At 46.5% G+C, this 69,752-nt stretch overlaps 5 protein-coding genes, 3 long non-coding RNA genes and 3 pseudogenes across 12 annotated transcripts; 8 read left to right on the plus strand and 3 right to left on the minus strand.

Moving 5' to 3' along the window:
* Positions 1-15,259: 15,259 nt before the first annotated feature.
* On the plus strand, positions 15,260-17,152 carry LOC108160287 (small integral membrane protein 14). 3 transcript variants are annotated; one of them, XM_017294176.2, is made up of 4 exons: positions 15,260-15,364; positions 16,334-16,467; positions 16,524-16,569; positions 16,635-17,152. In XM_017294176.2, the coding sequence occupies exons 2-4, from the start codon at positions 16,396-16,398 to the stop codon at positions 16,850-16,852; spliced, it is 336 nt and encodes a 111-aa protein (XP_017149665.2). In that variant the 5' UTR covers positions 15,260-15,364; positions 16,334-16,395; the 3' UTR covers positions 16,853-17,152. The 3 variants fall into 3 exon arrangements, with proteins under 3 accessions (XP_017149665.2, XP_017149667.2, XP_017149666.2); XM_017294178.2 differs by lacking the exon at positions 15,260-15,364 and adding an exon at positions 15,995-16,175; XM_017294177.2 differs by lacking the exon at positions 15,260-15,364 and adding an exon at positions 16,163-16,255.
* Positions 17,153-19,134, minus strand: LOC117193239 (zinc finger CCHC domain-containing protein 8 homolog). Its single transcript, XM_033397986.1, has 4 exons — positions 18,907-19,134; positions 18,157-18,846; positions 17,983-18,102; positions 17,153-17,926 (listed from the first exon to the last, which is right to left on the minus strand). The coding sequence occupies exons 1-4, from the start codon at positions 19,081-19,083 to the stop codon at positions 17,243-17,245; spliced, it is 1,671 nt and encodes a 556-aa protein (XP_033253877.1). The 5' UTR covers positions 19,084-19,134; the 3' UTR covers positions 17,153-17,242.
* Positions 19,135-23,065: 3,931 nt separating this feature from the next.
* Positions 23,066-26,250, minus strand: LOC117193672 (bcl-2-related ovarian killer protein homolog B-like). The gene is made up of 3 exons (XM_033398408.1): positions 25,622-26,250; positions 23,800-23,940; positions 23,066-23,737 (listed from the first exon to the last, which is right to left on the minus strand). The coding sequence occupies exons 1-3, from the start codon at positions 25,928-25,930 to the stop codon at positions 23,279-23,281; spliced, it is 909 nt and encodes a 302-aa protein (XP_033254299.1). The 5' UTR covers positions 25,931-26,250; the 3' UTR covers positions 23,066-23,278.
* A 1,399-nt stretch (positions 26,251-27,649) lies between these two features.
* Positions 27,650-29,724, plus strand: LOC117193715 (annotated as a pseudogene).
* An 868-nt stretch (positions 29,725-30,592) lies between these two features.
* On the plus strand, positions 30,593-31,335 carry LOC117193762. Its single transcript, XR_004474680.1, has 3 exons — positions 30,593-31,026; positions 31,079-31,173; positions 31,235-31,335. It is a non-coding gene; the product is annotated as an uncharacterized LOC117193762 (long non-coding RNA).
* Positions 31,336-37,734: 6,399 nt separating this feature from the next.
* On the plus strand, positions 37,735-38,268 carry LOC117193438. Of its 2 annotated transcripts, none has more exons than XR_004474592.1 (3): positions 37,735-37,955; positions 38,027-38,156; positions 38,230-38,268. It is a non-coding gene; the product is annotated as an uncharacterized LOC117193438 (long non-coding RNA). The 2 variants fall into 2 exon arrangements; XR_004474593.1 differs by having other exon boundaries at positions 38,216-38,237.
* Positions 38,269-40,676: 2,408 nt separating this feature from the next.
* On the plus strand, positions 40,677-46,365 carry LOC117192296 (annotated as a pseudogene).
* A 688-nt stretch (positions 46,366-47,053) lies between these two features.
* LOC117192298 lies at positions 47,054-47,355 on the minus strand. Its single transcript, XR_004474278.1, has 2 exons — positions 47,292-47,355; positions 47,054-47,192 (listed from the first exon to the last, which is right to left on the minus strand). It is a non-coding gene; the product is annotated as an uncharacterized LOC117192298 (long non-coding RNA).
* Positions 47,356-47,484: 129 nt separating this feature from the next.
* On the plus strand, positions 47,485-49,791 carry LOC117192297 (annotated as a pseudogene).
* Positions 49,792-50,511: 720 nt separating this feature from the next.
* Positions 50,512-58,725, plus strand: LOC108159653 (V-type proton ATPase 16 kDa proteolipid subunit). Of its 2 annotated transcripts, none has more exons than XM_017293121.2 (4): positions 50,512-50,615; positions 51,385-51,495; positions 57,276-57,465; positions 57,538-58,725. In XM_017293121.2, exons 2-4 carry the CDS (start codon positions 51,411-51,413, stop codon positions 57,740-57,742), a joined length of 480 nt encoding a protein of 159 aa, XP_017148610.1. In that variant the 5' UTR covers positions 50,512-50,615; positions 51,385-51,410; the 3' UTR covers positions 57,743-58,725. The 2 variants fall into 2 exon arrangements, with proteins under 2 accessions (XP_017148610.1, XP_017148611.1); XM_017293122.2 differs by lacking the exon at positions 50,512-50,615 and adding an exon at positions 51,130-51,196.
* Positions 58,726-68,437: 9,712 nt separating this feature from the next.
* LOC117192678 lies at positions 68,438-69,637 on the plus strand. The gene has a single exon (XM_033397403.1). It carries the CDS (start codon positions 68,771-68,773, stop codon positions 69,116-69,118), a length of 348 nt encoding a protein of 115 aa, XP_033253294.1. The 5' UTR covers positions 68,438-68,770; the 3' UTR covers positions 69,119-69,637.
* Positions 69,638-69,752: the final 115 nt, after the last annotated feature.

Here is a 69,752-nt window from a genome sequence, read left to right on the forward strand (position 1 = left end):
GCACAAACGCTGCAGAAAGATTTTGGATTTAGTAATTACGGGACCAGCTAGTCCGAGAGGATCGTAGAATCGCGCTATGGATGACAAAACAGAGCGCCTGCAGGAATTCAAAGAAGATTAAAGGGCCGAGAACGAAAATAATAGTAGATCAGAAACCGGATCCCACGCAAGTCCCTAAAGTTTTAGTCACATGGCTGCCATCGTCGAACTTCAAAAATGTTTCCTTGTCCTCTTCCGGAACTCCATCCAGCACAGCAGGGCCGTTCGAACACCATTTCCTCACTCTGAACTGACCTCTAGACAAAATTCCAGTAGTTTGCTCCCGAATCCGGATAGCCTCCTCCTGCGAGCTGGCTCCAGATATCAAGTCATCCACGTAGAAGTCACGGCGAAGGATTTCAGCTCTAACTGGAAACGCCATCTGCTCGTCTATTGCCAACTGATGCATCGCTCGCACAGATAGATAGGAGGCAGGCTTCGTCCCATAAGTAACGGTGTCCAATTGAAACACACGCCAGTCTTCTTCCCTGGAGTTTCTCCACAGAATACACTGCAAGTTGCTATCCTCGGTCGAGACTCTTACACAACGATACATCTTACAGATATCTCCCGTAATCGCAACGGCGTATGACCGAAATCGAGCAAGAATATGAAACAGTTTGGGTTGGATTACGGGACCAGCCATTAAAACGTCGTTCAGGGAATATCCAGATGAGGTTGAAGCGGATCCATCAAAAACGACGCGAAGCTTGGTCGTAGAACTATCTTCCTTCATGACGCAATGGTGAGGCAAAAAATATCGGCAGTTGCTGATTGACTGGGTAGGAACCTGAGACACATGGCCTAAATCAAGGTACTCCTTTATAAATGCTGCATACTGAGATTTAACATCAGGGCGACGATCTAACTTTCTCTCAAGGGTCAGGAATCTACGAAGCGCTTGATTGTAAGATTCTCCAAGGAGATCCAAATTATATTTTGCTGGCAGCCGAACACAATAATCGCCTTTATGTAGTCGATGGAAATGCTGCACAAAGTGTGCTTCACAATCTAGCTCTTCTTTGGTAGACTTTATTATTGGTTCGATGCAATTTTCTACCTCCCAAAACCTCCGAAGAAGCACCTCAAGTCGATCCTCTGGACTATTATCCTCAGCAGCTACGGCCCGAGCGCGAGAGACCATCAACGAGGAACCTTTTAAACGCGAACAACTTCCAGACACGACCCATCCCAAGCGCGTTTTCTGAGTTGAAGTCAATCCTCGCAGTAGCTTGACCTGACCAACACACAGGAGCTCGAAAAATAGACTTGCGCCAATCAGCAGATCGACGCGCTGCGGCTTATAAAACTCCGGATCAGCTAGTGGTATGTTAGATGGAATGTTCCAGTTTTGAGTGTCAATTCCAAAGCTTGGCTGTCGACCGGTTATGCTAGAGTCGCCTATTCCCGATACTGCAGTCGATGATTTCATTTTTCGAAGCTGAAGCTGATTCGCGAAACGAGAAGTTATTAGATGCAACTGGGAGCCGGAATCCAGCAACGCTCGGCAGGGAACTAAAACTCCGGAACGATTTTTGACTACGACCGTCCCCGTCCCAAGTAAAACAACACCATTCCTGAGATCTTGGGCAATAAGGGCAGACGAGGTAGCCGCTGAAGTAGAGGGCGCAGTGGTATGCTCAGACGGAGTAGACTCAGACAGTGCAGACTGAGATGGAGTATACGGCGCTGATTTCCCTTGGACTGCGGTATCTTCAGGGCTACCAAAATGAAGGAGGGTATGGTGTCTACCCCCGCAGGTACGACAGTTGCTCGAGGTGCACTGAAGTAATCGATGCCCTGTTCTGAGACAATTTGTACACAACGAAAGCCGCTTGGCTTCTTTATGGCGATTTGTGGGGGACAGCGCTTTAAACTTCTGGCAGTGCTGGACCTTGTGAGCACCATCGTTGCACAGCGCGCAGCGTGCTACGGTTTGGTTCGTTGTAACCAATGTGGACCTAGAATTATTATACTTTCTACTTCTGCCCACCTGATTGCTCAACGCATAGCTTGCCATAGAAAAGTCCATCATCTCCAATGATCTGCATCGCTGCTCCAAGAACGAGGCCATAGATTCCCACGACGGAATTAAGTTTGCGAATGCGGGGTCGTTGAATCGTTCCTCCCACTTCTCTTGGCTCGCTGGATCCAGTTTTCGGAGAATTTCCTGCACGACGATGCATCCTGCGATCTGCTCAGTGGTGCCCAAACCCTGGAGCGCGCGCATATGTGAATTGAACTTGTCTGAAAGCTCCCGAAGCATGACCACTGACCCAGGTTCCACAGCCTGGAGCGCCAAGATCTCATTGATGTGTGCCTGAAAGACCAATCGCCGATTATTGAATCTGTTTTCCAACAAATCTAATGCCACAGCATAATTCCCATCTGAGATTTCCAGCGACCGAACAGTCTCCAATGCCGAATCCCGCAGACAGGAACGCAAATGCTGGAACTTTTCTATGTTTGTTAAGTCCGGATGGCTGTCGATGATGGTGGCAAACATTGAATAAAAGTCCGTCCAGTTCGCATACCCGCCGCTAAACGTCGGCAATTGTATAGGAGGCAGGGATGGTACTTGTCTACGGTGAGGTAGAAATTGCGAGCCGGCAAACTCAACCGTAGTATTTCCTCCAGCCAAGGTATGTAGAATGAAACGGCATGCGGCCGCTACTCTTAGCCATTTCCCTCATAATCGCCGCCTTCAGCGAGCTTGCAAGTGACTCAAAAATGTCACACAAACCACTGTGAATTTCGCTTCGATCCAATTCCTCAAGCTCGCCGTGAAACATCTCAAATTTGCTGATCAACTTCTCGACTTGCTCTTGCTTTACCACGAGCATGTAGTAGTCACAGTCTGACGACTCATTCTGCCAAGCGGTAGCTAACCTTTTCATTTTCTCGCATAATTCCGTTGACTTAAGCTTCAAAAAAGACACCCTGTTTTGCTCACTGGTCATTGGAATTTCGTTAGCAGCATTAATTTCCATGGTAGCGGCAGCGTTAGCAGAAAGACCAACGTCTCTAGCGGGAAGATGATCGCAAAGAGTAACACGAGCAATAGACGACAAGAACCGAGCCCAGCAAGCGAACAGCTACATATGTACGAACTGTATATACAAAGGCGACCGGTGTAAGAAACGTTTCTTGCGGAAGATGACCGAAAAGAGAAGCGCAAGCCAACAGCTCCGTGCACTACCGAATATGCAGGGGAGGCCGGTGTATATATGTATGGATAACTTATGTGGTCGATGACACTGGTTGAGATGGCAATTAGTTAAGATCTTTGGATGATATATTAGTTTGTGATTGCACTGATGGATTATTTATTGCACAATCACGTCGGGGTCACCAAATGTTAAGCTATTAAGCGTTTTTAACAACTGTTGCAATTTGAAGTTAATGAAAGTCGAGAGGCTGTTTATAATTCACAATTTATTTGCATATGTAAACCAACTTATCGCGTATGCACATATGGGGATGATTGGGGCGAACGATTGATGCGAGGATGTTAGTCTAATAGCTGCGACGATCAGCTCAAGACTGCCCATGCAAGGGCTGACGGGCCAAATTGCCGGGCCCTATGCAGCAAGCTTAGACGCGAGCGAGAGCGTATGATAGCCCGAGAGCGTTAGAGCTGCTCGGGGACGCTGTTAAGCCGAGTCCGAGAGATTGCGACATAAGGAGACGACAACATTGGAAACGACAACACCAAAATGCATTTCCGTTGGGCCGCACCACTGGCAATAATTTAAAATATTTAAGCTGCTTGACCCGACATACTCCCCCGTTGGAAGCCTGACTTTCAACAGCATCTTTAAGGGGCAGCAGGCACAGCTTGTTGACGGCGCGCTTGGTAATTCCAGATGACGTCTTCAGCACAGCAACTCGGGCAACGGCATCTCGTCCAGGCAAAAGCTCGACCACTCTCGCCAGTGGCCACTTCATGGGAGGAAGATTCTCATCCTTGACAAGAACCAAATCTGCGACTGCTAAACTAGGCTTCGCAGTGCGCCACTTTGAGCGCTGCTGCAGTGACGTTATGTACTCCTCCTTCCACCGGGACCAAAAGAGCTGCTGCAGGTACGAAACGCGCTGCCAGCCGTCCAGGCGATCGAAGTTTAGCTGCGTGACGTCAGGCTCAGCGAACGAAGCAGGAGGGCCACCATTCAAGAAATGCGCTGGAGTTAGAACATCTAGATCGGCAGGGCTCTCTGAAATTGGTACATATGAAGCGCTTTAGTCCATGTAGAAAAGCAACTGTGGATAAGTCCTTTATAAGCTCCAGATGAACAGAGAGGTGACTCATTCAGCTCAGTCGAGACAGAATGTCGGCTGGGTTAAAAGCTGTGGGAACATAGCGCCTGTTTGAAAAGCCAAGCTTTTTTGGCACCTATGTGTTTCAAAAATGAAAAGATATTTCGGGTTAAACTTTATAATTCGTATTTAATCTTGGTGGCTTAGCGGAAGCCGATTGCTTGCTATTGCCAGATAAACCTTATGCGAGATCGATATGCAAACAATGCGCAGAGGGGTTAGCATAGAACTAAACTATAGACGACGGCGTTAGATCAAAGTGATTGCCGAAGTGGCGGCAGCAGATCAAAGTAGTTGCCGAAGTGGCGGCGGCAGAGAGCCCCTTTAGCGGGAGAGCGCAGCAGCTCTGCAGAACGTCAACGTTTTACAACATAGGCGGCTCTCTCTGCTCATACAATAATAATGTTAAAGTTACGGTTATTCTTCAGCGGCTGGCCCGAACATACTCCCCTCGTTGGGAGCTAGTCTCTCAACAGATTCCTTAAGGGGCAGCAAACATAGCTGAGTGACGGCCCTCCTGATGTTTCCTGAGGATGTCTTCAGGTCAGCGACGCGACACACTCCGTCCTTTCCCAAAACGACATCGACCACTCTAGCCAGTGGCCAACGCATTGGAGGAATATTTTCGTCCTTCACCAGAACGAGGTCGTTCTTGCAGATGTTTTGCGCGGGGGTAAGCCACTTCGCGCGCTCTTGCAAAAGAGTGAGATACTCTTCGCGCCAACGGCTCCAAAATATTTGCTGTAGTTGGGTGACCCGCTGCCAGCCATCCAGACGATTGTAGTTCAGCTTCGTTAGGTCAGGCTCGAGGATTTGCTCATGGGGGCCGCCTAAAAGCAGATGAGCAGGAGTCAAAACGTCTAAATCATCAGGATTTTCTGAAAGCGAGAGCAAAGGGCGAGAGTTAACAATTGCAGTGATCTGACAGATCAGAGTGCGCAGCTCGTCGAAGCTAAGCACAGATGGTCCAACTGAGCGGTACAGGTGTTATTTTGCGGTCTTCACGGCCGCTTCCCACAACCCGCCAAAATGCGGAGAGCGAGGTGGGATGAAACGCCAGTCGATCGAGTCAGCCAAGCAGGATTCGTGGACCTCCTTCATATGCGGTTCGCTCAGACAAAGCTTCTTTAGCACCAGAAGCTCGTTCTTGGCCCCAACGAAATTTGTCGCATTGTCCGACCAAATTTGACTTGGCCTTCCTCGAGTGGAAGTAAAACGCTTTAGTGCGCCTAGAAACGATGCGGTGGTCAAATCCTTTACGAGCTCCATGTGTATAGCCTTAGAAGTGAAACAGATGAATACGCTAATGTAGCACTTGATCGGAGGCCTCGTGCGGATTTCTGATCGGTAGAAAAAAGGTCCACAGTAATCTACTCCAGTGACTTCAAAAGCTCGAGATCCTTCCAAACGTTCCTTAGGTAGGTCTCCCATGATGTGTTCGACCATGCGCGGCCTAGTCCTGAAGCATCTCACACATCTGCTGACGACCCTTGACACTGCCTTAACACCTCCAATGGGCCAATATTCCAGACGAATTTTGGATAGCAAGGCGCGACGTCCGGCATGGAGGTTTCTTTCATGATAATATCTTATCAGCGCAAAGGTAATGGAATGTCCCTTTGGCAGAATGAGCGGGTGCTGAGCGTCAAATCCTAGCGATGAGTTGCCAAGACGACCTCCAACTCTAAGTAGTCCAGAATGATCGATGAACGGGTTGAGCGAACTAATAGAACTGGATTTCATGACTTGACCATTGCGCCGAATCTCCTTTATGTCCATCCACAAATTTGCCAGCTGAATGTGTCGAATTAGAAGATGCGTTCCTTGCCGAATATCAGAAACGGTGAGTCCTGGATGCCTAAGACGATGTATAAATTTATGCATGTAGGCGAATGTGCGCTGCATGCGAAAGAATGAATTCGCAAATTTGCATCCGGACGTGAGATCGGCATGTGGAGACGTGATTAGCAATCCTCTCTTGCGAAGCTCCAAAGTTGCTATGTTGTTAGATGGAGATACAGGCCACTTATCCTTGGAGCCTAGCAAAAAGGATGGGCCGTGAAACCATAGCTCTGACTGGATAAGATGGTTGGGAAGCGAGCCTCTCGAGAGAATATCAGCAGGATTTAACGATGTGGGAACATAGCGCCATTCCATGGCTGCCGTCAACTCCTGAATTGATGCCACTCGATTTGCCACGAAAACTTGAAATTTAGCTGGCTCGTCCCTAATCCAAGATAATGCTGTTGACGAATCCGACCAGCAATAGAACCGACCTGTAAAGATTCCCATGTCCTTTACATTCTGCATGATTTTCGCAATCAAATGGGCTCCACTTAATTCCAGCTTAGGAATCGATATAGTCTTTAGCGGCGCCACTTGCGACTTTGAGCACAAAACGTGGCTCAAAGACTGGGCTTCCCTGGACACGACATACACGCAAGCGCCATATGCTTCTAAGCTGGCATCACAGAATCCGTGAACTTCTGTAGCCACACTAGAACGAAGAACCAAACGAGGAAATGAGATCCGAGAAATGCTTGCCAAACTATTTCTCAAGTCCATCCAAGTTGAATGCAACGCTGAGGGTAGGCTTTCATCCCAATCCAAATTTTCTCTCCAAAGCTGCTGAAGGAAGATTTTGCACCTGACAATGACTGGATTTATCAATCCAAGAGGGTCGTAGAACCGCGCAATCGTAGATAAAACCGACCGCTTTGATGGCTTTGAGCTTGTGTCCAGTGCGGACAAGGCAAAAAGCAGCTGATCCGAAGCAGGGTCCCACGCTAAGCCGAGAGTTTTGGCCATGTCGCTTCCATCATTAAACTTTAGGAACTTCTCTATGTCATCTTCAGGGGTTCCCTCAAGTACTTCCTGGTGACTGGAGCACCATTTCCTAAGTCTAAAATTACCACGGGACAGTAAAGCTGATGTTTGGTGCATCTTGTCCATGACCTGTGCGACCGAATTACCGCCCGAAATAAGGTCATCCACGTAAAACTCCTGCCGCAGAGCAGCTGAGCCAAGAGGGTAGGACTCACCCTCGTCGATGGCCAGCTGGTGCATTGCGCGGACCGCTAAAAATGATGCAGCCCTCGTCCCGTATGTGACGGTGTCTAATGTGTAGACTTGAACCTCGGACTCGATGGAATCTCGCCATAGGATGCACTGATACAAATTGTCGGGTGGAGACACTCGTACGCAGCGGTACATTTTACAAATGTCCCCAGTGAGAGCGACTGGATATGTTCGAAAGCGAATCAATATGTTAAACAATGCAGGCTGAATAACAGGGCCTGTCATCATCACATCATTTAGAGAATATCCAGTTGATGTAGCTGCGGATCCGTCGAAAACGACACGGAGTTTTGTCGTCGTACTGTCCTCCTTTAGGACACAGTGATGAGGCAAGAAATATTTGCAGAGACTACGGGAATCAGGGTTGACTTGGTGCATATGATGCAAATCAATGTACTCCCTCATAAAGGCGGAATATCGCTCCTTGAGTGTAGGATTACGCTCCAGTTTTCGCTCCAGACTGATGAACCGTCGATAAGCCTGAGCATAAGATTCTCCTAAACGATCAGTATTGTTATTTAGCGGCAGACGAACTGCATACTCCCCGGATGGCAACCGTGAAAGGTGGCTTACGAAATGTGCTTCACAATCGTCTTCTTCTTTGGTATTCAACCCAGCCTCCACACAATTCTCGACTTCCCAAAACATACGAAGAGTTTTATCCAACCTTGCTTCCATCTCAGCTATCGAATCTGGACAATTGTGCGTAGCCAAAAGCGCCGAGCTTGATACCTTCTGTCCACCGCCAGATACGATCCACCCAATTCTGCAGAAGAGGCAGTCCATCGGTGAGTTTGATTTGCCCTACGCAGAGGAGATCATAAAAAACGCTCGCACCAATGAGAAGATCAACCCGTTGAGGATTGAAAAATGCAGGATCAGCGAGCTGAATATTAGATGGAATACGCCAATCGGATACATTTACTGTCATACTTGGTTGAGAATCGGTAATCGTGGGGGCGATGAGAGCAGTAAGTGTAGTTGTGTAAGCAGAGGTGCGAGAATGCATACAAATGCTTATGGTGGATCCCTCAGTAGAAACGCTGGTATCGCCCAGCCCAGACACAAGTGCAGACGATTGAGTTCTCCTAAGCTGAAGCTGCTGGGCGAACCTGGATGTGACGAGATGCAGCTGCGATCCTGAATCTAAGATGGCACGACAAGGAACTAAAACGCCAGACCGATTATTTACGAGAACCACGGCTGTAGCCAGAAGCACGACATCAGAGTGAAGACCTTGGGCAGCAAGAGAGGTAGACGAAGGTAGAGACGAGCTGCTAGCAGAATTTTGAGCAACGGAAAGAGTGTCCGGTTGAACGGCCAGATCGGGAGGAGTAATACCTGGGCAGCCTTGTGTTGTGGGCTGTATAGTATCGAAGTGCAACAAACTATGATGCCTACCGCCGCATACTCGACATTTTCCACTATTGCATGCGCGGGTCCGGTGCCCCGGCTTTAGGCAATTGAAGCATAGGGAAAGCTTCTTCACTTCTTTGTGGCGCAGCAACGGTGAGAGATTTCCGAATATCTTGCACGAGTATATTCCATGGCCCGCTGAGTGGCAAAAGACGCATACAGACGGGTCGGCGGAAGAGTTGGAAGCTACAAACGTTTTCTTAACCTGCGTATAGGAATGGTTTTTTCCCACCTGATCGCTACTAGCGTGTGTCGCTGTAGCATATTCCAACCGCTCCATTTTCTGGCAGCGTTGCTGCAAGAATTCGAAGAATTCCTCTGCGGTAGGTATAGCATCCGACGATGTGTGCTCCTCCCATTTGGTTTGCGTCTTCGAATCCAACTTCTGCAGCAGCATGTTGATGACCATGAATCCTGAAATCTCCTCAGCAGTTCCCAATGTCTGCAACGCTCGCATGTGTAAATTGACTGTAAATTGCATCCGAAAACTCCCGAAGCCTTTTAGCAGAAAGCGAGTCTACCCTCTTTAGCCCAAGAATCTTCTTGATGTGTGCCTGGAAAACAAGTCTTTTGTTATTAAAGCGTTTATTAAGTATATCCAGAGCCGCACGATAATTGGCACTGGAGAGCTCTAACGATCGAACCGAATCCAAAGCCGCATCAGCGAGGCAAGAGCGAAGGTGCTGGAATTTCTCGATGTCACTGAGATCCGCATCCGCTTCAATCACCGATTTGAACATTGCCATAAAATCCGAGAACTCGACGTATCCACCAGAAAATTTAGGCACCTTCAGCTCAGGAAGTCGCTGCTTGTGAGCCATGATGATGGTACTATGTCCGGAATGGCTTGGCAGAGTCGTAGAATGGGCAGCGGCGTGTGACTGGCTTACTTCAACAGCAGCCAGCAACTCAGCTTTCAACGATATGAAAAGAGTATCGAAGATTTCGCGCAGCTCACTTCCAATCTCGTTTTGATCGAGAGCCTCCAACTCATTATGGGCCTTATTAAATTCCTCTCGAATTTCTGCCAACATATCAAGGCGCACCTCGACTTCCGCGGCGGTCTGCTTATCGATTTTATTCCCCGCGAAGGATTCGCCAAGCCTGTGCAATCGATCATATAATGACTGACTTTTACGCTTATACAGACTCAGTCTGGAATCAGCCACCACAATATTTCCGCCCGCGCCTGTATTCGGATCGTTGTCCATGTTAACCGTTGTGCAATTCGACACAACAACGGAAAATGAAATACCGCTTAAGCGACGATGTATAGACGCGAGAGCGAGAATGCAAGACACGAAAAGTCAAGAACCGCGGCTGCAGCTGCGCAGAGAATGAGAGATTCGACGCTTAAAGTACCGGAATTTGTCTATAAATATTCCAGCCGCACTCTCACTGAATTTGCACTTTAAACTGTTTTTCAACGTGCACCCAAATGTATTTGTTGGTAGTTAAACTACCCAACAACAAAATATTGTATAAATAATAAGTGTTTTAACGGAACGCGATTAAGCAATGGTTTAATATCACGTCGAGGGGTCACCAATGTTTGAGATGCCAAGCTTTTTTGGCACCTATGTGTTTCAAAAATGAAAAGAGATTTCGGGTTAAACTTTATAATTCGTATTTAATCTTGGTGGCTTAGCGGAAGCCGATTGCTTGCTATTGCCTGATAAACCTTATGCGAGATCGATATGCAACCAATGCGCAGAGGCGTTAGCATAGAACTAAACTATAGACGACGGCGTTAGATCAAAGTGATTGCCGAAGTGGCGGCCGCATATCAAAGTAGTTGCCGAAGTGGCGGCGGCAGAGAGCCCCTTTAGCGGGAGAGCGCAGCAGCTCTGCAGAACGTCAACGTTTTACAACATAGGCGGCTCTCTCTGCTCATACAATAATAATGTTAAAGTTACGGTTATTCTTCAGCGGCTGGCCCGAACAGCGCCATTCCATTTTTTCGGTCATTTCCTGAATCGTTGACACTCTATTCGCAACAAAAATATTAAATCTTGACGGCTCGTCCCGAATCCAAGAGAGCGCAACGGCAGAATCACACCAACAGTAACACCTTCCCTTGAATACATTCATTCCAGCTATCTCTGATATGAGCCTAGCCAGCAACTCCGCTCCACAAAGCTCCAACTTTGGTACTGTAAGTGTCTTCAAAGGAGCCACACGAGATTTGGCACAAAGTAAGTGACTGCTGAAATGCTGACCCTTGGACACGACATAAATGCATGCACCATAAGCCTCGATGCTGGCATCGCAAAATCCGTGAATTTCCAGCGTAGAGTCTGGAAGGAGCACAAGCCGAGGAAATTCAAGTCGACGAATCTGACCAAAACTGGTGCATATTTCCTGCCACTCGGTGTTCAGTGCGACTGGAAGGCTTTCATCCCAGGACAACTTCTCTTGGCACAAACGCTGCAGAAAGATTTTGGATTTAGTAATTACGGGACCAGCTAGTCCGAGAGGATCGTAGAATCGCGCTATGGATAACAAAACAGAGCGCCTGCAGGAATTCAAAGAAGATTGAAGGGCAGAGAACGAAAATAATAGTAGATCAGAAACCGGATCCCACGCAAGTCCCTAAAGTTTTAGTCACATGGCTGCCATCGTCGAACTTCAAAAATGTTTCCTTGTCCTCTTCCGGAACTCCATCCAGCACAGCAGGGACGTTCGAACACCATTTCCTCAATCTGAACTGGCCTCTAGACAAAATTCCAGTAGTTTGCTCCCGAATCCGGATAGCCTCCTCCTGCGAGCTGGCTCCAGATATCAAGTCATCCACGTAGAAGTCACGGCGAAGGATTTCAGCTCCAACTGGAAACGCCATCTGCTCGTCTATTGCCAACTGATGCATCGCTCGCACAGATAGATAGGAGGCAGGCTTCGTCCCATAAGTAACGGTGTCCAATTGAAACACACGCCAGTCTTCTTCCCTGGAGTTTCTCCACAGAATACACTGCAAGTTGCTATCCTCGGTCGAGACTCTTACACAACGATACATCTTACAGATATCTCCCGTAATCGCAACGGCGTATGACCGAAATCGAGCAAGAATATGAAACAGTTTGGGTTGGATTACGGGACCAGCCATTAAAACGTCGTTCAGGGAATATCCAGATGAGGTTGAAGCGGATCCATCAAAAACGACGCGAAGCTTGGTCGTAGAACTATCTTCCTTCATGACGCAATGGTGAGGCAAAAAATATCGGCAGTTGCTGATTGACTGGGTAGGAACCTGAGACATATGGCCTAAATCAAGGTACTCCTTTATAAGTGCTGCATACTGAGATTTAACATCAGGGCGACGATCTAACTTTCTCTCAAGGGTCAGGAATCTACGAAGCGCTTGATTGTAAGATTCTCCAAGGAGATCCAAATTATATTTTGCTGGCAGCCGAACACAATAATCGCCTTTATGTAGTCGATGGAAATGCTGCACAAAGTGTGCTTCACAATCTAGCTCTTCTTTGGTAGACTTTATTATTGGTTCGATGCAATTTTCTACCTCCCAAAACCTCCGAAGAAGCACCTCAAGCCGATCCTCTGGACTATTATCCTCAGCAGCTACGGCCCGAGCGCGAGAGACCATCAACGAGGAACCTTTTAAACGCGAACAACTTCCAGACACGACCCATCCCAAGCGCGTTTTCTGAGTTGAAGTCAATCCTGGCAGTAGCTTGACCTGACCAACACACAGGAGCTCGAAAAATAGACTTGCGCCAATCAGCAGATCGACGCGCTGCGGCTTATAAAACTCCGGATCAGCTAGTGGTATGTTAGATGGAATGTTCCAGTTTTGAGTGTCAATTCCAAAGCTTGGCTGTCGATCGGTTATGCTAGAGGCTACAATGGCAGTGATGAGAGTTGAGTAATCCGATGAGCGAGAGTGCAGGCTAACGTTGACCGAAAATCCATCCGTGACGAAGCTAGAGTCGCCTATTCCCGATACTGCAGTCGATGATTTCATTTTTCGAAGCTGAAGCTGATTCGCGAAACGAGAAGTTATTAGATGCAACTGGGAGCCGGAATCCAGCAACGCTCGGCAGGGATCTAAAACTCCGGAACGATTTTTGACTACGACCGTGGCCGTGGCAAGTAAAACAACACCATTCCTGAGATCTTGGGCAATAAGGGCAGACGAGGTAGCCGCTGAAGTAGAGGGCGCAGTGGTATGCTCAGACGGAGTAGACTCAGACAGTGCAGACTGAGATGGAGTATACGGCGCTGATTTCCCTTGGACTGCGGTATCTTCAGGGCTACCAAAATGAAGGAGGGTATGTTGTCTACCCCCGCGGGTACGACAGTTGCTCGAGGTGCACTGAAGTAATCGATGCCCTGTTCTGAGACAATTTGTACACAACGAAAGCCGCTTGGCTTCTTTATGGCGATTTGTGGGGGACAGCGCTTTAAACTTCTGGCAGTCCTGGACCTTGTGAGCACCATCGTTGCACAGCGCGCAGCGTGCTACGGTTTGGTTCGTTGTAACCAATGTGGACCTAGAATTATTATACTTTCTACTTCTGCCCACCTGATTGCTCAACGCATAGCTTGCCATAGAAAAGTCCATCGTCTCCAATGATCTGCATCGCTGCTCCAAGAACGAGGCCATAGATTCCCACGACGGAATTAAGTTTGCGAATGCGGGGTCGTTGAATCGTTCCTCCCACTTCTCTTGGCTCGCTGGATCCAGTTTTCGGAGAATTTCCTGCACGACGATGCATCCTGCGATCTGCTCAGTGGTGCCCAAACCCTGGAGCGCGCGCATATGTGAATTGAACTTGTCTGAAAGCTCCCGAAGCATGACCACTGACCCAGGTTCCACAGCCTGGAGCGCCAAGATCTCATTGATGTGTGCCTGAAAGACCAATCGCCGATTATTGAATCTGTTTTCCAACAAATCTAATGCCACAGCATAATTGCCATCTGAGATTTCCAGCGACCGAACAGTCTCCAATGCCGAATCCCGCAGACAGGAACGCAAATGCTGGAACTTTTCTATGTTTGTTAAGTCCGGATGGCTGTCGATGATGGTGGCAAACATTGAATAAAAGTCCGTCCAGTTCGCATACCCGCCGCTAAACGTCGGCAATTGTATAGGAGGCAGGGATGGTACTTGTCTACGGTGAGGTAGAAATTGCGAGCCGGCAAACTCAACCGTAGTATTTCCTCCAGCCAAGGTATGTAGAATGAAACGGCATGCGGCCGCTACTCTTAGCCATTTCCCTCATAATCGCCGCCTTCAGCGAGCTTGCAAGTGACTCAAAAATGTCACACAAACCACTGTGAATTTCGCTTCGATCCAATTCCTCAAGCTCGCCGTGAAACATCTCAAATTTGCTGATCAACTTCTCGACTTGCTCTTGCTTTACCACGAGCATGTAGTAGTCACAGTCTGACGACTCATTCTGCCAAGCGGTAGCTAACCTTTTCATTTTCTCGCATAATTCCGTTGACTTAAGCTTCAAAAAAGACACCCTGTTTTGCTCACTGGTCATTGGAATTTCGTTAGCAGCATTAATTTCCATGGTAGCGGCAGCGTTAGCAGAAAGACCAACGTCTCTAGCGGGAAGATGATCGCAAAGAGTAACACGAGCAATAGACGACAAGAACCGAGCCCAGCAAGCGAACAGCTACATATGTACGAACTGTATATACAAAGGCGACCGGTGTAAGAAACGTTTCTTGCGGGAAGATGACCGAAAAGAGAAGCGCAAGCCAACAGCTCCGTGCACTACCGAATATGCAGGGGAGGCCGGTGTATATATGTATGGATCACTTATGTGGTCGATGACACTGGTTGAGATGGCAATTAGTTAAGATCTTTGAATGCTATATTAGTTTGTGATTGCACTGATGGATTATTTATTGCACAATCACGTCGGGGTCACCAAATGTTAAGCTATTAAGCGTTTTTAACAACTGTTGCAATTTGAAGTTAATGAAAGTCGAGAGGCTGTTTATAATTCACAATTTATTTGCATATGTAAACCAACTTATCGCGTATGTACATATGGGGATGATTGGGGCGAACGATTGATGCGAGGATGTTAGTCTAATAGCTGCGACGATTAGCTCAAGACTGCCCATGCAAGGGCTGACGGGCCAAATTGCCGGGCCCTATGCAGCAAGCTTAGACGCGAGCGAGAGCGTATGATAGCCCGAGAGCGTTAGAGCTGCTCGGGGACGCTGTTAAGCCGAGTCCGAGAGATTGCGACATAAGGACACGAAAGAATTCCGCTGCATGCGCATATGCGGTAGCAAATGATCTTTGCAGTGGGGGCATTGGAAACGACAACAACAAAATGCATTTCCTTTGGGCCGCACCACTGGCAATAATTTAAAATATTTAAGCTGCTTGACCCGACAAGAACATTAATTTGTCAGTATATTTACGGTATATTTTTAAAATGAGACAGTATATTTTGGAGTATTTCTGAGGGTCCATTAATCTGCATTCCAGCTAAGAAAATAAATAAAGTGTAAATAGAGTCCTCGGGTGCAGGTAAAATATTCATAGCATTACATAAACTAAATTATGTTTGTGGCACAACCAAAAAGTGAAATCGATGGAACTCCATCAAACAGGTGCGCTGGCATTTGTTTACGGCGCTGCATGTATCCCCATTGGAAGATGGAGTTGGACAAAAACAACGCAACTGCATTTTATGGGAAAGTTGTGTTTACTTTTTATAAAGTGTTTAAAGTCAGCAGGAAGTTCGAGACGAAATGAGAATGAGAACTTATTACTGATAAGCTTTGCGCTTGTTGTGTTCTTGCAATAATTAAAAGTTGTCGTTCATTCTTCTTATGCGATTATATTTTACTTTGAAGCTGATTCCATTGCACGCATACATACATACATTATACACAATACAGTCCATAACATGTGCATGTGTGTGTGGTGTGTGCATTAAAGCGAATATTATTGGTGTAGAATTTTGTATACTCTCGACCACAATCTTTCGTAAAGTTGCAATACGTTCCGAAGAATTTGCATGTTAATTTGATATCAAATCAAAGAGCTGTTCCTGGACTACAATGAGATCTCTTTTTTCCTAGAAATTTGAATTCTCTGTCACTGAACCATTTGAGGCTGTGATACATTCTGCGACATTGATTCAATCGAAATTTCATTAAAATTCAAATTTATCAAATAGTCTCCGCTACAGTCCACAAACGTAAATTTGTGTACGCCTCCACATTCGTAAATTCTAGTAGTGCCATATAAAATCGTGGTCGCGTGAAGAGTAACGCTTCGTTCGTCGTCCATAGCCACTCGAATACGTTCTGGCAAATAAATTAGTCGCAACTGAGTACGTTCTGTTTTAAACAACTCTCTGTATTTCTGTATTCGAGCTATTGTCATCTGTGTGCGGCGCTATTGAAAAGACACGTCAGTCGGCCTGGCAATAACTCTACAAAAACTGCAGCTGACACGCATCTTTTCCATTCTTTCTTCGGATCTTTTCAGTGCAATTCCAGCTTAAGTTCGACTTGTAGTTTCCGCAATAAGCCAGTACCAATCCGTCTATCATGTCTGACGATTTCGATGGCTGCGAGTGCGTTTGGTTGCACGAATTCGCCATGCAGCGTCTTATAAACTTTGTAAGTTGACTTTCTCCCACACCGGGCTCCCATTTTGATATGATCCTTTGTGGTAGATTCGTCAAAATCAGAACACATGCACAGACACCGAGTGCATCGATGGTGAGTAGCTCCGTCATAGCAATTCCACAAGCGGTCTCTGACCTTCTCATTCTTCTCAATTGCAGTAAGCGGACGCTTGCAGCGGACTGGATCGGAGAACGATGATGGCAACGGCTTCTTCGTCGGTATGGTCTTCATGTTACTGGCCATGTTCTTGGTCGTTGTGAATCCGAGTACCTGGAGCCGTCTTGGTCTGAGGAGCAACACCAAGAACACTCGTCGCGACAACAACCAGGATGGGGCACCTCCCCCACCGCAGCCGCCGCCACCGGCTATCAACTAGAAGCCGGAACGCTGCTGAACACCTAAGCAATTTGCATTTTTTTTGGTTTTATCATTACGAGCAGTTAGACAAATAACACAACACACAAGATTCAAGAACAGGTATCCCCCCAGAGAGGGAGATCCATGCAAACGTAACATCCCTTCGATTGTTTGGCCTAGTATGGGATTAATGGGATCAGACAAAGATTAGATCAATTAAATAAACCCACACGAATTTTCTGAACTAGTGAAACATCGCAGACGTGCACACAGACACAAACATACACCCACACAGAAATACACAAATTCTGAAACGAAATTACATTGACTCGTGTATTGGCAAACTAAATTGTTAAAAACTTAAACACTACGGGCATTTAAATATGAAAAATTTGTTGGGATGTATGTATTAATCCTCGTTCTGCAGTTGCACCATCTTTTCCCGCACGTTCTTCAGCAGGTCCTTCATTTGCTCGTACTTGCCCGTCGAATCGGGCAGATTATCAAAGTGGATGACATGGCTCACGCCCACCCTGAAGTTACTGTCGACTGGCAGCTGGTTGAACTCGGAGAACTTGAGGATGGGCGTCCCCTCGAAGGTAGCCTTGAACTGCCGTGAGGCCAAGTCTCTTGTCCCGCTAGGCGTCGTGGGCGCCGACTGTGTTTGCGTCAATGTTGTCTGAGATATGGATTCGTCCGCTGTTATACTGCTTGTGTCCAACGAGGTGTTGCTCTCCAACTGCAACAGCAGTTTCTCCTGCTGCGCCTTCAAGACTTCTATTGATGGTGATTGGGAGCGTGCTTCCTTTTTCTCTTGCAGCGGCGGTGGGGGTGGAGGTAGACTTATGCTGTTGGGTTCAGAGGCTGGTAGTGGAGGATGGCCTGATTCCTCTGCTTCTGCTTCCTCCACATCCATGTCATACTCGACGAAGTTGGTTTTATCGGTCGCAGTAGGACTCGAGTCATGCGGAGCTGGCAGGTCCAACAGCTTCTTGCGTCTGTAGCCTTTGCTTATATTCTCCCCCAGGGATTTAATAAAGTTTTCCTTTAGCTGGCTCATCTGGAAGGGCGGCACATTGTGATGTTGAAAGTCCTTTAAGGGTGGTTGCTGGTTAGATTTAACATTTTAATTAATTTGATTATATTTACATCGAAGAATCTGCCACCGGGTTCCACATTGAATCCCGGGAATTCCACAATTTTGTTAAGATCATATTTAAAGGTATTCGCTACCCCTTCTTCGTCATCTGATTTCGACACCTCTGTACCCTAGGGGAATAGCATTAATGTTTAATCTCTTCGGCTGGCATAAGAAGTACTCACATCTGCATTGAAGATCGAAATGCCGGAACTCTGCATCTTGGCATCCTCGAGCCAGGCTGGCGGGTATCCCAGAACGCGCAGCCGATAGAACATGAAAGGCAACTCGTTGCGGTTGTAGCCCATTGCATGGCGGGTATTAGTGCTGATTTTCCCGGGTCGAAGGTGTCCAAACCTCTGTTCAAGGTCCACATGGTAGCGTTCCATGCGATAGCTGATCTTCTTGCGGGCCCGTTGAATATTCACATTGTTGCGTTGCTGTGGGCACTCTCGCAGCGAATGGCCCGTTTCGCCACAGTTAAAGCATGCCACCTGGTTTTTGGGTCGGATACACTTGTTTACCGCCTCGGCCTTCAGTTTCTTTCGTGCTTCAGTGTCTTCGTCGAGTACATCTGTATTCGAGCGCTTGTAAGAAGGTACCTGCGAGACCATCAGCTTCGGAGCAGGCGATGTGTCGATCATAAAGACATTTGAAGTGTCCAGATCCGGAGATGAAGGCGATTGCGGTTTCTTAACGCCTCCGTCGTAAGCGCCTATTACCAGCTCTTCTGCGTTTGTCCTGTAATCTAGGTGACGGCCCGCAAAACCAGCTCCCAATACATCCAACATTTTGTGGTGAAGACTGGCAAAGTGCTCCTTGTTGCAAAACTTTACTTCGAACACCAAGCCATCCGCCTCGTTTTGGTTGTTCTCCTGGAAGGAAATGGGTTTATAATTTACTATAACACTCAGAATATACACACAAATATATACCTGAGTTCGTAGACTCGGATTGTCATCTGTTGTTGGTAACTTATCGGTGGAGGGGCTTGTGTCCGCCGCGGCCACAACCACAATTTCTGAATCGTCCAACTCGCCATCTTCCACGTCTACTTCTATGATTTCCCCGCTGGGCTGCGTATCGTCGAGCACTATAACAGAATCGTCCATTTCTTTTAAACTGTTAATTTTATTGTCATACCGTCCGACCCTCAGAAATACACCGAAATATACTGTCTCATTTTAAAAATATACCGAAAATATACTGACGAATTCAAGTTATGTTTTATATATTCCTCATTTTTGATCTTCCGTGGAATATTCTCAGCTATTTAAAACATTTAGCCATGCCCACATAGTTTTATACGATTTGTGGAGATAATGTTTTTTATCCCCAATCGGCCGACTAATTATTTCGAATTAAATAAAACTCGGCGCAGAAATAAAATTACGATATGTTCTTTAATGCGTGACATCCAAATTGCAAGTGTGGCTTGCCTGCCCTTTACATTGCCGCTCCGATCGCTAAGCGCAGTTTCGCTCGGCCGACGTCGGTAGGCAGACGCAAAGCGGAGATAGCGAAGAGCGAGCTGGCAGAGAGCGTTTAGCAGGGCAAGCAAGCGCAAAGCTTTAACAAACAAATGAGTGACATAGACATAAGTAACAAACAAAATAAGCGGCTGAGGGCCAAGAATTAGGTGCTATTTGGCAAGCAGCTAATCGGCTGGGTTCTGCTCCGAACATTCACCCCCCGTTGGAAGGCAAAGGCTTTCAACAGATCCATCCTGAAGGAGCAGAACCGCTATTTTTCCAACGGCCCTCTTGAAGATGCTTGCTTGGGCGCAGCTGGCGGCTACGCTGGGATGATCGTCGAACGCAGCAATCGGCGCTTCTTTACGAAGGCGGCTTGTCGTGATTACGTCTTGATCATCGGGAACCTCTGTAATTGCATAGAATGGCAGGAAATTTGGCAATGTAGAAATTGTTGAAAGTTGAATTTCATTTAGCGTGGATATGTAGGTTTTTAATATATGGAAAAGTTCGCGCTGCAGTTCCTGATTCTCCGATCGCAGTTTTTCCACTTGCACCTGGCACTCGAGCAGCTGCTTCCTGCATTGCTGCTCTAAGTTTTGGTACTCCAGCGTTGTGGGTCGAAAATCGTCAATAGAGATGCACGAGGAATTTTCAAAAGCGGCTAAAGCTGCACGCTTATTCTCCGAGCTATCAATGCTTCCTGATACTATCCAACCAAGTTTAGTCTCCTGCAATGTTGGCAATTGGGCTGATAGTCGAATCTGTCCGACGCACATTAAATCGAAGAACAAACCAGAACCTATCAACAGATCGATACGTTGGGGCTTGGAGAAATTAGGATCAGCTAGTTTTAGATTATTCGGCATTGGCCAATCCTTTGCGTCTACGCCGAAGTTAGGCTGCATTTCCGTAATTGAGTTGGTGACAATTGCAGCGAAGGAAGCTCGATAGCTTGCGTCCTGGGATTGTACAACTATATGTACAGACTTGCTCGAAGGTAGAATGGAATCTCCGATTCCAGAGATGTGAACATAAGACGAGCGATGATCCAACTGCAACTGATCAGCAAGTCTAGATGTTACAAAGTTTGCCTGTGATGCAGAATCCAAAATGGCACGACATGGGATAAGTGCTCCATAACGATCTGTTACATGGACGAGGGCAGTAGGTAGCAACACGTTCTGGTTAGGCTGAGATTTCTGGATCGAGGGGGGAGGGCTAGAACACCCGCTTGCTAGAAGCACAGTCGCGGCCTCTTGCTGGATCGATTCCTCGGCCGGTGAAGAGGAAGATGAAGCACCAGTTCCCGATGGAATGTGGAGTAGCGTGTGATGTTTGGCCTGGCAATGCCTGCAAAGTCCTGACCTGCACCTCTGCAATTCATGGCCTTTGTTGAGGCAGTTCAAACACAAGCGGCTCTTCTTTGCTTCTTTGTATCGTTCAAACGCAGAGAGATTCAGGAATGCCTGACATCTAGATATGTAATGCTCGGAGGAATTGCAATGGTTACATATGGGGTTAGGATGGTCGTTACTGGAGGTGATAAGGGTGACAGGATTGTCTTCTCCCACCTGTTGACTAGGACTTGTTGCCATGGCTGATCCCGAATTCTCCAGCATCCGACATCTCGCTTCCAAAAATGAGGCCATGCTTGACCACCGAGGCAATCCTGACGTCGGCAAGTTCTCTTCCCATTTCTCCTTTGTTTTGTGGTCCAGTTTCGTACCTATGATGAAGATCAGCAACCCATCCGAAATCTCCTGCGGGGTCGCCAAGGTCTGAAGTGCACGCAAGTGCGAGTTGATTTTGTCGCTGAGCGCGCGCAACCCGATAGCTGAGCCCTTCTCCACCCCTTGCAGCCCGAAAATAGCCTTGACGTGTGCCTGAAAATGTAACAGTTTATTATCGAATCGCAACATTAGCGACAAAATTAGGAAATCCAGCCTTTCAAGGCTCGTTTGAGCGGCATCGAAATCCGCATTCATTCGCTCGATTTGCTCTAAGCGAGCTTGAAGTTCTGCCTCATCTAACTCGGCAAGCTCTTCCTTGGTGAGAAAGCGATCCATGGCCTTTAGTTGGCGCGCGATGGACTCGGCCTTGTGCTTGTAGAAATCTACATCACTCGGCATTGCTGCGTTCGCGACATTGGTAGGCTCAGGTGCTGCCATGTTGAGGTTTTAAAAGAGTCACTCAGCACGACCGAAAAAGACACCCTGTATACGTATAAACGTGGGAACCGAAAGCAAAGGGATTACAGCTAATGCCTTTAGCTGTGCGGCTGTGCGAGCTGTCCGATTCCGCTTTGTACTCCGCTTGTGTGTATTAGTGAGTTCGCTGCACTGCCTACCGCACTGCACTGACCGAATTGTCGCGACAGAGAAATTAATAGCCAGCAATGCGTGTATGTAGGTGTATGTAAGTGTGTTTTAGCACCGAATTGTGCTTAACCGCCGAAAATTTGCTAGGGCTAACGAATGTCGATCGCGAATGATTATTAATTGACACTGCAACTCAGAGATCACGTCGGGGTCACCAAATTTTATGTGGAGATAATGTTTTTTATCCCCAATCGGCCGTCTAATTATTTCGAATTAAATAAAACTCGGCGCAGAAATAAAATTACGATATGTTCTTTAATGCGTGACATCCAAATTGCAAGTGTGGCTTGCCTGCCCTTTACATTGCCGCTCCGATCGCTAAGCGCAGCTTCGCTCGGCCGACGTCGGTAGGCAGACGCAAAGCGGAGATAGCGAAGAGCGAGCTGGCAGAGAGCGTTTAGCAGGGCAAGCAAGCGCAAAGCTTTAACAAACAAATGAGTGACATAGACATAAGTAACAAACAAAATAAGCGGCTGAGGGCCAAGAATTAGGTGCTATTTGGCAAGCAGCTAATCGGCTGGGTTCTGCTCCGAACACGATTCATGAATCATTTTTCTACTTGAGTAGCTTAATTTAAATAATTGCTTTTATTGGATTTCAATATAACGTTGAAAATGAAAATTAATAGATTGATGAAATTGACAAAATATACCATTAAATATATACCGTATATACCGTAAATATACCGTCGGTTCAATTTTGACCTCAAAAAATACCAAAAAGTATTAAAAATACCGTAAACGGTCACCTTGGTGTGATGGCCGATGAACCAAAATATACCGTCTCAGTTTTAAAATATGCCGTAAATATACCGATGAAAAAACCAACTTAACCCACTTAAGCCCTCTGTATTTAAACAGGTGTTAACTTTGAGCGACAATCCAGAGGAATAAATAATACATTTTAATAAAACCTGCCTATGGAAGTTCCTATGCCATATGCTGTTTAATATACCTTTATTTATATTACCTCATTCAACCAAAGTGCTGAGAAGCGGAAAAAATCAGAATCTTGCTTTTTACATGTAGTTGAATAGTTCCATGCTTACAAATTAATCCAATAATTAATCATGGTTGTTTCAGGTTACACACATTTTCAAATGGTAAAGGAACGCCTTTGTAGTCCGAGAGCAACAAAACAACACAAAATTTGAGCTTGGTGGTTCCGTTAATCTATATATTTACATATGTATGTACTATATCCCACAAATCTACCCATGGATATTTTCGGCACAATAAAAATATCACCTTTAAAATTCGCTTTATTGCGCCTAGCACTATGTACAAAAAGAAGAAAACAATATAACAATTATTAAGATGAATATTATACATAAAACAAAATTGCTTAAAAAACTATTACAAGACGACTCTGTATGCCATAGAGGAATGATTGGAAAGTCTCAATGACTAAATGTTAGGTGTTACGAGTATAAATCTAAGACGAATCGTCCCGAACTAAAACAACAAAGAATACAATTGACAGCCAATGCGTTTGCATACATTAGATACCATATAGGCTCCCGCCGAAATAGTCACAAACAGTGTCAGCCAGCCCAGAAATGTGAATTCCCCCACGCGAGGACGTATGTGCTGCTGAAGTCCGAGCCATCCGCCATTGTCTATCAGCCAGTACACCAGATCGTCCTCAATTATTTCGGCCAGGCCATCCACAAGGCATTGCAAGTAGTCGTAGTGGCCCTGGCGCACACAGTCGATGGCAAAGCCGCCACAGACCGAAAATATTGAGATGATCTTGCCCCAGGTAATGCTCGACCGGAAGAGATCCTTGGCCACCAAATTGAGCAGCATGGGGACCATATCACCGTCCTCCAGCTCACCAAACGGAGCTCTCGATAGCTGCCTGGATATGTTTGTGTAGACACGCGGGTGCATTCGCTCCAGTTCCTCGCCCATCTGTGGATAGATTAAAAATTGGTTGATTTACGCAGAGAATAGGTGGGCCTGCTAGTACTCACGCTGTTGAGGGCGGGAAACACTTCGTAGACCACATGGGAAGAGGGTTCCAGTATGTTTCGCAGTCTTTGTATCACCTTCCGATTGAGGACGCCGGCCCGTCGTAGCCGCGCTCTAATATACTGGCCACAGAGACACTTGCCCTGAAACATTCGATAGCAAATGCCAAAAGTTCAATTAAAATCAAATCAATTGTCTTGCTTTGATCATTGCCCCATCCGCCGGGCATACGATCAATTGAATGCGTAAACATTTCCGGCTAACATAGATCTTGTTGAAGCAATACTTTCGGCGCCGCCAATCATTTCTACATTTGTACAATTTACAGCGAAATATTCGCTTGCAAGGGATGGTTTCTCATGGCTTTCGTATCTTATTGCCCCTTGGCTGAGGGACACCTGTTCAATTTCATTCACACCTCTTCCAGAGTCAGTCAACTGCAGCCAATTTGCGGCGGAATACAGAGCAGTACAGAGGTGATAATAAACAATGATAAATGTTTTAAACAAGAGAAAAGAAACGATCAGCACGTGCACTGGGAAGAGAGTGCCGCAGAGGACGGCTAAATTGAAGCAATCTACGAGATGCAATAATCTCTTACAGCAACGGATACCAACAGATAACGGGTTCACTCGCACCCTCTCCTATGGTTCTACAATGTATTCTGTGTTCCGCCGATAGGGAGTGTTCTGTTTCCCGAGTATGTGCACTCTATAATTCCAATCAATTTAGTAATGCACAATGTCACGGTGATCGCTATTGTCGGCAGCTCGGGTTTCTCGCTCGATTTCTGTCGCACAAATACCTTTTGTCACGCCAACGGCTTATGGCAAGCCAACGATTCAGCAATTGATTTCTTTGGCGCCAACTTGACTTGTGACATGGCCAGCCAAAGAGATCTCGCACAAATGCCCAATGCCTGACCTTCTGACGCTTGACAAGTCCATTGAGAGGCACCCCTCCTCAACGGCCTAGCCTGCCAGCCTCCTAACAGTTTAATCACTCACTCACCTACCACACTAATAAATCCATCATCTTGTTTATGGCGCTGCACCTGTGCGTCCAACCATCAGCAGCAACCATCTGATTTGGCCCCGGCCAAACACCAAACACCAATTAACATACAATTCGGATGACTTCAGTTCGGTTCGATGAATTCCCATTGGTGTGGGCTTTCGGGTGATATGTTATGTACTCGGAGTTTATTTGGAATACTTGTTTAATGCTTTGTGAGGGAGCATCTGTGCTGTTGGAAAAACCAAACTGTTTACAATAATCTGCGGGCCTTCTGGTCCCATTTGTGGTGTCGACAAGGAAACCTATAACTAGAACTATGTAATAGGAACTTCCCTGATATGCTATCTATCAACTGCATTTCTTGATGGGGCGCCTAGGCATTCCGGGTAAACTTCCGCTGCATCCAAATGAAAGGCAAATAAATAAATATTTTACATTTCAGTCCACCTCACGGAGGTTGAGTAAATGTTTTAGAATACCTTTGCCTGCATTAGATCATATTTTATCAGTCGGAGATAAAATTATTACGAGTACGTTATCAATTAAACCAAGACAGCGGCGACCTACTCGTATACGGCTTCTACCATTGGGCGCTCCACAGCAAATCCCCGAATTAGGTAATTTGGCAAACATTTTGGCAATGCAAATATGAACTGCTGTTTGTAGATCTGTTGTCTCCACTGCTCGTAAATTAATTTCAAAATATCTACTGACATCCACGAAGTACGGCAATTTGTTTGAACAGCTTTTGACTCGACTTGGTTAGAGTTTTTCAGCTTTCCAGTTTTTGTTTTCGATGATGCTCACCTGATTAATAATTTCCATTTTGTACTCCTGATCGTTGGTCATGGTGCGTGTGCTGCTGGCTAGTGATGATGTGGATGCGGCCCGGGTAATCGAGGAGAGGCCTGGTCCGAGTCCGAGACCGTGCCCGCCCCCGGCATGAAGAGATCGTCCGTTGGAAGGGCTGCTGCGCAGTGCCTTCCAGTCACTGGCCGCCGTGGCAATCGTGCTGCGTCGATTCGCCGTGTAGATCTCCAGGTCCAGGGATGAGGACATGAACTTGGCCAGCTTCGGGGCGGTTGGACTGGTAGTGGGGGCCATGGTCGATGGCATCTAGTGCTCGCGGGCGATGCTAGACTTTGGGCTATTGTTGCAGCGGAGGCTGCTTCTGATGCTGATGCTGCTGCTATGCCACTCTATGCCTTCCCTTCTATCGCTGCTTCTCCTTCATGTAAGTTGTGTAATTTTGAAATTGTAGATTTTACGAGTAGACGTCTCGTCTGTCGCCTTGCATGCAGCCCCCAAGCTCAACTCAGCTCAGCTCTCGTTTTGCACTTTTTTGGAGGTGGTCGGGATCGAGCGCTCTGATAAAACGACGAAACAAAATAAAAGTCGGCAATAAAGTGAAGCTCAAAGCGGAGAGCAGCAAACACGAATGAGACACGCTGAGGAAAACCACTTGTTGTTGGTGGGGTTCGATTTCGATCCCCATCATATACCGATGAATAAAACGAACTTAGCCCACTTAGCCCCCTCTATTTAAAAGGGTGAACAACTTGAGTTACACCGCTGAAAATAATACTATGTGTAAATTATTCTTGTAAATCCAGCCTATCCCTTCTCTTTATTTACAAAGAAACTACGATATCTTGCACCTGAACTACGTTAAAATTCTTCAATCTTCATAATTTTCGTGGAGAGTATTTTAATACCCACTGGTCGCCAGTGGGTTAATCGTTCTCTATGCATGATCGGCAATCATATTCCTCGATTTTGATAATTATATCCGGTTAATGAATTTTCTTTAAGATTGGGTAATTTTAAATACTGCCTTTTATTGGATTGTTGATAAATTAAAGTTTGAGTTGAGCAAAAAGATCAAGTTTTTGTGATAACACATAAATAGCAATCATACTGAAAGCTAGAGAGCTGAGCATACAAAAATTATGCGTATGAAATGAAAATAGGGTAAAAACGCACAGCGGATTGTTGAATTTTGCGGAAACTTTAAAATGATCGTGGCTATCGATATCACTTTTGACATTCACAGGAAAACTGCTCTTGCTCCAGTTGAAAACAGCCTTGCCGCCAGATTAAAATAAAAACTTTGAACAATGTAGCAATAATTAACGCATACATATGTTAATTACCTAGAATTTTTTCCAATTTTCAAGTTCAAAGGTACTTCTAAATGTTTTGCATGGTGATTATCTGAAAACGTGATCAGAGTCGGACCATAGAAAGTCCTTTACCACAAAGCATAATCTTAATTATCAAAAACAGCTGTCAATGCATGATTATGCTGGGAGTTCAGTTTCCACCACCCCATAGTGACGACCACCAATCTTATCTATTATCAAAGCAATAAAAATTACTTGGGGTCTTCTCCAAATCTCAATCGATGGTCTTATCAGCGCGTCTTCACGCAGAAACGTTGTTTGTCCGCCGAGAATCGTGATTAGGTTCGCCTCATCAGGCAGATGTTCGTCATAGACATACATACTTACATACATACATACAGACATACTTACAGAAACACCGATGTCGACGCCGACGTCGCCGTCGTTGTTATGTCATTGACAACAGCGACTGATACTGATTACTTTCACAACGAAGCGGTTTGTTGGCGCCTCGCGCAATCCCCTATAGTATCATAGTATGCAGAGCACCACAATATAAATGCCTATGCCTTATCAGCTGCCGGCCAAATCTCTCACAAAATCAAGCAATTCGACTCGCCGACAATGTGCAGGGCACAGCCATAGGACAGTGCCTCTCCAGCTCTATACTATCTGTGAAAGCACGAGCCCCTCAGTTAGTCAATGGTGAGACGCAGAGCCAGACGTGCTGGAATTAAAACTTGACTATTTCAGGAATTTGTTTAACCTTTTAGAGAGAAACACTGCTCGTCAAAATGATCAAAAACCCGAACCCCGTGGACCAGAAACGTCGCGTTTGTGTAATAGGAGGTAAAAGCCAATGCTCAATCTGTGCAAACTGAATCGTTTTCAATTTCGACCAAATTTCAGCCGGCACTGCGGGTCTGTGCGCCTTGAAAAACTCTTTGGAGGCGGGACTGGAGGTGGTGGCCTATGAAAGGGGCAGGGAGATCGGCGGCACCTGGATATTCTCCGAGGAAATGCCAAAGAATGACTACGACGAGGTTCACAGCAGTATGTACGAGGGACTGCGGTAGGTTGATAGGACTTTCGGACAGAGATATGTACATATGAAGATAAATGCTAAACTCTACTCGTTTTTAGGACAAACCTGCCGAAGGAAGTGATGGGGTATCCTGACTATGCGTACGACAACGATATCGAGGACTCCTTCATTACATCCCATCAGCATTCGGATTTGTTTTCGTTCGCATAGCCCACCCTACTGCAATGAAGGCCACCCTACTGAACTTTATTGATATTTGGGGACTTTTCTTGTTTACCCGCAGGTCTATATCTGGGACCACAACACCAACACCTGCGATCCGGTCTACTACGACTTTGTCTATGTCTGCAACGGCCACTACACGGAGCCAGATATGCCCGAGGGAATGGATCTGTACGAGGGCAAGCTGATGCACAGTCACCTGTATCGCACGGCGGACAAGTTTAAGGGTAAGAGCGATTCTTAGATTCGCCAACACAGCACTCAATGCTAAATCTGGAGACGCAAAATACTTTGTTTTGTTCGCAACTACAACAACTCAACAACAACAGTCTGGCCTGGTCTGGTCTGGGCAGAGTCCCACTTCTGTCTTCCCTTCATAAATAATACGGGGCACTCTCGACTAAAGAGGAGATAATGATAAGGCTCTGCTCGGCTCGGCTCGTCTCGGCTCGGACTGTGGTTGACGGGAATCGCCATCGCCGTTGTCAAGTGTGTGACATAATGAGTGTTTTGCGTTTCTGTGGGTAGCCCTAGTCCGATGCACGTGTTAATTTAGTGGATGCGACTGATAGCAAGACAGCGAGCTATACATACATATAAAACGAGTGTATATCATATCATATCATATCATATAACTTGAATTCTCTCCTTGCATCGTTGCAGACGATAAGGTGCTAATCATTGGCGCCGGTGCCAGTGGCATGGACATCACAAATCATGTCCGCGTGGAAGCCAAGCATGTCTACTTGAGCCACTACCTAGCCACTACGCCGAACACAGCCTTCATGGGAAATGTGACGCAGAAAACGGATGTGGAGCGCTTCACTAAGAATGGTGCCCTTTTTAAGGACGGCAGCAGCGAGTCGTTCGACCATGTGATGTTCTGCACCGGCTACAAATACACATTCCCCTGCCCAGCACGGACGTTGGCATTCAGGTGATAGACAACTTTGTGCAGCCCCTATGGAAGCACTGCATCAACATCAACAATCCGACGATGGCCTTCATCGGGCTGCCTTTCAATGTGATACCCACACACATATTCGACATGCAAGTCCGCTTCACGCTGAAGTTCTTTACGGGCCAGCGCGAGTTGCCGCCGCGCGAGCAGATGATCGCCGAGCTGGAGAAGGAGATTGGGCAGCGGTGGGACTGTGGCGTTTACAATCGCAGGTGGGCATTGGCTGACACATAAGATCCTCCTTCCTGCCGCTATTGACTTGTTTTTGGCCTTTATTTTCAGTTTGACTACTACAACGAGCTGGCTCGTATGGCAGGCATAGATAATATCAAGCCTGTTATTCTTAAGAAGGACTGCGGTAAGAAGTACATCTTCGAATTGGACACATATCGCACCAACCGCTATACGATCGTAGATGATGAAAACTTTTTGAAGAATGGCAAAATTACCAATTAAGCTTGTTTCGCCCCTCCCCTCTTCTACTTTTAGCGTACTTGTAGTTGAATATGTATAAATAACTCAATAAATCGTGAATGCTCCGAAGAGCATCGATATTATATGCTATTGAGCGCTCACTCGGTGCCGCTGTCTAGAATCTATTATCTTGGAAACATTACATTCAATGGGCTCCGTGAGCTCCATGTAGAGCGGATCATCTTGTGGATCATCTGGAATTGGGATTCCTTCAGCTGGGCAGTGTCAGGTTGCATGGTGGAATGATAACAGCAACCCCTGGTACTTACCAAAAACAGGAGGCAGAATATGCACAAATGGACAGACGAAAATTGTATCGGACACATTTCTTTTTATGAAATGATTAACAAAAAGTTTTAAATACAACCAATTTGGTATTTTACTACAGGAGGCTTTGGATATTTTCATTTGAAATGAATTTGTTATGAATACTGATCAGAACATTATTAAATCCTCGCGATTCGTCTGGCCAGCGTATCTCTAGCTCTATACGGAAAATAAAAGCAGATTTTGCAGTCAAAAGACATTTAAGCATTGCCAAAGACATTTTCCATTTAGTATTCTCCCCCTTTTTCACCTCTATGCAGAACTAGAGCTGCAGAGGACAGGATAGTTCAACAGGAACTGCCACAAATTATATTTCAGAGGATTGATGTGTATACATTATCGGTAGTTCATGCTGGCAAGGGCCGGCATTCCAAGCAGCTGATCACCAGAGCACCAGAACTATATTTCATTTCACGTCTTCTAATAAAAACAATTTATATATGTTCATGTATGTGATCGACGGAATTGCATTTCGCTAGCGATTATAAGTTGGAATTTGACGGATCATGTAACTGCCAAAAGAAGGGCATCCGCTTACATTTCTCAGGAAATATATTTATTCTATTCAATTCGTTATAATTGCAGCATGTTGAGCAGGCTAAGCCTTAGTTTTCATGGCAGTCGCAAGTGGTCTCCCAATTCTAGCTGCAGAATTTATTTGCCATTTTGTTCTATAAAAGGCAGTCTCAGCTAAAGGCCTTTTCATTGAGTAAAAGAGGAGCCTAATAATGAGTATCCTTAAGAACCTCTTCATTCTTTTGGTGGACGTTTCGGTCGTGAATACCTTGGTAACTTACCATGATGCCAGAGATAGGATTGAAACCCTCAGGATAAACAGGGAATGGATTTATACGGATTATTATTCTAATCGAGGATATTGGAGAACTTGGACTGATAAATCGTATGACTATTCTTCAGATAGAACAATATGCCATTATGAAGATAAAAACCTAGCTCCTAATGGCACTGTAGCGGTGGGTTTTACGATGAAGCCGAGAGCTTATTGTGGAATTCTTACTTGTATTTTATATAACAATAGGCCAACAGCTCAGCCTATTTAGTAAGTATTCCCGCAATTGTATTTCTGGTTCAGTTCGATTACCGAACATCAGTCTCATCCTTCCAGCTGCCAAGAGCCAGCCACTTTCGCTGAGTGCGAAACTGATGGCATAGATACGGAGATGAAATACCCCGAATGCTGCTGGAAGTGCGTCAAGTATAAAGACTGTTAGCTCTGAGGATGGGCTAATATTTTTATTCCTGTTCAGATCGACCGTAATTATATCATATCATAATGAGTGCTGTTACACTTGGCTTGTTTCCCAGAGGGCATTGCCGGCTAGCTGTCGACCCCAGGGCTGGGTAGTTCCCCTTGCCCGCCAAATGTAGACAAAAAAGGAGACACACTACTTCTCGGGACATCAAAACCAACAACAACCTAACAACAACAAAGAAAATCATAAACAGACGGCTATCAAGTGGGTGAAGCTTGGGTGTTATCACTTCGCGCGCCCGCCCTACCTGTGACCAAACACACCGTTCATTTTGGCCACCCTCTGCTGGAACGGTAACGGCTGGCCTAATCCATGGCTTACGCCACGCGTCCTCCCTCTATTTTAAATTTAATGCATCATGCTTCAATATATATCCAAGCTTTAATAATCGTAAATTGACAATTTCATCTTTCTCATTAATAAATAGCTATACTCAAAATTATCACTAAACACTAAGAAACACCAAAACGTTCGACACAAAGGCAAACAAGGAAATAACTGCTGAAATTTCGTTCAACCAACAGGGATACCCTCACCCATACGTAATGGAATATGTGTAGATGAGTGGATCCAGTTTTACGGGAGTTAATTTAACTCGGGCCCCTACGGAGACTTAACCTACCAAGAGCTCTTGTTAAGGGTCCCCGGGACATAAACAATAAACAATATTTTTCCACAAATCGCTCGACCAAATACGGGGGACTGATGGGTCACCCACTAAGGGTTAATCTTCTGGCACTGAACAGCTGATCGCAGATTTAGGTTCGTGAAAGGTGTTGGTGTTTTTACATATTTTTTTTCAATGGCCAAGATTTTAAGTTAAACGGTTTAAGCTTATACTAATTACTAAATAAAGGACAACACACGGATCAAAATAACATTTAATGTGGAACGGTATTTGGGGTGCGGATTATGTTTTTTTTCTTTAAGTTCAAACGACGTGGGCGATCGCTGGCCGTGGCCGGTCAGCCATAAATTTATATAGGTCCGTGTATACGTGTGCGTCCCTGGACTCCCTGGACTTCCGCTAGATGGCGCGTCGCCCTAAGCCCTGGCCACCTATCGTTCAGGTGGGATTGGAACACCACCACGAGTATGTCGTCAGTCCCAGGAGGGACAACATACGCGTGGGCATGCCCACCGGATTCCGGAACACTATTGAGCACACGCCGGCGTGCCCTGCATTCTTCTGCCGCGCCCAACGTAGGCCACACCCACACCTCACTACATTCTCAGGTCTTTGGCGTGGTACACTCCTATGGGACGGCCGTTAAGGTCCTCCAGAGCATACGCGTTCTCTCCTACTGGCTTCACTACCCGGCATCGGATGAATTTGCGCGCGAACTTGGCATTAAAGCCTTTTCCGAAGTCACTAAGGACAAAATTTCGGCGGAATACCTCTTGTCCCGGCCTCGCGTAAAACACCCGAGCTCGCTGGTTGTATCTTACCCTACTACGCTCGTATGCCTGATGTAAACTATCGCGAATCCTCTCTTGGATGAGTTGTCGCTTGTCCTGACCCTCCAGCAGCGATATGTCATGCTCGCCGATTGACCGCAGTCGCTTTGCCAGCTTGTAGCATGACCCATGCAAATACATTTGCTGCCCGAAGACTGCAAAGAATGGTGTTACGCCTGTTGCCTCGTGAACCGAGTTCCTAATAGCCAGTTCTATCTCCGGCAGATGCACATCCCAGTCCCGGTGATCGTCTTCCAGATACGCCCGAATCGCGCTGAGTACTGTGCGATTCACGCGTTCGGCTGCGTTACTCTGCGGAGAATACACTGGCGTCCTCATATGAGTGACTCCGAATGCATCGGTCATCTCCTTAAAAGTTTTCGAGACGAACTGAGCCCCATTGTCCGAGTGAATCATCTCCGGCACTCCAAACTTGTAAAACACCTCGTGAACGAGGAATCTTACAACTTCCTTTGCTGTGGCCTTGGTCATGGTCTTTAGGAATGTGAACTTAGAGAACTGGTCAACTACAATAAATATCCACGCCTGACCGTTCTTTGACCGCGGATATTTGCCCAAAAAATCAATATAAAGTTTTTGGAACGGGCGCTCAGTGACCACTTCTTGCCCCATCCCGACCTGCATCCGATAATTCGGCGCTTTTGACTCCTTGCACACGGTGCACCGTCGGATATAATCCCGCACCTCTATCGCCATGTTCGGCCAGTAAAACTGCCTACGCAATAAGTGCAAGGTTTTCGCGATTCCTCCGTGCGCTGTCTTCTCTTCCGAATGTGCTTTGTCTATCAACGCGGCCGTCAGCGAACTCGGAACCCACAATTTCCAGACGGCGCCCTCCAGTTGATCATCCAATCGTTCAAAGCGCATGCGCTTGAATATCATGCCGTCAACAATCTGGAGATCAGGTAAGCGGTCTTGGTTCTCTGTTATTTCCTTCCTTAACTCCTGATATTCTCCAGATTCAAACTCCACCGTTTCAAAACCCAGGATACTACTCGGATCCACTTCCAGCTCTTCAATACTGCGTGACAATGTATCTGCCACTACATTGTCCGCTCCTTTCCGGTGTTCTATGCCGAAATCGAAGGCCTGCAGTTGAAGGGACCAACGAGCTAAGCGACCATCCAGGTTCTTCATGGTCATGAGCCATTTGAGACTGGCGTGGTCAGTTATGACTGTAAACGGCATAAGCTCTACGTACGGACGGAACTTAAGGATCGCCATGAGGGCTGCCAGACACTCTTTCTCTGTCACCGAGTAGTTTTTTTGGTGGCAACTCAGTTTGGCAGAGAAAAACGCTATGGGCCTCTCGTTCTGCTCGTCATCCCTTTGGAAGAGTACGGCTCCTACTCCATAATGTGAGGCATCGCACTGTATGTAGAAGTGCCGCTTGAAATCCGCGTGTACCAGGACTGGTGCCGAGGTGAGTGCAGCTTTTAGCTCCCCCATGGCTCGTTTTGCCTCCTCCGTCAATTTAAACTTTCCATTTCCCGACTTTTTCAGGGCGTCTGTGAGCGGACCGGCCATCTCAGCATAGTTTTTCATAAAGCGCCGGTACCAGCCCGCAGTTCCCAGGAAACTACGCAATTCTCGAACAGATCGCGGCTCGGGAATGCGCAAAATGGCCGACACACGATCCGGATCCATCTTCAGCGCTCCTCCTCCCATTATAAATCCCAGGTATTTAATGTTTTTATAGCAAAAATTAGATTTGCTCAGCCCTATCGTTAAATTTGCTTCTCGTAGACGCTCGGCAACCTGTCGCAGAATCTTCACGTGCGTTTGGAAGTCCTCAGCTATAATCAGCAAGTCGTCGAGATACGCATAGACGTTTGAACGCATCCCAACCGGAATCACCTTATCGACCAGTCTACATAGGCGTTGTGCGGCGTTGCAGAGGCCAAAGGGCATCATACGGAACTGGTACAGAGGCCGTCCCGGCACCGTGAACGCCGTATATGGTCGACTCTGCTCGTCCAGCTCGATTTGCCAAAAAGCGAATTTTAAGTCGACGCTGGAGATATATATCGTCTGATCGAGACGCGACAAAATCCAGAAACGATTTTTGCCCGGCCTTCGCACCACGGTGGTACGGTTGCTCCACGGACTATCACTGTACTCGATGACTCCCAAAGCCAGCATTTTGTCCACCTCACCACACACCACTTCCTGCATCGCTGGCGAGAGCGAGTAATGTCGATCCTTCACAGGCTCGGCCTTCTCCACCAACTCCTCCCCAGGCCTACGGCTTCCAAAGTCGGAAACTCTGCCTTCACCTGATCCAAGGCTGCCCTTTGCTCTTCTGACAACTCCCATTCTTCCTGCACTATCTCCTTCTCCGGGCCTTCCACATAGTGAGCGACTTGATCAGCCAGCACTTCTTCCACTAATCTGTGAGATGCCCCTACTGGACCTTCTCCCATCACCTCAGGAGCCAATGAGAATGCCCGCCAAAAGTCTACCCCCAAGTAAATTTCCTGTTCCAAGAAAGGGCATACGAAAAACGTTAATCTTTTTACCTCTCCCTTGTATTTCACCGGTTATTCCACTCGGCCAACGATTGCGCGATCTTCCCCATTCGCTACCTTCACTATAGAAGAATATCGACGAGCCTCCACGCCCAGCTTCTCCAGGAATTCCTGACCATTACACCCTAGCATGCTGTGTGTAGCGCCTGAATCCAACAGGCCTCGCACGGACTCGCCCATTATAGAGATTTCTGCGAAAACTCTCGGGTCTTTCTTGCACCAACGCTTTACTGAAGCAATCACCTGCCTCCTCATAGCTCGCCTTTGCTTCAAACGGGATCTCGCCTTTCTCACCCGCACCGACAGTGCTCGCATACCATCCACTCGTAGTTCAGAAAATATTCTATTTCTGGTTTCTAAATAATTTCTTAAGCGCTCTTCATATGATAAGTTCCTTAACCTAGCATGCAATTTACGTCTATCTAATTCATTTTTATTTTCTTCTACTTTCTCTGCGCAGGCCCCTTCTGTGAGCGTGATTCGCCTGCTTGGATCGCACCCCTCTTCACGTTTCCCGCGCAATTCGGACAGGTTGGACAATATGCATCGGGCTTTCCACACCGGTAGCAGAAAATTCGCCTCTCCGATGCCATACAGTCCCTAAAGCCATGATCAGTCTGCCCGCAGTTCCAGCAAATCAACTTCTGTGGAACACGCTGTGTCACTTGCGCTTCCTCAATGACCTCTGCCTCTTCATCGCCAATCGACCGATCCTGCGCGACCTCGCTGACGTTCGCATTCGGCCCGCGACCATAGTTTGTGGCTTTGGGTGCTCCTCGCCACGAAGATCGAGCCTTCCTCTTCAGATGTGCCTCTATTTCCACGCACTCATCCCGCAGTTGGTCTAAGGAATAAACCCGTAAGCCGTAGACGAAACTCGCTATCTCATCTGTGAGTGCCTTTTTGACGATTTTTACCATCTCCTTTTCAGGTGGTGGCATCTCCAACCTCGACGCGAGCTTTCTTATGACATGGAAAAAGTCTTCCCCACTCTCGTTTGACCGCTGCATTCTTTCTCGCAGTTCTCTCATGCGGTCGAACTCGGACGCCGTGCCTCGGAAACGAGCAATTAAGTCGCCCCTTAGTTCCTGCCAAACACCACCGCCATGATCACGGATGTACTGCCAGTACCATTCCCGCGCGTTTCCTGTAACCAGGTGATGAAATCCCTTTAGAACTTCATCCCACGGACAGCGGCATTGGGCTTGTAGGAATTCAATTCGGAACACAAAATCCTCGACTGTCATTTTTTTGCTGTCTCCGTCGAACGTCACGTCCCATTTTTCGACTCGGCCCCACCGTGGCCAAGGTCTATAACCCGGGGGATTTGGATGCGGATCTTCTCGAGGAATCCCACCAGCTCTCCTACCCTCGCCACGACCCTGACCCGAGTGTCTGAGTGCTATCGGGTTTCGCCAATTTCGCGCTTGATGCCCACCCCGTTGATGCTGCTCACCGAAGGAGGCCGGTCCTACTCCTGAAGACGGGTCCGGACCAATACCACCTCGCCCCGAGCGAGCCAAAAATGGTTTTGGTGGCGGAATCGGCGCATCAGTCGTGCTAGACAGCTTCCTTTTCGGGATTGCTCCTCGATACTCCTGCTCGTGGTGAACCTCCTCCCGCTGCGGTTCCTTCTGCTGCTGCAGCTGTCTAACCGGCTGGAGTACCTCGTTGAGTTGGTGCATCATCTCGATAAACCCCTTACGCAACTCCTCCTGCAACACCCGACTAATCGAGTCAGTGTTCGCTGCCCTGTGTGTCGCATGAGCCTGAGCCAACGATACGTTGACTGCTGATGCCAGTTCGGAAGCAAGCGTGGGTGTAGGATCGGACATTGGCCATTCTTCTGACCTGGCCTGGACCGGTGTTCTTGGCAACCCACCCACAGCTCCAAGTTCCTCCCGATCTTGATCAAACATCGCCCCTGAAACTTCTCCTATCTGGTCCACTGTTTTGTTTACGCGTGATCGCGTATGATACTGTCGACTACCCCCTTCTTGTGGCATCTGCACCGAGCTACACCAATATTACAAAAAAAAAGGGAAGCTCCTAAACTAAGATAATATATATAAATAAAGAAATAAATACCCAAAGAAATACTTAGTTAGAATAAATAACACCACGCTTCGGACCAATAAATACTCCGATAAATAAATAAATAAATACCGATTTCGAAATACACATATTGCGCCAACCAGCGCCGTTAACGAGATATATGCAATTAAATATTTGAATAAATAAATAATAACATACATGTATATTCGATCGACACCTAAGACACTCAAACTTCAAACACATTCAACACAACACCAAACCTAACAACAAAAATTCCTAACAGTTCTTCTTCTTCTTACAAGATTCATTAAGATGGGGACACGTGACTAGCCGGGACCAGCAACCGCTCCAGTTTCTGCGCTCCACTTGACAGTCGCCCTACGGATATCCTACAATTACGAACACCACCTTTGTGTGGCCTGTCATCTACTCTAGTCATCGCTCTAAGCGATGGCCGATAAACGAGAAGCCTCACGGTGCATGAGCTCACTTTGCTTGTGATTTGTTCCTGTCATCCATCATACCGATCTGCCATGACAATAGATGCATCGCGGGTTGTCTTTACGACTCCCGGGCCACCTACTCCTCACCACCTCTCGGCAGACAGACAACAGGTTCAAAAGCACGAAAGCGGCTTTGTTTTAAACAAACAGGTGCGAAACTACAATGAATATTTACCTACATGACTTACTCTAACTTATTCCAATATCACATTCCATCACAGATTTATTCGATATCACAGTCCACCAGGCAATGTGTCCGTCGCAAACTCCCTGTCCATTTTTTTGTTGAACGGCAGTGACTTACGTTCACTTGCGACATCGAATAGCGACAAAACTGTTAAACTGTAATTCGTAAGTCCCTATCACATATTTTATATATCCGTTAACTGCCTCCGTCTATCCATCCCTAGCATCAATCATTAAGGACCAGCTTTACGCTCACCTTAAGCCTGCAGCAGCGACTTCTGCCGGGACAGCTAAACTGCACTTCGCGAGCTGTCGTCTTCTCCACAACATTTATTTATTTTTTTTCATTCCCCGCATCTGCCTTTACCAGCCCGAGTGACATTTGTTGTAATACCACCCGAACCTGCGTCAGATGCATGCGAATTCGAAAATAAATTGGGCGCCATTTGTTACACTTGGCTTGTTTCGCAGAGGGCAATGCCGGCTAGCTGTCGACCCCAGGGCTGGGTAGTTCCCCTTGCCCGCCAAATGTAGACAAAAAGGGAGACATACTACTTCTCGGGACATCAAAACTAACAACAACCTAACAACAACAAAGAAAATCATAAACAGACGGCTATCAAGTGGGTGAAGCTTGGGTGTTATCACTTCGCGCGCCCGCCCTACCTGTGACCAAACACACCGTTCATTTTGGCCACCCTCTGCTGGAACGGTAACGGCTGGCCTAATCCATGGCTTACGCCACGCGTCCTCCCTCTATTTTAAATTTAATGCATCATGCTTCAATATATATCCAAGCTTTAATAATCGTAAATTGACAATTTCATCTTTCTCATTAATAAATAGCTATACTCAAAATTATCACTAACCACTAAGAAACACCAAAACGTTCGACACAAAGGCAAACAAGGAAATCACTGCTGAAACTGCTCTTGTTAAGGGTCCCCGGGACATAAACAATAAACAATATTTTTCCACAAATCGCTCGACCAAATACGGTGGACTGATGGGACCCCCGCGTCACCCACTAAGGGTTAATCTTCTGGCACTGAACAGCTGATCGCAGATTTAGGTTCGTGAAAGGTGTTGGTGTTTTTACATATTTTTTTTCAATGGCCAAGATTTTACGTTAAACGGTTTAAGCTAATACTAATTACTAAATAAAGGACAACACACGGAACAAAATAACATTTAATGTGGAACGGTATTTGGAGTGCGGATTATGTTTTCTTTCTTTAAGTTCAAACGACGTGGGCGATCGCTGGCCGTGGCCGGTCAGCCCTAAATTTATATAGGTCCGTTTACACGTGTGCGGGTGTGTGTGTGTGTGAATAGGGTTTCGGGGTTTTTACTTGGTGAATGAGACCAAACGTGTGGCACGCACTGGAAGGCGATGCAACGATCGTGCGGTGTGGCTAGAATCGCCCTGGCAGCTAAATCGTCCTCTTTCACCCTCCCCTTCACACGTCCTGCGCTACTTGGCTCACACACGCGCAACTGGAACGAACTCACTCAGGTTCCGTTGGGCAGTCTTCTGCTCTGCAGTCGACTTTCTCGAACTCCAGTCTCCCTCTCCAGGAAACCTGGCCCGGTTCTGGTGGCTATATTCCTTGCCGGCTGTTAGTAAAATTTTCTGCATTACAACCTATTTTATCGCCCGCCTTTTCTGTACTCACTTCAAACTTTCTGTTTTAAGCACAAAATTTCAAATTTCGACGTTACTCCGTCCACGCTCCACGATTTCCATAATCCAATCCACGTTTTCTAATATTTTCACTCCTATTTATCCCTTTTTCCCTTACTAATACATATAACTAATCCTATTCTCTTCCTTATATCCCCAGTAACGGCTCCAGCTCCCCCCGATGTCCCCATACACCCTCCCTGGACTTCCGCTAGATGGCGCGTCGCCCTCAGCCCTGGCCACCTATCGTTCAGGTGGGATTGGAACAGTGGTGGTGACGGGATCTTTATTTTGTAAAATGCGAAAATAAATATTAAACTACTAATTTATATCCGATAAGTTTTGAGTGAGTATCTCCTTGCGCGGCTCTATCAGAATTCCTACGTTATCCCATTTTTCAGCCAAATTTTGAGGGCAGTGAATCGATTTCCTATTATCAAAGATAGACGAGCACGGACCGACGCCAACGAGAAAACAAATCGAATTAAGGCTTTTTTGGATTTCGTGTTTACTTGTAATTCAAACTCAAACCGATCTATTACATCCGCCCGGAAGTCGCTGAAGGAATGAGTTTTTTTCCTGTTTAAATCAAGGCGGCTTCAGTGCGCTAAGTTCGTTTTTCATCGGTATATTTAAAAAATGTGTGTTTTCGGAATACATATTTCTGAGGGTCGTCACACTGATTTTGTTGCCACCATGTCTAGCTCACACACCTTGCAAATTTTATACTGTTAACCCTCTTGTCCACTGCACCAATGTAGAAACCGTGTAGAATACCAATTCGAGATCAGCATCGAATTCCTGATTTAATAATTGGATAAAACTATGAGTTCAGAGCTGAGTGTCTTGGCTAGCTAGTAATATTCGACGGAATATCAAAATCGAGGAATATGATGCAACTTGAACACAAATAATTCGTCAGTATATTTACGGTATATTTTGAAATTTGTGGCGTAGTTTCGGTATATTTTATCGATAAGTCCGATTTTCAACATCTGCAACCCTGCTGAGCGCGTCCGCGTCGCGTTGTAATTTTTTTAGAATTTTTTAAGCTAATTTTAGTTGCGTTGCATTTGCGTGTCTTATTATTTTAAACAATGTCTTAAGTGCTACTTGTCCGCGAGTAGCTGAACATGACGTCAAACATCGATAATGTACGCGTACTGCTGCAGTCGCTGCCTGCAGCGGCAGCCTTGGGTGGCAACAACAACAACGCCCAGCAAATCGAGCAGCAGTCGCCGGCAAAGGGGCTCGGAATGATAGCAACAACAACGCCTTTGCGCGCCAGAAATCCATACCAACAGCAACCGCAGACTCCGTCCCCTTAACGCCGGAGAATACGGCAGGGAAACCTGCGTCGGCGCCCGAAGAGTTCTGGCGTGATCTGCAGCAGTTCCACGAGCGACGCGGGTATTAATATTGATTTTGATCCGTTTAAATATCCCTTAATCTATCTCATTGTTTGTTTATCCACTCCACTTGTTTATCCCATCTCCCGCAGCACTGCATTGACCCATGCGGCCAAGATCAGTGGCAAGCATGTGGACTTGTATAAACTCTACACTGAGGTCACAGATCGGGGTGGTTTCAACAAGGTTAACATGCGTGACGAGTGGGACGAAGTTTACAGTGCCATGGAGACCTTAAGAGAACGCTGTGTCAATGGTACGGCAGGTATCAAGCACATCTACCGACGCTACCTAGACAAGTACGAGCGCCTGAATTTCTTTGGCGAGGATCCGGATAAAATGGAGGCTCTAGAGGCGGCGATTGAGAATGCTGAGATGGGTAGTGGACGGGCCCGATCCCGAGCACTGGCCGTAGGAGGCGGCGGGCTGGGCAGCATCTTTGGACACTCGCACTCCACACTGCCAGCAGTGCCCATGTCCTACAATCAACGCCAGCACATCGTGAACGTGGACCGCCGAAGGCAGTACAAGATGTCCACACAGCTCCACAAGCACAGCAGCTACGAGAAGCTGCTGCTGTCCCTGCTCTCGCCGCTGCCCAACGAGCAGGACTTTGCCATCAACGTGTGCACCATCATGGCCAACGAAGTGCGGCACACCCTCCAACTGGACGATTGCCCCAAGCTGTTGGACGTACTTCTGGCCCATTTGGGCGTCTATGCGGACTACACCATACGCAAGTTGTTCCAGCACAGCTACGCAGAAGTGCGACGTCACTCGCAGAACAACTTCTGGCGCGATCTGCTCTACGACAAGCCGCAGGTCCTCGAGCTCTACACCGACGAGCAAGCCTGGCTGGACAATGGGCTCATCAGCAAAGAGGACAAGGACGAGCAGGAGAACTCCTCCAATGCCCGCAGCGAGCTGCTGGCGGCATGCGATGAGCTGGACTTTTTAAATCTACGCCGCAGCAATGGCACCGATGAGCGCATGGGCCAGCGCGTGCTCCAGATCGTGCAGCTCGTGCGGGCGCTCAGTTTCCACCAAGAGAATCAAATACCGCTGGGCTCCAATCGCACACTGTGGCGGTATCTGGTCATGGGTGCCAATGTTCGCTGGAGTAAGTTTACTGCCCTCAAAACCATTTCACGCACACTTAACAACGATCGATTTCCTCAGGCAACATCCACATCCAGGCTCTAGAGACGGCCGGTAATCTGTCGAACCAGTTTGAGCTGCAGGACCCCACTACGGACGAGTTGTCGCGGAATCTGCTGGCCACACTCTGCGAAGGAATCGACTCCAACGACCGAGCTGTCATTATCAGCTGCCTCGAGATCATATATAAGCTGTGTGGCAAGGAAGGCAACTCCCAGTATATGAACCGCTGCCTGGGCCTGGATTTCTATCAGCGCGCCATGCTGCTGCTATCGCTAACGGATGTGATGCTGCTTATCTTCACTCTGGAAGCGATCTATGCCCTGAGCTCGCTCGGAGCCCGTCCCTGCTCTCTGTTGATGCAGGTGCGTGGCCTGGTCGACCAGCTTGTGGCTCTGATATCCGTCGAGGCGCAGACCTATGGAGCTGACGGTTGCATTTTGATGCGCGTCGTGGAGATGGGCCCGGGGAATCTGATTAATTCCTTGGCCACGAAAGCCAACAATCCTACAGCTGCCACGCCAGCTGCACCACCATCTGCCCAAGTGGTCGCCAAGCCGCCTGTCGCTCTGCCCATACCGACGCCTGCCCAGACACAGGTCCTGCAACCCCACACTGAGCAGCAGATTGTGGCTCTGCCGCAAACGGTGCCCACTCTTCCTGTTCCCAGTCTCCCGCAGGTTCCTCTGCCACTGCCAGTACCCAGTCTGCCGGCTCCACCATCCGCACCGCAGAGTTTCACACACGACGATGAGCAGTACGCTCTGGCCTGGCTGGGAGCCACATACGAGAGGGCTGGCGCCGGCCACGAGTTTCGCCTGGAGCAGCAGGAGCTTTACAGGATCTACCTGTCGCACTGCCAGAAAGCAGGCAAGCTTTCGTTGGTCAATCACATGCAGTTCCCTCGCCTAGTGCGCCTCATTTTCAACCAGACCGTGGGGCCCGTCATAGTGCGCCACTTGGACGGTACAGAGCTGCCGGGCACGTACTACGTGGGCATCCGGACGCGCGCACAGCCATTGGCCATGCACCAGAAGGCCAGTCCATCCGCAGTTCCTCTCAAGAAGGAAACTCTCATTCTGCCCAAGCTGCAGACGGACTCAACGCCAATGGATGCAGCCGAAGAGCAGACGGCTCCTCCTCCACCCACGCCCACGCCGCCGACCAGCTCCTCCCTCATCAAGAGTCTGCTGGCCAACAAGGTGACCGAGCGTCAGCAGAAGCAAAAGGCACAGGTGCTATTGCAGTCACCCCAGCCCCCGGCCCTGGTGCCCACCACAGCCTCCGCATCGAACGCCCCTCCAACCAGCCCATCAAAGTGACTTCGACGGCGATCAGCGCCTTCGTGAACAACCCTCTGATGCAGCACACGCCGGTAAAGGTGGGACAGACTACCATAAAGCCACGGCATCCCCAGATGCCAATGGAGAAGAAGCCTATCACCGACTCGGCTCCTCCGCCACTGGCTCCGCTGAGTGGGGCGAATGTTGTGACCAAGGACGCCAGCGGACGCACTCTGATAATATCGGCAGCCACCAAACGGAAACTGACCATCGACGACGAGCAGAATAAGCGGCTGGCCCTGGAGAACCAGGCCAGCGCCTCCGGTAAGGAGGAACCCCAGGTGACACCCTCGAAGAATGCCGCCAATCTGTATGCAGACCTGGCCGCCTCCATACTGGAGGATGAGGATTTGGATGACGTTCCGCCACTGGCCAAGCCAAGTCAGGAGCAGCCCCATCAGCAGCATCAACAACAGCTGCAGCTCATCCCGGCCAAGGTGCAGTCCACCCAGCGTCAGCTTGTATTTCCCGGCAGCAGTGGCTCCGCCCCCGCTCCTCCACCGCAGCTCAAGCTGGCCAACACGGTAAGTGCGTTTTTGAATACTCTCAATACCGGTAGCTTCTCTATTTGGATGGGTTCGCAATAGGCCTGTTCTATGTTTGGTTGTGAGAATAGAGCAGGATCAGATCCCCTGCTGTAGCGGCGTCGAAATAATTCTTCACCATTGGTTTTTACCTTTAAGTGGTCACTATTGCACCGATTCATGATATTATATGATATATATTTTCAAGCTGGCCACCATCAAGACGGACCAGGGCCTACAGACGGTGCCTGTGATCCTGCAGTCGAAAAACTCAATGGATGCCTCCTCGCCGGCCCAGCAGACAACGCAGTACGTGCTCGCCACGAATCAGCAAGGTCAGACCTACCTGGTGGCCCAGCAGACCCAGCCCGCCGTCCCACCACCCTCTCAAACGGCTCAGCCCACGCTCCTGGTCACACAGACACCCCAGCAGCAGACGAAAACCATCATCATACTGCAGCAGCAGCCGGGCGGAGTGTCTGCAGCCAGTGTGCCGGGCACGCAGAAGATGATCATGACCACGGCGCAGGGTCAGCAAGTTCTGGTCACTACCACCACGGCCCCCCAGCAGCCTCAGACACGCCCCGCCGTCCAACACCAACACCAGCAGCAGATCTTCATCACGCCCCAGAGGCCAGTGCCAGCCCTGGGGCAGGGCAGATGTCACCCTCCCTGCTCTCGCAGCTCAACCAGATACCAGCCACCATCAAGCTGCATCAGCCACAGCCACAGGTGACGGCTCAGCAGCGCCTGGCGGCCGCCAAGGCGGGAGCCACATTGCCCATACCGCAGCTACAGCAGCACCAGTCAATCATACAGCAGCACATCATCTCGGGCCCACCCACGCCAATGGCTGGCGCCGGAGCTCCTGCTGTTGCTCCTGGCGAGAAGCGGCAGATACTTCTCAGTGGCATCAAAGAACAGAGCCAGCTCAACTCGCAGACGATCATCACTACGCAGCCGACCACGGCCACAGCAGTTGCGGGCCTGCAACAGCAGCAGCAGCACATCCGCACCGTGCTGGAGCAGCAGCAGCAGCACCATCCATCCATCATTCAGCAGAAGATCACCATGCCGGTTGTGAGTGTAGCCCGCTTCCTCAAATGAAAACCTTCTCTAATCTAACGTCATCTTCTATTTCTTTCAGATCCCAGAGGCCGTTAAGTCCGCGAATGGTGGGGTCAAAACCAAGAAGCCATTGCAACCACAGCTTGTACCCGCTGCGAAACCAACGCTGTCACAGATAGTAATGAGCACCAGCGAATCCACATCCACAGCGGTTGCCAAGCCGCTGGCAGTTTTGGCGGAATCGAAAACAGTAGAGCACACAGCCTCCGCGGGGGCAAATAGCAGCACCTCATCTGTGGTGATCAGCCAGGTGCAGACGGCGCCCCTGTACGCCACTCCAGCTGCAACAGGAGCTTCCATCGCCACTGCCAGTCCCACTCCCGTGGACGTGAATTGGCTGTTCATCTGCGACTGGCGCAACTGCCCGCGGCGCAAGTTCAAGTCGCTCAACGAGCTCAAATATCATGTCGTCAATGTCCACTGTCCAGACCACCTGGACGCCGATGCCGACATATATTGCCAGTGGGGAAGTGGTCCCGCCTTTTGCGATAACAGGGCTCGTCGACGCTACTCCCTGATGACCCATCTCATCGATCGTCATCTGGCATTGGACAATCTACGCGCCGGCGTGCAGCGTCGCCTGGCCACGGGCATACACAATGTGGCGCCTGCCCAGCCGCCCGTCACCATTGTGCGGAACGAAGGTCATGCCCAGAGGTTGGCGGGCAATGCCAGTGTCAGCGGCAGTGCACCGGCTCCAGTAGCGGCCACCGTGGTGGGCAGTGCGGCGATGCAGGCCATGAATCGGCACACAACGGACTACACCAACTCCAAGGAGCTGATGGACGAGAACGAGGGTCCTGTGACCAAGAGCATTCGTCTGACGGCAGCGCTTATTCTGCGTAACCTGGTAACCAACACGTCAACGGCCAAACTCAGTCTCAAACGCTACGAGCCCCACCTGGCCAGTGTGGCCATGAGCAACGTCGAGGCCAGCGGAGTGCTCTCCCACATCATGTATGAGCTGAGCCAGTAGCCAGTAGAAGGCTGCCGGCGCCCATATATGTATATATATATATATATATACCTGTATTTTTGTACTATTCATTCTCTCAAATGCCCACGCTTCTACATATTAACCAATAATCTGACCTGTACACCTAACGGCACAATTAAATGTGAAAAACAAAACCGAATCCTTGTCGCTCACATTCAAACAATTTATATTTGGCGCGCACCCCTCGTATCAAGTCGATGGTATCGATCGGGTAATGTTCTCTTTGAAAGATATCGTAGCTTTTTTTTAAGTTCCATCACTAACCATACAGTATACAGCTACGAACAGTAGTAGTAACACTAACCATACAGTATACAACTACGAACAGTATACTGTATGGTTAGTGGTTCCATTTATTTCAAGTAGTTGAACTATTTAAATAGCGGGGGCTTAAGTGGGCTAAGTTCGGTTTTTCATCGGTATATTTATGGTATATTTTGAAAATGAGATGGTATATTTTGGTATATGTCTGCTAGAAACACGTTCGGACTAGTGATGTAAATTTGAATGAAAACATCGATGTCGATGTCCATCGATGTTGTCAAAATCAAACATCGATGTTGGATTGATACATCGGATTATTCTTCGATGCATCGATATATGACCGATGTTTCAAAACTTTCCTTTCTCTTATTGTATGGGAAGGATCGCCAGGCTCCATGTGAGTGTATTTTTAGGTTACATTTCAGTGCATTTACTTAGGTACTTGGCAGTAACAAAGTAAATAGTTTATTGCTTCATCCTTTTTGGTGGGTTCGAGTTTACAAGTGCAATTGTCTATTCTTAGTTGCTAATGTAATTTTCGTGTCGTCATATTCATTCACATGAAGTGACATGGACAATTGTATTTATGAGTTTTTGTGTGTGAGATTGTACTGTATATTCTGTAATATTAATAAGGTATATGTCTGTGACTGAATAGTACTATTCATACCTTCCCAAACACACAACGGGTTGCCTTCGAATGATGTTAACGGCGTTCGCAGTTTCATATATAAACAAATGTATACCATCTATAGTAAATTTGATTCATTTTAAGTCAAATATGTTTACTTACTTTGGCATTCCTGTGTTGCTGCTTACAGAAGACAAATACGCAATGATATGAAATTAAACTACCGATGTTTTGCAAAACATCGATGCATCACTCAACATCGGTAGCAGCAAAAACATCGGAAAACATCAGTAAACATCGGCAGAAAAACATCGATGCTCAATGCATCGATGTTTTTTTACATCACTAGTTCGGACGTAACAACAATTTTTAAGGAACAAAATTAAATCTTGGACTACAAAATGTCGGTGCGGGCAATTGGACTGCTAGCTCAGGCGCGTCATTTCAGCCGCCTGGGTGGAGTGCTGAGGCAAAGCAATCGATGTGCAGCTGCAGCTTTCAATGTGGCTCTGGGATGGCAGCGATCGCCGGCCGGTAAGTCTCCATTACCAAGGCGGTGCGCAACCCGGATTTACATATGTAACTCTGGGCCATGCCGTTTCGCCGTTTCGGCACGGAGACGAAACAGGCGGACACACCCGTGGACAAGCACGAGTTTCAGGCAGAGACTCGTCAGCTTCTGGACATTGTGGCACGCTCCCTTTACTCAGATCAAGAGGTTTTTGTGCGCGAGTTGAACTCGAATGCCAGCGATGCCCTGGAGAAGTTCCGTTACACGGCCCTGAGCACTGGGGAGGCGGAACTGTCCAGCAAGGATAGGGCTCTGGAGATACGTATCACCACAGACAAGCCGCAGATGCAGCTTACCATCCAAGACACGGGCATCGGGATTAGCAAGGAAGAGCTCATCAGCAACCTGGGTACCATCGCCCGCAGCGGGTCGAAGCAGTTCCTGGAACAGATGAAGAACGAGAAGCAGGCGTCTGATGCTATTTCCAACATCATTGGACAGTTCGGTGTCGGCTTCTACTCGGCCTTCATTGTCGCACAGCGCGTAGAGGTGTACACACGGGCTGCCACCCCCAATGCTCCCGGCCTGCGCTGGTCAACAGACGGCAGTTGCACCTACCAGATCGAGGAGGTCCAAGACGTGGACTTTGGCACCAAAATTGTACTGCACCTTAAGACCGATTGCCGTGAGTATGCGGACGAAGACCGCATCCGGACTGTCATCAAGAAGTACAGCAATTTTGTGGGATCTCCCATCCTGCTGAACGGCAAGCAGGCCAACGAATTCAAGCCCCTGTGGCTGCTGGATCCGCAGAGCATCAGCATGGAGCAGCATCATGACTTCTACCGCTTCATCAGCAACAGCTTTGATGTGCCCCGATTCACACTACACTACAACGCCGATGTTCCCATTCTGGTGCACGCCCTTCTATACTTCCCCGAGGGAAAGCCTGGACTCTTCGAGATATCACGCGACGGCAACACGGGGGTGGCTTTGTACACCCGGAAGGTGCTCATCCAATCTAAGACCGAGCACTTGCTGCCCAAATGGCTGCGCTTCGTAAAGGGCGTCGTCGATTCCGAGGATATTCCCCTCAATCTGAGTCGTGAGCTGCTCCAGAACAGCAGCATCATTCGCAAGCTTTCCAGCGTATTGACCTCACGGGTGATCCGCTTTCTCCAGGAGCGCGCCAAGAAGCAGCCGGAGGAGTACGAGTCCTTCTACCGTGACTATGGTCTGTTCTTGAAGGAGGGAATCGTCACTTCCAGCGATTCGGCGGAAAAGGAGGAAATAGCCAAGCTCCTCCTCAAAGGCGGAAGGTTCCGAGGGACGCATGTCCCTGGAGGACTACTACACCTCCGTCGGCCTTGAGCAGAAAAACATTTACTACTTGGCTGCGCCGAACCGAGTTCTTGCCGAGTCCTCGCCCTACTACGAGAGCCTGAAAAAGCGAAACGAACTTGTTCTCTTCTGCTTCGAACCATACGATGAACTCGTTCTCATGCAGCTAGGAAAGTACAAGCAGAAGAACCTGGTCTCTGTGGAAAAGGAAATTCGGGAAGATTCGAAGGATCCGAGTGCAACCACTGACTACGCCGAGGGCAGCCTGTTGCGCTCCGAGCTGGACAACTTGATACCCTGGATTCAGAGCGAGCTCCAGGGCCAAGTGGTCAAGGTGAAAGCCACCTCCCGCCTGGACACACATCCCTGCGTTGTCCCTGTGGAAGAAATGGCTGCGGCCCGTCACTTCATCCGCACTCAAAGCCACCAGGTGCCGGAGCAGAACCGCTTTGCCCTGCTGCAGCCGGAACTAGAGATCAATCCAAAGTGAGTGGGACTCCTCTGTTGTCTGTTGTATCCTCAGCCCTTAATCCTTAGGTTTCCGCCTTTTCACACATCCCATTATCAAGAAGCTGAACAAGCTGCGCGAGAGTGACACCGAGTTAGCCAAGTTGATTACCAAGCAGCTCTTTGCCAATGCCATGGTAGGGGCCGGACTTGCGGAGGATCCTCGCATGCTTCTGACCAACATGAACGAGCTGCTCACGAAAGCTCTGGATAAATACTAAGTTAGGCAGCTGAATCCCCAAATGTAAATCTACACACTATGATTTAGGTTATAATATAATTTGAAAATAGTTATAATTTTAACCGTTTTTGATTGCTATTGTTGGTTACAAGAAGAATTAACCTCAAGTCTTTAAACTGTTTAAATAGAGGGGGCCTAAGTGGGCTAATTTCGTTTTGTCATCGGCTGTAGCGTTTTCTTTTTTCCCGTCAAATCTGGCTTTTTTTGAAGCCAACTGAGGAACAAATTGTGAATTGCGGCAAGCGGGAATACATAAAAAGTGTAAAAATGTGGCAGGGTCATAATTATTTTTTAACGATTTTTGCCAATACCACCACTAGTTTACCAGATAATTTAGAAATTTAAAAACAGGTTGACGTCAAAATCTTGTACGCTAAAAAAAAACGGAATTATTGCAATTTTAGAGTACCTCAGTACCTACGATATTCATTTAATAAAAAGAGAAAACATCACCAACTGCACTAAGTTTTGGTGTGAGGCTTACTTTTATAAAGAGTCTGGTGGACACCGCATATCTTGACCTGAAATTGAAGCTAATTCCGCAGAGCTACATGAGTTGATGGAAATGCTGTAAAAAACATATTTAATATCACTTCAATGAACAATTGTTAAAAACATAACATAGGGTTTTTTTTCTGAAATGTTTAGCTTTATTTTCGATATCTTCAAGTAAAAACAGCTTCTTTTCCTGTTGAAAAATTGGCAGCACTGGTCCGCGGTCACATGCACGTTACCACTGACCCGTGACTAAAGTTTATAAAAGGTACGAAAAATATCTCGTTGGAGTTCAGTGCTGTTATCCGCTTTTAGTCGCCAAGCAGCCAGCAGCAACCAGAAGAGGCCAGCCCCAGAGCAGCACATTGCTTTTAATTAGATTTCTAATCACGTGAGTGTGAACAAATAAAACAAACGACGACCAGAGGGTCATATGAGGTCCAATACAAAAAAAAAAGTTCCTCTAATCTGCATTGCTCCTGCGACAGTGGTTTCGAGTTTTTACAAGCTTTTGTACAAACTGCCACATGCACATACACACACAAGCATCATGAGAAAACGGCAGAGATCGTGTATGTGTGTGTGTGAGTTTTCGCCGAGATCGCAAAATGAAAACGAAAAAAGGATAAGACAATATTAAACAATATGAAAAACGCGAAAGTATTAAGTTTTTTCAACAAAAGCAGACTTAAGGAACTTCCATGTGCCTTTGGCTTTGCCTGTTCCTCTCTGTGCGTGTGTGTGTGTGTGTGTTATGTGTGTGCGTTCGTGTATTTTTCCAGTCCATTCCCAATTGAACTTACTTCTTGTCATGCGCTCACGCTCTCACTCACACAGGCACATGACATGACACACACGCACTCAACTCGCGATAAAATTCAATAATCGGACGAGTCTCGTCTCGTCTTCATAGTCTCGTTTCATTTTGCGGTCTGCGAGCTCACTCACAAGCATTGTGGTTCGCAGAGCAGCGTAAAGAAATTGTTTACATATACAGCACATATATTGTATATATAATATAAATACTTTGTTTCGACTCAAAGCATCGCATACAACCTACATATAAAGAACGCGCATAACATTTAGCCGTGCAAAACGCCGAAAGAAAACAAAGTGCAATCAGCAGCGAAACGAAATAAAATCTCTCTTTTCATTTGTAGCCTAAAAAAACACAAAACAAAGCAAAATGTCTTCGGAAGTGACCAGCGACAACCCCATCTATGGCCCCTTCTTCGGTGTTATGGGCGCAGCCTCCGCCATCATCTTTTCGGGTAAGTGTGATCCACTAAAATTAAACATCCTCCTGGTCCGAAAAAAAAATCGAACATTTCGTATGGCGTAAAAGGTGGATAAAGAAGAGTAGGAGAAGCAGGGAGCACCAGTAGCTGAGAAAACCAATGCGTGTGTGTGTACCGCGAAATAGCTGCAAGTGTGTAGAACCAAGAATACAGATAGATGTCGTACGCACACAAAGAAGCGTTCCACGCGTTAGTATGCGCGTGACTGGCAGAAAATGTACCATGTTTTAGCCAGAAAAGTTAGTTTCTCCACAAAGGAAACAAAACACCACGCAGGTTGTATTCATTTTTCATTGAAATTTGGCAGCTTGTAATAACGTTTTATTCGCAGTAGCCAAATTAGAAATTTCGCCTTTTTGAACATGCTAAAAACGGCATTACTCACACGTCGACACAACCACACACACAAATTCATAATGGAGAGCAACTATTCTCTCTCCTCTCGCTCGCTGCGCACTCTCTCGCATTTGGCATTGGATGCATATGTGTTTGTGTGTGTGTGTGTAAGAGTTACTGTTTTTTGTGAAGTTTATGAATCTCGCTTTCCTTTTCACACAACAGTCACAAGACCAGAACGACAGTGTTGCCATACTTAAGTATTTTCCCCCTCCATTTATTGGTTAGAGTAACATAATAATGATTGATGCAAAATATGGAGCCTCCAATGGCGGGGAAACCCTCTTTGAGGCAAAATTGGAGCACGTGTCACAATCACACTGACATTGTAATGCACTTAATTCCTCCCCCTTAGCCGACAAATGTTTGCCTCCTTTCCTTGTAATGTCCACAAACTTGTAGATCTTTTGTTCTCCCCTTGCCACCCTTTCGGTAATCACATGCCAAAATCACTGAATGCATGATCAATCGAATACCTGTAGACATCACATGCTCTAGGGTATGATCGTTTTTTCGGGCTTATCAGAGACCATTCATTCTGTATTTACCTTACTGATAAGTGGCATATTTAAAAATTGACTTGGCTGATAAGATAGCAAGTGCTCAAGCGATGTGATGTGGAAGTGGATGTGTGTCGCAAGGCATCATATGAAAAGAGTAGCTGCAAAGTAGCACGCGCTTAGCCGGTAAGAAGAGGGTGGCCACGACCCCACCCCCCCTTTCCGCCCAATATAGCAATGGTTTTTCACAAATCAACTCATTTGTGACGCAATTCTTATGTCATGCGTCGGAAACTTGTCTTGTGATTTGCACCTTTCCCCAGCTCCTGCCGTTCTGTGGGGTGGTGGTAATCAAGAAGAAGGTTGCCTTTCCCAAATGTTTGCTGGCCTATTATCATCGTAGGTCCGTAGATACGCTGTAGATACATACGTGCCCCGGCAACACAGATATCATCACTCGCATCCAAAGAGCTTATGTAATTAAGTCAATAGCATAAATCAATTTTAAGCTTTTGTTCAACGATAATTTCACCGGTCTGGCAACGCCAACTTTCGGCACGATCACATGAGCTAGAATTCCAGTTGCTCCTCTCTCTCTCTCTCCTACACCCCTCTTCTCTCCAGCTAGCTCTCAACTGCAGTTAACTTTTTCAGCTGACTGACTCATTGCCGATTTCGAAGGGAGCGAACAATGGGCGTTGCTTTCCGCTTTCGCTTATCAGAAACTGAGGCGCTAGATGATGTGAATATTCTACAAACTCCATCCTCTCCTCTGTGCTTCGGGTCCAGAAATACACCGAGTGACACGAAAATCCTTCACACAATGACACAGCACACACAGCTACACACTCCTACGCTCAGCCGTAGTCCCGCAGGGCTCCGTTTTGGGACCTCTGCTCTGGAACGCCATGTACGACGGGGCGGTGGGACCGCGATCGAATCGAATCGTCGTGACGTCTCAGATGCTCTACGCCGCACCGGTGTGGGCAGAAGCCGCAAAGGTGAGGAGCTACATGCGAGGAGTTGAGGCAACGTACAGACTGTGCGCCATTAGGATCGCGTGCTCGTTCCGGACCATCTCAGACGAAGCCGCGTTAGTCATTGCCGGGCAAGTTCCGCTCAGGGAGCTGATAAGGGAGAGGAAGGAGATCCATGATGCCATGACGGACAGTGCAGCCGAGGTACGCTCCAAAGCAGAAATTAAGGACGCCGCCAGAAGGACCAGCATAGACAGATGGCAGACTCGATGGGACCACTCACCCAAAGGCCGATGGACCCACACCCTCATCCCAAGCATAGCATGCTGGGTTGAAAGGAAGCACGGCCAGGTGGATTTCTACCTTACCCAGGCACTGAGCGGACATGGCTGCTTCCGCGGCTACCTCAAGCGCTTCGGCCACGAGACAGAGGACTGACTGGTGCCCCGAGTGTGGCACAGGCATAGAGGAGGACGCTCGCCACGTCCTCTTCGACTGCCACAGGTTTGACCTCGAGCGTCAGACATTGGAGACAGCAGCAGGGTCTAGGGTCAGCACCGAGACTCTGGTGCCGCTGATGCTGGCAGACCCGAAGGTGTGGGAAGCGGCCGCGGAGTTCGCCTCTAGCGTGATGCGAAAGCTTAGGTCCTTGGAGAGAAGGCGGAAGGAGCAGACGGAGTAGGTGTCCACGCCACTGCGAAGCAATGCTTTGCTCTTGTCCGTTAAATTAAGTTAAATATAAATTGTACAGTATATATTATAGAGCAAATAAATAAGTATATGAATATAAAAAAAAAAAAAAAAAAAACTCCTACGCCCGCCTGCGCAATCGCAGTGCCCGAAATAGTAGTAGATATACAGTATACACAGAACAGTAGTAAGCAGAGGCGGCCGCTTGTGGGTGGGAAGTAAATTATGTAAAAAATGATATCCTAATACATCATTTGCAGCTGCACGTGACGAAACATGTATTTAATTTCTATAAACCTGTCTTTTTACATACATATGTACATATAATATTTATTACATGCACCTTTATATGTGTGTTTGTGTGGGAACGAAAGCAAAACGTGGCAAAAAAACAGAGGCCGATGTGTGCCTGTGTGAGCGCATGTCTTTCTCTATTGCATTTAATTTAATCATTTTAATCTGGCCCAGCCCCAGAGAATTCCATGCAACACCCTGTGTTAAGTATATCAAGAAATTAGCTCTACATTTATCTTATCTCTTTATTATCCCTTACTAGTTCTTGTCGCACCGAAGATTATCAGAAAAAATAGCTTTAGGACAGAGAATGACAGACGGAAAGACAGACGGACACCTGCAAAGGTAATTTGTTCATGCTTTTGTCTAGCATGTTGGTGCATTCCTCTGGCCTCTGGCACTGGCCCTGTCACTGGATCTGTCTCTGCCTTTGACTTTAACTTGTCTACAACAAAATGGCACTTGTTTCTCCCGACTCTCATCGGTTCTGGCTCTCCCTCCTCTTATTCGGCTCCCTTGCTGTTCGTTCACTCAACTGTGACGCCTTCAATTTGTTTTTGTTTTATTCGTTTTTCACTTGATGCTTGCTCTCTCTCTTTCTCTCTTTTCTCTACTATTTCGCCCATTTTTATAATTATGTATCTCTAAATTTGTGGGCAGTTCTTGTTGATTCTTGTTCTTTTGTTCTTATTCCTCTTCCCCTTCCTTTTACTCCCAATTCTTTGTATTTCTCGACGCCCACAGTATCGTCTGCGATACCGTCTGTCGCTTGATAAATGCTATATGCACACGTATGCGAATATGTGCATGAATGTACATGTGTGTTTGTGGATGTATGAATAATTGAAATTCATATCAGTAGCAGTAGCTTTTAGCTCTTAACAAACAAATATGTAAGTCAATGCCATTCCAACTTTTTGAATTATTTGCTGATTTAAATGCGGCATGGCATCGATACACAGCAGTGCGTCAATGCCACCCGCAGGCGAGCGATAATATTGGTTAAAGTGTGTGTGTACACACTGGGCCACATAACAGTTGAGGCTGCGCTCTTTGCACAGTCGGAACTCGAAACATTGCTCCAGATGGACAAATAGAAAATAGGAAAAAGTGAATCAATTGATTCATTGTAAATCTCGATGTCAACTTTTATTTTTATATAACCCAAATAATTCTACAATGAATTTTGTCTTTATTAATTGCAATTGAACGTAATGCGGGGCCGAACAACGCACATTTAGATTTGCTCGTACAGAATAGACCAGTTTCATTTCTGTGTGCGTGTGCGTGTTCGTGTTCGTGTTAAACGCCCCGACCTTATGAATATTCGAAATAAAATGGTTTATTCAAGTTCATTCTGGTTTCTATTACCATACTCGACCATTTTCCTGCTCGGTGACGTAGTTGGCAACAATCGAAGGACTGGAAATGTTTCCCAGTCTTCTTCATAAGAATTTCCCGTTGATTCAGTAGCAAAAACTTGCTCTGGGACGGAAAATAAGTTAATTAACATGAAATCACATGACTACGATGAGTAGGGCCCGCTACTGTAGCTCGTGCTCCTCTCCCGCTCAGATATTGTTTGCGTTCGCACTGAATACACTACACCCATAATAAACGAGTATACCAGTGTTTAGCAAACCATTATTGCGATTGTATGTGTGTGTTTTAATTCGATTTATTAGCTCTCACTCTCAGACACACACACACGTTGGCAAATACCATTGACCGCCATTCGAAACTGGTTTTATACTTCAATTAATGCTTTGAAATACATCGAATCGCTCCCCCATGAGACTTACCTGATCATTGGCACGGCACTCTCTCGCCGCTCATGTCCCGCTCTCCACTTCCCTTGTCTAAACTTTAGCTTGGCCTTATCAAAATTTGCCTGACTTTCGGAATTTGACAGCTAGAGAGCGAAAAAACCGCAGAGCGCGAGTGGCAACAACAATTATGCTCCAAGGGAGAGCGGAATGTACATGTCTCGTCACTGACAAAACCGAAAAAGACCACGAAGACACGGTCTCTCACTGAGCAGAACACTTTTTGTCTCTTCGCTTGTGTTATGTGTTTCGGGGTTTCGGGTGAGCCCGACACACGATCGTGTCTCACAATAACAACTTAGAAAGACACTTTGGTCAAGCGCTCACAGCAAAAGTGTCTTTAGATGAGCAGAACCAAAAAAGTGTCTGAGTAAAGTGTTTTTAGTTTTTTTTTCGTGTATATGTTTATTTATTCATGTTTTCCGCATCTTTTGGGCTATTGTATTGTAATATGTACATACATATATTTATTTGCAAAATTGGCAAACGAACATTTTCGTTTTGCTTTTCACGATTCATTTTAAGCTCCAATAGTCAAACCGTATGGAATTCACAAAAATTGATAGTTGCCATAAGCATCACACGTACAAGCACGCATACATTCGCAAAAGACACTTTGTTCGTTCACTCGCGACAAGATGCTCAGTGAAAAACAGGAACAAAAGAGAAGTGAACAAATCGGTCTTTGCTTGAGCGAAGAGCGAGTTGAGCAAAAACAGATTTGATCGGGTCTTTTCAGTCCATTTTCTCAATGTGTCCGTCAATGAGAGGTTTTTATCAGACACGCCGAAAGTGTCAACAGTTATTTGCGAGCTATGGTTATAAACGATCATGTGACTGCTAACTGTTACGTTTCGCGATCAGAATTGCTCAAATGAAACAATGGCCATTACATTTTTGGGCAATGCTAAAATGTTGCTAGAAAGAGTGAAGTTACTTATGTACATAAGATAGATAGGTAGATTGCCACACCGTTTGTCTAGGAATAACCAGTGTTAGCTTTGCGATTGGGAGAAAATTTCATCTGATCAACTTTAGACTAATGCTACTATTCCTCTTTATTCTTACAGCTCTCGGAGCTGCTTATGGCACTGCGAAGTCTGGTACCGGTATTGCTGCCATGTCGGTGATGCGTCCTGAACTGATCATGAAATCCATCATTCCTGTCGTCATGGCGGGTATCATTGCCATCTACGGCCTGGTCGTGGCTGTGCTGATTGCCGGCGCGCTGGATGAGCCCTCAAAGTACACACTGTTTAGGTAAATATTCAGTAGCAATATGCTTCAGCTCCTCAGACTTCTAACTATTCCAAACTTTTGGCTATCCAACAGAGGTTTTATACACTTGGGTGCCGGTCTGTCGGTGGGCTTCTCCGGCCTGGCAGCTGGCTTTGCAATTGGCATCGTGGGAGATGCCGGTGTCCGTGGCACAGCACAGCAGCCCAGATTGTTCGTCGGCATGATCCTGATTCTCATCTTCGCCGAAGTGTTGGGTCTCTACGGTCTTATCGTGGCCATCTACCTGTACACGAAATAAATCAATCAATTCAACCACACAACAACAGCAAATAGACAACAGCCCCAGCAGTCTGCGCGGCAATACCAGCAGCCGCGGAAGAATCGGATCAGGTAACATCAATCGTAACATCAGTCCGAGAGCATAGCGCTTGCGGTGGCAGTTTCGGCGGCGTCCGTTTGTACATATATAGAAACACAGATTCAACGGAGAAGAGAAGAATAAAGTTCGTCGCCCGAGGATTGCAAGGGTACCGCCGCGTGTTGCACCGCCGGACAGTGCCTGTTCGATCCACTTTGGGTTGCTGGCGTCTGGTTTAGCTTAGTTATTTTCCGTTCAAATTCAACCTTTAACAAGGAAAACAAACAATCTGCAGTTAAGTTCGTAAAGTTGTAATAATTATGAGTTTTGCTATATCAAGAAATTCTCCTCTTTTTATCTTATTATTTTGCGCTCCACATTTGTGTGCTCTTTGTTATTTGTTTTTTCCATTATTATTATTAAATAATGTTTAGCGTATATGTAAAGTTCGTTAAAAAAAGAAAAACTGTAAAGAGTCAACCAACAATTGTCAAAACAAACTTGTACATTTGTAGGCGGCTTGCGGCATGTGTCACATGGCACGTGGCCAAGCGGCCGCACCAGATGAACAAATTTAGCGAAAGGGCCCCGAAAACAACCAACAAACAAGCAACAACATCCGCTTCCGCTGCTCCGCTGCAACAAAACTCGATCTGACCGTCCGATGAACCTTCCGCCTGTTTGGGCGCACCTGCTTGCCTCTTGTGGCAGCAGATTGGAACCTCATAACAGTTGGGTGGTCCAGCAGATGGGTCCGGTCCTAAAGTATGAGGAGTGGTTCTGTTGCGGCTGGACAGCGGTAATACTTGGCAATACTTCAACAAAGGTCAACTGCAACCAACTACAACTACATGCAATCATTCACACACACACACACACACACACATACACACACACACACACACACACACACACACACACACCCACATGCAACCAACCACCACACACACACACACATACAAAAAACAAACAAAAACGTAACTAAGTCCTATGTTTATTTTTAATTATTGTTCAATTCTAAGAATAATACATTAAAAATTAATAATAATAAATTATATATATATATATAATTATGATTTTTTGTGATAAGAGACGGTAATACAACAATTACGGTATTGATATACAAAATATATACAGAATATATATATAGAAATGAGAAGAGGTCAAGAAATCATTAAACTTATACATATTAACATGAGAAGTTGTTATAAAAACGTACGAAAAAAGGAAGACAACAACCAACCAACACACACTTTTTCCGCTGTTATTGCATAGTAAAGAAATATAATTATATATATCAAATATATATTATGTATAAAATATTAACGAGAAATTGTAGTAGCAAAATTATAAACCAACCAGCAAACAAACAAACAAAAGTCGTGCAAGCAAAACCCAGAAAAGGCGTAGACGGCGGTTGCAGATGAAACCCTCATCCAACAGTCAGAACAACCGAACATCCAATCATCCAAAACTCAAGTCTACGAGAAAATCCAACAAAAAAAATTGTAAAATCCTAAAAATTAGAAGCTATGTGAGCCACACATAAATTAAATGAAAATCTATCGACAGCAAGACCATCAAGCGATCCGATCGATTTGTATATGGCATGCGGCAAGCACCAACAATAATTTGTTGAGGGAGAGGCGTCACAGGCGGCTCGAGCGCCATTCCCGAGGAGGCGACATCCTCCTCTGCCCGTCGGTCGCCGATGCATTCAAGATGCTGAGAATGTGGAGGCGTCCGACCTGTGCGGAGGCGTCACCTTCCCGGGGCGGTGGTCATTCCGACTGCGCCTGCCTCCCGCCCCCACAATAATGCAAAACCAACAACAAAATATGCACAAAAAGACAAAAGCAACAACACACACCTCAAGATCTACACAATTAGCATTTGTATATAAGAATGTTTCGTACCGATCCATTCCCAGCTCCTCCGCTGCTCCCCAAAGCTATAGCGCCCGCGTCGTGTTCACTTTGTGGAGTGGTGACGGAGGTTGCTTGATTTGGAGCAGGTGCGACAATTCGAAGAAACCCATATAGAACCCAATTGTTATACGAGCAAATCCTGTGTGGAATCCTTTTATATGTATTTTGTTAGATTTATGCGATCAAATTGTGTCACGAGCTATTATTGTTATTTGTGCGTATGTGTTCCCCCGTATTCCCACTCTGTATACACCCGAACGCCATACCTACCCATATGTAACCCATATGCAATCGAAGATTAGGTTTTAGAAACTGTAACTGTGTATTCGAAACAACATCCGAAGCAAGCAAAAAACCAACAACAGACATTATATGAAATAAATTGTAATTTCAAATTTCCAAAAAAAACTATGTGTTTTGTAAGAGCATTTTTCAGCTCAACAGTCTGAAAGATTCGTTACGAGCGCAAATCTGCATTGGGCTCATGCCGATCCTTGATAGGGTCCCCATTGAGGATCAGGAAAAAAATATATATATGGCTGGAGAAAATATCCTCAATCATTGATCCTTGATAAGGACTCCAAAAAATCAAGAAAATTTTTCCTATCACAGGAAGCCATCCCACGCCTTGATCGGTCCACAAATAGCTGAGAAAACTAAATATGTATACTGGGGATGCTGGATACTGGTCCACAGATCAAGGATATTTTTCTGATCTCAGGAAGCCATATCACGCCCGGATCGGCCCATAAATAACGGAGAAAACAAGAAAACAAATCTGGCCTGTTGCGGCCGCTTAAATGGCAGAAAACGAGAATTTTCTATCTGTGGTACCAGGCCAACAGAAGTCAGCAGAAAGTACCTGGTTTTTTATTTGAAAATTTTTCGGGACCCCAAAAGTATGCAAAATTTTTTTCATTCTTTAAAGTTGCTTTCTGCTGATTTCTGTTCGCCTGGTAGCCCAGATCCGAAAACCGAAAAATCTCGGTTTGAGCGGCATCAAATTGAGGGTGGTTTCTCGTCCGATCGGGGCGTGCGACGGTTTCTTGTGATCGCAAGAAAATCCTTGATTTGATGGAGTCCTTGTCGAGGATCGGGGATATTTTCTCCGGTCATATCCTTATGTGTGGGACGATCTGGGCGAACGACGGCTTCCCGTGATCGGAAAAATATTCTTAATCCATGAATAAGGACTTCGATCCCTATCCATACATATGTAGTTTTCTCGGCTGTTTGTGGTCCGATCTGGGCGTTCTAAGGTTTCCTGTGATCGGAGGAACCCCCATGATTTGACGAATTATTTATTAAGGAATAATGATCAAGGATTATCCACTTATCCATTTCTTGTCCGATCAGGATATTTTATGTCACCTTGTGATCGTGCGAGCATCGCCGATCGTTTGGAGACAACTAGGATATTGCCTGTTGCGTGACCTTCCATCCATGGCCAACCTTGAATTAGATCGAGCGTATCAAGTTTTTCGCCCCGCCAAATAAATAATTTAAATTACAACCACCCAAAGTTTTCGGTAATTGATTAGAAAAACTTTTATAATTTTTCATGGCGCCCCCGGGTGGACTGTAAAGTGAATTATAGGCAACAACAATAAGTGACAGTGACACAAGAAATTGCAGTATACATATGCAAACATATTCGTTGCCCGCGTCGTGTGTGTGTGCAATCGGCAATCAATTTGTAAAATATCATCGCGTCGGTCGCGCCAACAATAATTTTTGTGCAAATTCTGCTACCGCCGAGGGATGCCCTGCGATAAAGACAGGAAAGTAGCAGTTGGATTCAAAGATCCAAAAGAGGAATCAGAGGTATTTGTGCAGAAAATTGAAGGCTGATCAAAAGACATTCAGATCTCTCTTTGAGGTGTCTTGTGCTGAAAACATTGCACATCGCCTTCAATTCTAGGCACAGACGTATGATGTCTTTGGAGCGGCACAGTGGGACCTTTGACCGTCTCAGCTTGCTAAATTAGTTAGTGAATATGAGTTCAATAAATATTTGCACACTGAAAAAATGTTAAACTTTGAGTGCTTATATCTCCTAAACTAAAACTATCTTGAAAATTCGATTGGAAAATTCTCTATTAGATGCGTACATTAAATTTATCTAAAGCACTCATTCAATTTTTTTTACTTTTTTGGCTGAGTCCCCACTGTGCCGCGCAAAAGACATCAGCGACCACGCTGCCCTACGGTTTCGGCACGCAGCACTGACATGCTTTCAGTGCGCTTGTGTGTGAAGCTAAAAGCCGTATATGCTGCGGGCGAAACCGGTTTATGGCCGTGCCGACCTAGGACATACACACCATGATGCAATTATACAAGGTGGTATCGTCGGCAAAAGTTAGTCCCTTAACGTATGTATGTACATATGTTGATGTTGATTAACCCTTAACAGGCCCGTGGGTTTTAAAATTTTAAAATAAAATGATTTTACTGATATATTAATATTTAAATTTTATGCAGCCATTAATAATTTTTCTTCAACATTTTTAGTTATATTAAAATGTTCTTTTACATAATATATAAAGATGACTTCTAATTCTGTGGTATTTTTTTTATATGCTTTTTATAATTTTGTTGTTGTCGGGACATAAGGGTTAAGAATATATAAAAAAATTCGTCCGTGAACAACCTTCATCATCAACAAGCAAGCATGCACTGACGATAAGGGACAACACGAACGAACTTCGGCTCCCGAGGAGACCACCTTGTATAATTGCATCATGATACACACATATACACAACTACAAGCATATTTCTGGGTTGGCTCGAGCTCGTGCTGACCGAGGCATTGACGAAGCCGAGTAGCACTTCGGAGGCGAAGGTAGCGTAAAAGAGAATTGAAGTACTAGCCCCGCGCGCCCGTACCATGAAGCGTCAAACGAAAATTGAAAAAGCATTTGTTCCTCATGCGACATCTTGGTATTGTATAGTCTTTGGTTGTATTTGTTGGGAGAATTTTCGTTGCCGCTCTTGAGCTTAACGGTGCGCCAAGTGACGCGCTACCCTGTATCTAACGGGTATATTGTTTTCGGCCGTCACTTGCAACGACTCTTTTCCTTGATACCTCGTGTCTCGACATTCAATTCAAATTCGTTTTCAATTATCGTTCTCGTTCACACATATAAAAAAAAAAAAAAAAAAAAAAATAATAATAATAAATAAATAAATAGAAATAATAGTGGTTTGTTGTGTAAAATCTTCATACACAAACATTATGGCAGAAAAAAGTAAATCCACTCTTGAAGACTTAAAGATTAATCTCAAAAGTCGAGTAAAAAGCATTCGCCGCTTAGAGGATCGATTAGATCAAGGGTCGATTCCTTTGCAATTACCGGAATTACAATGTAGGTTAGATTGTTTGAATGCTTCAATTGAAAAGGCTAACCATTTGCAGGAGCAAATCGAGGACATAACAGGTGATGATGCATATGCAGCCGAGTTGGAAGAGCTGATAATTGTCACCAAAGGAAAGCTAATGTCGCTTATCGCCGCCTTTGATGCAGCAAGCGAGACGAAGCCAGTGTCTTCTTCAGCCCCAACTCATGCTAGACTTCCGAAATTGGCATTACCCAAATTTAGTGGTAAACACTCGGAATTCAAAAATTTCATTAGCCTTTTTGAGAGACTAGTCCATAGCGACAACAGCATACCGATGATCGAAAAATTTAATCATTTGATTTCGTGCCAATCTGATGAAGCATTAGGAACAATAAAGGCGTTCCAAGTCACCGAGGCAAATTATGAAAAGGCCATGGTTGGCCTAAAACGATTATTTGATTTTCACGAATAATATTTCCACATTGTTCAATCTGCGCATCAATCTGCATCATCTCTAAGAACTCTAATCGATACTGTTTCGTCGATTTACGGATCGTTACTGTCGATCGGAGATGATACAAAAATTTCGAATGCAATGCTCATTCATCTCGTTTTAAACAGAGTCGACCCAGTGACGAAACAAAAGTGGGATGAACAGCTTACTTATGAGAAGTTGCCGCTTTGGTCCGACTTTGAGAAAGTCTTGAATCGTCGATACCAGCATCTGTCTGCTGAAGAATCGACCAAGCCAAGGCAAGACAAAGTCATGCCAAGCAAGCAACATAATCGCAGTTCATTTGCTTGTTCTTCCACTTCCACCAACAGTAGAACTCAGCAAAACTCAGTAAGACTACGTAAGACCATGTAGTGTCAAATTGCCCTTCAGTTTCGCGTCTCTCGGTGATGCAAAGGTTTGAGTTTGCTAAGTCGGCATCCCTATGCATTAATTGTCTGCGAAAAGGCCACGCTGTTGTAAAATGCAAAGCCAATAAATGTCGAGTGTGCAGCCGCTCACATCATACATTATTGCATCGATACACAGTGTCGGCTAATAGTCTCGCGTTGCCACCACCCCAAGAGAGTCCTTCTCCTCTATCAAATCAGAATCAACCTTCCACGTCACATGTTTTGCATGCGACAGCGTTGGACAGGGTAATTCTGGCTACGGCGATCGTAAGCGTCCGAACTAAGAGCGGTGAACACATCCTGGCCAGAGCTCTGCTCGACTCTGGATCACAAACAAATTTTATTACCGAGGACCTCACTAATCGCTTACAGATCCGTAGAGAGGAGTCCTGTATTAACTTGCTTGGAATTGGTGAATCTAATTCTCAAGTAAAGGATAAAATACACACAGTGGTGAAGTCGAGAATAAATGTTAGTGAGTTCTCATTTGATTTTTGGATCCTGAAATCAATTTCAGGTTATCACCCTGACCAGTCAGTGAATGTGACTGACTGGCGAATCCCAGAGAACCTACCACTGGCAGACCCTTATTTCTACAAGCCACAAAGAATAGATATGTTAATTGGAGCAGAATCGTTCTTTGAATTATTAGCTGTTGGTCAAATTAAACAAGGTCCTGACTTTCCAACTCTTCAGAAAACCCTTCTTGGTTGGGTTGTGTCGGGAAAATATGTTTCCAGGAGTTCTGCTCCTCAAATTACAAACCGTTTGAGTTGCAGTGAAGAGTTGCTAGTATCCATCGATAGGACCTTGAAAAAGTTTTGGTCACTGGAAGAAATGCCATCTACCAAGAAAATTGCCACACCTGAGCACAAGCTATGTGAAGAACACTATCGTAAGACGACTCAGGTACTATCATCAGGTCGGTTCGAAGTAAGGCTCCCGTTTAAATCAGATCCAAATTGTTTAGGCAACTCCTTTGAGGTTGCGAAACGGCGGTTTTTGTCGCTTGAAAAACGATTGCATCGTGACCCTGAGTTGAAAAAAATGTACTTGGAATTCATGGAAGAGTACCTCTCCTTAGGTCATATGTCTCCTACTGACAATACGATTCCTTCTACTCCACACTACGTAATCCCTCATCAGTGTGTTCTGAGGCCCCAAAGACGCCCCTTCGTCCAAGACGTCCTCACAGGTGGCCTTAAATGACATGGTGGACCAGCCCCATTCTTAGCTATCCGGTGTTTGAAAAGGTTGAGTGAGTCTGCGAAGCTCTCATTCCCTAGAGCTGCTAACGTTATTGGGTCCGACTTTTACGTCGATGACTTGTTGACTGGTGCTGCATGCGTAGAGGAGCTAAGGGCAATTAAGTCCGAAGTGTCTCAGGTTCTTCAGACCGCAGGGTTTGAGTTGACTTAGTGGTTTTCAAACTCACCCGAGATCACCGCATCTGAGAGCACAGCCAAACCCATAACAATCTCGGATTCAGAGTCGACAAAGGCGTTAGGAATCTCATGGTTACCTACTGACGATGCCTTTAAGTTCAAAATTGACTATTCAGTTATGGGTATCCGAGCGACAAAACGGAACATACTATCGGTGACATCAAAGTTGTTTGACCCCCTTGGTTTATTAAGTCCTATCGTTATAAAAGGCAAGATCCTATTGCAGGAGCTTTGGCTTAACAAACTAGTCGATCCCGCTGCATTTGGAAACAGCGTGGAATAAGTTGAAAAATACACTATCTCAATTGGAAGACATATCCATATCTCGGTTTGTGTATTCCGATCCGATGTCTCCGGTTCAAATACATGCCTTTGCTGACGCCTCCATGAGAGCGTATGGAGCGTGCGTCTATATCCGTAGCAGAACTGCAGAAGGTTTAAAAATATCATTGTTGACTTCGAAATCCAAAGTAGCGCCGCTCAAGAACAAAACGCTCCCAGGGCTTGAGTTATGTGCCGCTCACCTTCTCGCAGATCTCTGTCACAGAATCAAGCCCCTTTTAAACGTGCCCATTGAACGAGTCGTTTATTGGTCGGATTCAGAGGTAACTCTCCATTGGATCCGGTCTCATCCATCGTCGTTGTCGACTTTCGTTTCAAATAGAGTGGCTGAGATTCAAGAGTGGTCAGATGATGCTACGTGGCGGCATGTACCCACGAAACAGAATCCAGCAGATATTGTCTCAAGAGGTTGTGACGTCGACGAAATCGTTCAGTCAATTTGGTTCGAAGGACCATCATTTCTGAAAGAGGAAGAAGAAAACTGGCCCAAGAACGCTCATTTCGAACACTCCGATGATCTTCAGCTGGAAAAGAGGAAGACTGCGGTCGGGTTGACCGCGGCTGTGCGAAGTTCGGAGCTGTTAGATGTCATCGAGGGATTCTCGTCACACCTCAAACTGCTTAGAGTGTTCGTGTATGTGTTCCGCTTTATAAGAAAATGTAAAGACCCAAGCCTAAATTTCGAAAAAACTATATCACCGACCGAATACAATGAAGCTTTTTATAAAATTGTCGAAATCATCCAGCATCACGAGTATCAAGGAGAAATTGAAAAGGTTAGGAAAGGATCTACAATTGGTCCTAGTCTTCAGCGGTTGAACCCATTCATCCATGAAGACACAGGGACTTGGTGCAACTTTTCGTTGCTGCGAGTGGGGGGGCGACTAGCCAAAGCTCCTATATCATACGATGCCAAGTTTCCTCTGCTTTTGACTAAGCGCTCGCAATACGTGCGAAGCTATATTCGTCATCTGCACCATTCGAGTTTTCATGTCGGCCCACGAGCACTTGTGAGCATCCTTCGACAGAGCGTGTGGATAGTGAACGCTCAGGAGGTCTGCCGTCAGACAGTTCGATCGTGTATGCGCTGTTTTAAATGCAAGCCTCGATTGCTGACGCAACTCATGGGGAATTTACCCGCAGATCGACTCCGTGCTCTCCGCCCATTTTCAATTTGCGGCGTTGATTTTTGTGGACCAGTGCACACGACATTGAAAATTCGCGGAAGGCCCCCATACAAGTCATACATTGCGCTTTTTGTTTGTTTTGCGTCCAAGGCGGTTCACCTAGAAATAGTTTCCGATCTAACCACTGGTTGTTATTTGTTGGCTTTTCAAAGGTTCGTCGGGCGCCGAGGATATCCCCAAGTCGTTCATTGCGACAACGGGACGAACTTCGTCGGAGCGAGCCGCCATCTCAGCGCTCTGCGGATCAGGCTCAAGGAGCAAGGAGACGCAATTCGCGACTTCGCGTCAAAGAACGGATGCGAATTTGCGTTCATACCGCCGCGAGCTCCTCACATGGGAGGGCTATAAGAGCCAGGTGTAAAAACTGCCAAGAGCCTACTCCTACGGGCGGTAGGCAGCGCGCTCCTAACCGCCGAAGAGCTCGCTACAGTCCTCGTCGGCATCGAGGCCATAATGAACTCGAGGCCGCTGGGAGCCATCAGCCAAGATCCAAGCGACGGCTAGGCCCTAACACCCGGGCACCTGCTGACAGGCGGGTCGCTCATCGCCCCCAGCACTGCGGACTCCGGACCAGGAGAGTCTCAGTTGCTTGCGGCGATGGCGACTTGTCTCGTCAGTCAGGCAAGCGTTTTGGCAGCGATGGTCCCGCGAATATGTCCTGGGGCTGCAAATTCGGGGCAAATGGGGGCAACTGAACCTCGAGGAAGGAGACCTCGTCATCGTGGCCGAGGACAATCTGCCGCCTCAGGAGTGGCTCGTGGGGAGGATCATCGCCACGCACGCAGGAGAGGACGGCATGGTCAGGGTCGTCGAAATAAGGACTAGCACTGGAGCGGTTGTTCGGCGGCCCATACACAAATTAGCGCCGCTCCCAATGTGTTGAAGCCGATGCAGGCGTTCAACGGGGCCGGTGTTGCGTGACCTTCCATCCATGGCCACAATTATTTGTTATTGATCTGAATTATGAAGTCTAGTGTAAGTTAGGCTAGGGCAAAGCGGGAGCGCAATAAAAGCTCGCTCTCTAGCTCTTGGCGAATTCGCCCCGCTTTGCCACCGTAGGTTAGCTAGAGTAAGAGATTTGAATTCTGAAGAAAATATAGTTGTTCGCCAACCTTGAATTAGATCGAGCGTATCAAGTTTTTCGCCCCGCCAAATAAATAATTTAAATTACAGCCACCCAAAGTTTTCGGTAATTGATTAGAAAAACTCTTCTAATTTTTCATTGCCTGTTTAACTTTTAATTGCTAAGCTCCACCATCCCTATCCCCGATCCGTTGAACCTAGATTGACGTCAAGGACAAAAAGGATATAGCCTTTTTAACAGGCAACTAAGCAATTTGGGTCGTGCTATCCCCAAGGTGCTGTCGCCTCGCGTGCTTCGCGACGTTAATCAACGTTATTGATATTGTCGCCATTAAAAATATATTAGTATTCGATTACGCACAAAATTAAGAAAATTTACAAACCGAATACAGATACTTTTGACATGCCGCCTTAGCGGTAAAGTGGCGAGTTGCGATGAACAGTTGGTGTACAAGATGACGAACATAGAGTGCATCGGAAACCCGGAGCGTGTGAAAAATATCGCCTGCAATTTAAAAGCGGTCAACTCCTAGGGCTAGGGCAACTAGGGCCATCGCTAACATGGATTGTTACCTCCCCGTCCCACTGTGTAACCCTGTGGTAAGCTGGAAGAAGACTAGCTAAGAGCCAAAAGTGATCGCCCATCTCTGATAGATTCGGTTGCAGCTCTTCAAGAGGGACTATAGCAACCAGTGGAAGCCTTTCCTGGTGGATGTGTCTGTTACCGTAGGCGACGTGATGTCTAGGAGGAGCTTCCTGCCATACGGTGTCATCATGTGGAAGATGTTGCAGCGTTTCACTAACGTCAACCACTCTTTCCCGATTTCGGTATGGGTTGTGTTTCTTGCGTTCCCTTGTGAGATATCACTGACATCCGCTACGTTTACTCAGGGTCATCTATTTGCTCGGAATGGTTATCTGGACCCATCATTGGTACCACCCTTTCCTCTTGGGCTCTACCAGGTCAGTGCTGTGGATAGGAATTCCAGCATTAGCGAGTACGTGGGCACCGCCAAGTTCTATATGCAGTCCATGTTGCCGGTGAAGAGCAAGAAAAGGCCTAGACCTAAGGCCCAGGAGCCCTAAGACATCTCAGGATGTATTCGGAATAGAACTGATAATTGGAACTTTTTTCATTATTTTCTTTCTATATATTTTCATTTCTCAGCGCGTTTACATGTTCTCGTTCGGTTTCAGTGTCTGTTTGAGTCCACTTGTATATACTATGCCGTGTGTGTTCTGTTTGTGTGTATATATAGTTCATATAATATATATATATATATATATATATATATATTTTGTTTTGATTAAATTAGATACATTTGAATCAACAGCAGTTGAGGTCTGGCTCTGGGATCTGCATCTGCATCTGCAACTGCATATGCCCGTACGGATACGAATGTAAACTCAACTGTTGCTTGGCCATAACCGAAAATAAACCCGTACGTACGTACGTACGTGTGGTATATATGTACGTAGTACGTCTGCTAATGATAATGGATTCATAATTGAGTTCCCTCTGCAATTCATTAAAGCGGTTTGTAATATTAACGTTATGTTTATGATATATCGAATACATGTCTATATATATCTCGCACTGGATAAGTCCCGTCCCTCTATGTACAGAAACTAAAAAAACTGGGCAAAACAGCGGGCGGGGCAGGGCTGGGCAGCGAAACTCCCAAAATTATGAAATCAAACGAAAGAGTCGATATACTGA

The sequence above is a fragment of the Drosophila miranda genome (genome assembly GCF_003369915.1).
Source record: "Drosophila miranda strain MSH22 chromosome Y unlocalized genomic scaffold, D.miranda_PacBio2.1 Contig_Y2_pilon, whole genome shotgun sequence".
In the NCBI taxonomy this organism is placed as follows: Eukaryota; Metazoa; Arthropoda; class Insecta; order Diptera; family Drosophilidae; genus Drosophila; species Drosophila miranda.

Bases quoted from the DNA above. Each gene is read 5' to 3' on its own strand.
- LOC117193672 (XM_033398408.1), bottom strand. From the start codon at position 25,930: ATGCCATCGACCATGGCCCCCACTACCAGTCCAACCGCCCCGAAGCTG. The intron at 23,941-25,621 runs GTGAGCATCATC...CGAATGTTTCAG, and splicing joins AAATGGAAATTATTAATCAG to GGCAAGTGTCTCTGTGGCCA. The intron at 23,738-23,799 runs GTGAGTACTAGC...ATCTATCCACAG, and splicing joins TGTTTCCCGCCCTCAACAGC to ATGGGCGAGGAACTGGAGCG.
- LOC117192678 (XM_033397403.1), top strand. From the start codon at position 68,771: ATGTCTAGGAGGAGCTTCCTGCCATACGGTGTCATCATGTGGAAGATG.
- LOC108160287 (XM_017294176.2), top strand. From the start codon at position 16,396: ATGTCTGACGATTTCGATGGCTGCGAGTGCGTTTGGTTGCACGAATTC. The intron at 16,468-16,523 runs GTAAGTTGACTT...CCTTTGTGGTAG, and splicing joins TGCAGCGTCTTATAAACTTT to ATTCGTCAAAATCAGAACAC. The intron at 16,570-16,634 runs GTGAGTAGCTCC...TCTCAATTGCAG, and splicing joins AGACACCGAGTGCATCGATG to TAAGCGGACGCTTGCAGCGG.
- LOC117193239 (XM_033397986.1), bottom strand. From the start codon at position 19,083: ATGGACGATTCTGTTATAGTGCTCGACGATACGCAGCCCAGCGGGGAA. The intron at 18,847-18,906 runs GTATATATTTGT...ATTTCCTTCCAG, and splicing joins ATCCGAGTCTACGAACTCAG to GAGAACAACCAAAACGAGGC. The intron at 17,927-17,982 runs GTAAATATAATC...CCACCCTTAAAG, and splicing joins CCGGTGGCAGATTCTTCGAT to GACTTTCAACATCACAATGT.
- LOC108159653 (XM_017293121.2), top strand. From the start codon at position 51,411: ATGTCTTCGGAAGTGACCAGCGACAACCCCATCTATGGCCCCTTCTTC. The intron at 51,496-57,275 runs GTAAGTGTGATC...TTATTCTTACAG, and splicing joins CTCCGCCATCATCTTTTCGG to CTCTCGGAGCTGCTTATGGC. The intron at 57,466-57,537 runs GTAAATATTCAG...GCTATCCAACAG, and splicing joins TCAAAGTACACACTGTTTAG to AGGTTTTATACACTTGGGTG.